This window comes from Rhinopithecus roxellana, chromosome 1 (genome assembly GCF_007565055.1).
Source record: "Rhinopithecus roxellana isolate Shanxi Qingling chromosome 1, ASM756505v1, whole genome shotgun sequence".
NCBI lineage: Eukaryota > Metazoa > Chordata > Mammalia > Primates > Cercopithecidae > Rhinopithecus > Rhinopithecus roxellana.
The window spans coordinates 843,466-915,554 of record NC_044549.1 but is presented as its reverse complement, the minus strand read 5'-3'; the positions used below and the strand labels follow the sequence as shown (position 1 = coordinate 915,554).

General features: G+C 38.6%; 1 non-coding gene and 1 pseudogene across 1 annotated transcript; one reads left to right on the top strand and one right to left on the bottom strand.

Annotated features, from left to right (window-relative positions):
• Positions 1-49,078: 49,078 nt before the first annotated feature.
• On the bottom strand, positions 49,079-52,447 carry LOC104660741 (annotated as a pseudogene).
• A 2,988-nt stretch (positions 52,448-55,435) lies between these two features.
• LOC115900814 lies at positions 55,436-55,542 on the top strand. The gene has a single exon (XR_004060465.1). It is a non-coding gene; the product is annotated as a U6 spliceosomal RNA (small nuclear RNA).
• Positions 55,543-72,089: the final 16,547 nt, after the last annotated feature.

Here is a 72,089-nt window from a genome sequence, read left to right as displayed (position 1 = left end):
AGGGAGGAAGGAAGGGAGGAAGGAAGGGAGGAAGGAAGAAGGGAGGAAGGAAGGAGGAGGACGGAAGGGGGAGGAAGGAAGGGAGGAAGAACGAAGGAAGGAAGGGAGGAAGGAAGGAAGGGAGAAGGAGGAAGGAAGGGAGGGAGGAAGGAAGGAAGGGAGGGAGGACGGATAGGGAGAGGAAGGACGGAAGGTGGGAGGAGGAAGGGAGGAAGGAAGACGGAAGGAAGGAAAGGGAGGAGGAAGTAAGGTGAAGGAGGAAGGACGGAAGGGAGGGATGTGAAGGAAGGGAGAAGGAAGGGAGGAAATGTGAAGGAGGAAGGATGAAGGAAGGGAGGATATGAAGGTAAGGAGGGCAGAAGGAAGGAAGGGCAGGAAGGAAGGAGTAGGAGGGAAAGGAGGAAGGAGGGAGAATGTTAAAGGAAGGAAGAGGAAGGAAGGGAGGTAATGAAGATAGAAGAGGAAGGAAGGGAGGAATGAAGAAGGCAGAAGGAAGGAAGGGAGGAAGGAAGGAAGGAAGAAGGAAGGAAGGGAGGAAGGAAGGAAGGAAGAAGGAAGGAAGGAGGAAGGAAGGAAGGAGGAAGGAAGGAAGGAAGGGAGAGAGCACACAAGAAAGCTGCTCACAGAGCAAATTAGGTTTTCCATTAACAATATATACTCATTGAATTGAAAGTTTGTATTGTATGTCATCACAGAAAAAGAATAAAGGTAGAATTAGAAGAATATATTTTAGTCACAGACCTCATTCTTATGAATAGTATAAAGACAGACATGACAAAATGTTATTTCGCTTGTAATATACTGGATAAAATGAATGGCAGAAACTATAGTCTGTAAGACAAAAGAAATCCGTTTAATTAGAATCATTGGAGAATGGCAACTTTTATTCTCCCGTGGTGGTTTTGTAAGAGTAGAAGAGCGTTTGAATGAAAAGGGACCGCTGGGAATGAAGAAGGAACTGACCAAAGAGAGTCTACACTATGTTTATCTTGATAACAGACACAATGAAGAGAATGTAAAAGGCTGAGAGAGAGAGAGAGAGAGAGAGAGAGACAGAGAGACAGAGAGACAGAGAGAGGGAGAGAGAGAGATCTTCTAAGATACAATCCAGGTATTATAGGAAGTATTTTGTGCCTGTTATTTTAATTTTTCTGGGAATCCTACAATAATGATTAAATTATGCTCTTTGTATAGATGGAGAAACTAAGCCTCAGAGACGTTAAATATCTCATCCAAGCAGAAGCCAAGAAGTGGTGAATCCAGAATTGGAAATGTGGTCTGGCTGCCTTTACCAAAACAGGACTCATCAGAGGCTTTGCTCTGGGACTAGATTTCCCAGAGAGTCAGATGCTAGGCTCAAGAGATGAATAAGGCATACCACAGGCTCCAGAGATGAATAAGGCCCACCATTAAATTGAGATGTAAATGACAGGGGCAGATGTTGCCTTCTCCCTGAGATACAAGGGGAAAGTGCCAGCAGACTTCCAGATGAAGTTTCCTGAAAAGGAGGCATGTTGTCCTGAATTATGAAGAAGGTCTGGCAGAATGAAGGCAAGTGAGGATTGGCTTATGCAGATATTCAAGTGGATGAATAGCATGGAGAAAAGACTTATGTCATTATGAGAGGGAGTGTAAGAACAAGCGTCTTTCTTGGATAAAAAGGACTGCATCAAAGAGTAATAAAAATAACAGTTAAAGAGTAGGCAGGAAATTTTGAATGTAAATCATGTTTTGCTTACTCACTGAATGTTTGTCTTATCTCAGTCACATCAGAATGCTTTTATCCTCTGCGCCTGAGTACTTCCTGTGTCTACCACTTGCTCAGCACACAAATGCTTCCTTAGTCTATCTTTGCCTTTTGATGCCAACTCATCAGATATATTTCTTTAAATATTACTTGTTTTGCATATAATAGGCACTTAACAATAATCAGTTATTTATGGCAAGAAAGTTGCAGCATTTTCAGTTCTGGTTGATCCTATTAAGGCAGAAAAGAAAGCGGTTTGCTTAGTGTTTGTTGATATGACGTATTTCCTAAAAGTTATATAAACTTGAGATGATAACATCTTAAGGAAAAATACTATCTTCATTGTTAGTATTCTCTAATTTTATGTTTCTAAGGCAAGCTGAATACGTTTGACAGCTTCCTCCCCTTGTCCTTTCTTTAAGTAAATTTAATTTCTCATTGAATAAATTAACTTACTTTAGGATTGAACCAATTATTTTTGTTAGTGATGTGCAGACATGCTAAAAATAATCTCTTTAAGAATATACATTATCTAGTTAAGGTTAGAACATGCTGCCTATGTGGACATCATATGTACATAATTTTTTTCAGGATATTCCATGGAAACAGTGAGCTATAATGGTGAATATATCTGTGTGTGTGTCTATATAGAGAGAGCTTGACTATCACCATTATAGCTTGAATGTTGAGTTTGTATAAATATACACACACAGATATATTCATATCTATATATATCTATATATATATCTTACTTCTTATATATAAAGGAGGGATAAAATGAGATAGTCAAGCTCATGATACCCTCATGATACCCCCTTTATGTCAAACAAATAATTCCATTTAGGGTCAGTAAATCAGTTGGTTTGGTACATGGGACAAAAATTGTTTGATAGATTTTTAAAATAAAATGTTAATAAGCTGACTGCGATGGAAGGCATTTTTATTTGAAGAAAAGCCTTAGAATAATGCAGTTACATATGTGGGGGAAAAAGGGTTCCTCCTGACTATAAACTTACTGGGAGTCAATAATGTGAGTTTTCTTTTCTTTTCTTTTCTTTTCTTTTCTTCTCTTTTCTTTTCCTTTCCTTTCCTTTTTTCTTTTTTCTTTTCTTTTCTTTTTGTGAAATCAGATGTAATCAGAGTCCTAGTACTAGTAGTCATATCAGCAGTGATAATGGTGATGATGATGATGATAAATAATAATGACCATGATAATAATTAGCTGCTATTACTGGGGACTTCTGTTGTGTCAGACACTGTGCTGAGCTGCTTACATCCCATTTAATGCCTCAAAACATGGTTTTGTGGAATTTAGAAACAGAATTAAGATCATCTATGATAGCTCCTTTTCACATTGTAGTTGAAGCCTAATCATGTAAATATGTATCCCCTGAGACTTTAAAACTGGGTCTGATGCAACATATTAGTGGAAGACAGATTTGTGTTGCATATACGGAATATTCTTATGACTGCTACTTTATAGAAACAAATTGTCTTGTGTCCAGACGTAGTAATTTAGATCATGCATTGCCGCACAGTGGTGCATCGTGATCAGTTGGCATGGGTGTACTGGGGGGACAATATCAAGCAGATGGGAAATTCAGAGAAACATGTAGGAAAGACATCTATTTTAACTCGGAGAAAAGTAAAAGAGAAGCAAATTAATATATACAGAAAGGGTTATGTAGTTCTTATAAAGAAGTAAAAAGAAACCAAGCCAAACTATGGACTTCATTGCGTTGCTCTAAGGATTTTAAAGTGCAGAATTAGAGTTTTGGAAAACTGCAGAGTCCATTCCCAGGCGCTCTTGCAATGAGAGCATTCCTCATGGTAATAGCATTACAAGTCTGGAGATGACTTGGGGAAGAATTTGTGCCATGAAAATAAAGAGACAATGAAGTTTAAAATTATATATATAAAGTACTGCACTAAAATGTCAGGTCAGTGTAAATAGTAAAGCCGCAGTTGCTTATCCATATTTTATCACCTGTTCCACTAGTTTATGTTTCTTCTTAGAAGCAAATCTCAGGAGCCAAAGATGCACTGGTGCCCCATGTCATTGGGCCTCGAATAGGAGGAAATACTATAGTATCTACTTCCATTGCTCATCCTTCCCTTACCAGCATCCCACTGCTTTTGGCCAAAGACTTGGGAAGAGTATAGTAAGAAGTAAGCGCTCTTACAGCAAAATGGTGACTCATCTTCAAAAAGTTTATAAATTATTTGTGAAAAACCAACCATATTAGTTTTTGAAACCAACTGGTTGATTGGTTACAACAAATTTTCAAACATTGGTTGAAATTTTCCACCCAATACATCCATGCCAATTGATCACAATGCACCACTGTGTGGCAATGCATGATCTAAATCATGTCTGAACAAAAGATAATTCACTTTTATAAAGTCTCAGTCATAAGAATATTCCTTATATTTAACCCAAATCTATCTTCCCCTAATATATTGCATCATTGCAAGAGATTCATAGATTTATTGTTATCCCTATCACAATGTGACCATTGTTTATTGATGTACAAAAATTCACACGCCAGGGAGCAAAACGGAGCAAAAATGTCTGGTATCTTTTTTTTTTAATTTTTTTATTATACATTAAGTTCTAGGGTACATGTGCATAATGTGCAGGTTTGTTACATATGTATACTTGTGCCATGTTGGTGTGCTGCACCCATCAACTCGTCAGCACCCATCAATTCATCATTTATATCATGTATAACTCCCAATGCAATCCGTCCCCCCTCCCCCCTCCCCATGATAGGCCCCGGTGTGTGATGTTCCCCTTCCCGAGTCCAAGTGATGTCATTGCTCAGTTCCCACCTATGAGTGAGAACATGCGGTGTTTGGTTTTCTGTTCTTGTGATAGTTTGCTAAGAATGATGGTTTTCAGCTGCATCCATGTCCCTACAAAGGACGCAAACTCATCCTTTTTTATGGCTGCATAGTATTCCATGGTGTATATGTGCCACATTTTCTTAATCCAGTCTGTCACAGATGGACATTTGGGTTGATTCCAAGTCTTTGCTATTGTGAATAGTGCCGCAATAAACATACGTGTGCATGTGTCTTTATAGCAGCATGATTTATAATCCTTTGGGTATATACCCAGTAGTGGGATGGCTGGGTCATATGGTACATCTAGTTCTAGATCCTTGAGGAATTGCCATACTGTTTTCCATAATGGTTGAACTAGTTTACAATCCCACCAACAGTGTAAAAGTGTTCCTATTTCTCCACATCCTCTCCAACACCTGTTGTTTCCAGACTTTTTAATGATTGCCATTCTAACTGGTGTGAGATGGTATCTCATTGTGGTTTTGATTTGCATTTCTCTGATGGTCAGTGATGATGAGCATTTTTTCATGTGTCTGTTGGCTGTGTGAATGTCTTCTTTTGAGAAATGTCTGTTCATATCCTTTGCCCACTTTTTGATGGGGTTGCTTGTTTTTTTCTTGTATATTTGTTTGAGTTCTTTGTACAAACCACTGCTCAGTGAAATAAAAGAGGACACAAACAAATGGAAGAACATACCATGCTCATGGATAGGAAGAATCAATATCGTGAAAATGGCCATACTGCCCAAGGTTATTTATAGATTCAATGCCATCCCCATCAAGCTACCAATGAGTTTCTTCACAGAATTGGAAAAAACTGCTTTAAAGTTCATATGGAACCAAAAAAGAGCCCACATTGCCAAGACAATCCTAAGTCAAAAGGACAAAGCTGGAGGTGTCACGCTACCTGACTTCAAACTATACTACAAGGCTACAGTAACCAAAACAGCATGGTACTGGTACCAAAACAGAGATATAGACCAATGGAACAGAACAGAGTCCTCAGAAATAATATCACACATCTACAGCCATCTGATCTTTGACAAACCTGAGAGAAACAAGAAATGGGGAAAGGAGTCCCTATTTAATAAATGGTGCTGGGAAAATTGGCTAGCCATAAGTAGAAAGCTGAAACTGGATCCTTTCCTTACTCCTTATATGAAGATTAATTCAAGATGGATTAGAGACTTAAATGTTAGACCTAATACCATAAAAACCCTAGAAGAAAACCTAGGTAATACCATTCAGGACATAGGCATGGGCAAGGACTTCATGTCTAAAACACCAAAAGCAATGGCAGCAAAAGCCAAAATTGACAAATGGGATCTAATTAAACTAAAGAGCTTCTGCACAGCAAAAGAAACTACCATCAGAGTGAACAGGCAACCTACAGAATGGGAGAAAATTTTTGCAATGTACTCATCTGACAAAGGGCTAATATCCAGAATCTACAAAGAACTCAAATGTCTGGTATCTTTATGTGCCTGTGCCTTGTATTAATGGGTGGGAGGAGAGGAAGAGTTTAGAACTGCGTATGTCTATAGAATTGCCCTGTATGTAAATACCATCTGTTTTGTGTGCTGTGTATAGAAATGAGGATTCTGGATGTTACCCTGGATATGTGGTCTTTAAAAATAGAGACCTAGGTTTGTACATTTTATATGTTTTGCTAACAGTCTAGAGTCTGGGATATCAGAGATGCCAAATACCAAAATAAATGTTTCTTGAAGTGAGCCCATCTCTGTTAAATGTTTAAGCAGACTCTTAACATTATTGGCAGAAATGTCTCCAGAGGTTGTTTCTTTCAAACAAACTGATTTATTCTATTAACCAGTGTGCCTATATCTATGTAACACTAATGATTGTTCGATGTTTTAAGTGTTTTAATATGTCTTCAGTCATCTTAGAGTTATTGTTTGTCTACACTAGTGAAACACTTGTTTGCATCAGCCTTAGTACAGTTGGGAAACATGCAACCCATTCAGTACAACATCTAAAAAACCCTGAGGAAAATCAAAGTATAAATTCAAAATTATAAATGTAACTTTGGTTATTTTGTGTAAATGTAAATTTTTCAGAAGACGGAAAAAAGACTCACGTACTTGTGAGAAACAGTTTTAAAGGTAGAGGCTTCATTATCTTAATAGTTCAGCATGCGATTATACCATTACAAAATGTTTTAAAATTGGGATTGCCATAGCTTGAATAGCTTATAACTTCATTAGGACATTTTCTCTCTCACAGCACAGGCCAAATATATTTTTTCTAACTTAAGAAAATTACCTGAATAGTACTTGAATATTTTCATGCCTTTTGGAATAAATTATATTCTTTTACTCTGAAACTATGATGAAATCATTGGAAAGTGTCAGAAGAGAAGACCCTGGGAAAGCTATTAAGTATTTATCATTTCAGTTCACATGAGAATATGAATTCCACTTGCCAAAGAGTTTATCATTGATCAATTGTAGCCTGAAAGGCAACTATCACAGCGGAGTTCATGTTCCTAGCTGGGTTTGTCTTGAATACATTATCTTAAACAACAATACAGGACATGCTGCTTCACCTTTTGGTGTTTCTGGAGTAATTGTGATCAACTCTAACAGAAATTAGCTCAAAATAGTTGAATGACTCCCCATTATCCGCATAACTATTTTGAAACATAGAGGCTCCATTGTCATATTTAACACAAGTAAACAAGTAGTTTTTTTAAAGAGTAATTCTAGCAAATGAAGCTGAAACGTAAGAATGAGGAAGGCACAGGATCTAATAAATTGTAGAACGAAGCCAGGAACTGGGTAAAAAAAGAATTTTCAAGTGACAGAAGGGTGACTGAGTTCTAAGTCTAGAACACTATCAATTCAAATTAGAACAAGAAGTCAGTGTACTCCAAGAAACGAAGCAAAGGAATTCCATGAATTTCATTTAATTGGAACATAACCTGTTTAGAAGCAAAAGTAGTGATAAACTCTTAAAGTAGAAAAAAAAAGGTGCCCTTTAAACATTAACAAATAAAGTCTCTCCCAAGATATCAGTTTCCAGATAACAGCTAAACCAACTGAGGCACAATTTAACTAACTAATGGTATATAGGAAAGATAATTCATTTGATCTTTATGTTAGGTTCCTTTCAGTGGTATGGAGAGTATGGTATTGAGCTCATCCAGAATGAAACAAAACCCTACCATATTAATTTTCTCTGCAAATGTAATATTTAATTGCTTATAACTCCCTGGAGGATTTTTGGTAGATTTCAAGTTTTCGATGCAATCTTTAGGTCAAACACTGAGAGCTTAATTATGTCCACTGTAAACCATAAAATATTATCAACCTTGACAATATAAAAGTAAGAATATAATACAAAAGTAGGAAAGGGGGGAGAAACTGTGAGATATATGGAATGATAGAATGCTAATAGCAACATCTTACAGAGTGAGCAGTTTCAGACACACAGCTAAAATGTAAGAGGGAGCAAATGTAGTGTCACTGGTGTATTATTTAAAGCTACACAATAGTCAGTGAAAAAGCTAAAGGTATTAAGGTAACTATCTAAAACTGGGTGGCAAATAATATGCGTACTTGTAAACAAGCTAAATGTTCAGCTTTAGTCCAAAAAGTAGTCTAAATATGATAAACTAAGTAATAAACGTGTAACTTATTCTTTAGAAGGATGGAGATGACTATGAGAGAATAAACATCGAAAAGGTGAAAAAACGGATTTTCCTGGGAGGTATGGTGGGTTGGTCAGGTCTGGCTGTTGTACAACTTATTTTTTACATGTTATTATTTGCTTTGATAAAAATCTTAAAAATGCATAATAACTTGAATTGGTACACATTCCATTATAATACAGATCTATAATACACACACATATTCTACAAGTGCCAACGTCACTGCCTGAATTAATTTCTTTTAAGAACTAAGGCTTTTGAAAACACGAACACATATTTTTGTCACATGAGATAATAATATCAAGCATAGAAATGAAGAAATTCACAGAAAATCCAATTAGAAATGTTTACTTACATAACTAAACTTCAAATCAAATACCACCCATTCTTTTTACTGACACTTATAATATTCATATGTATCAATTGTCACAATACTGATATATTCACTGAATCTGTAAAACCAAATCATATATATTTTGCCTTTCATCCATTAAAAGTACAGCCTCCACCCATTTATGCAGAGCAACATATTTAGTATTATTTTTACTTTGATTGGGTATTACTGTCTGTGTAAAATACATCACCCCCTTTCCCTTCTGAGGCTTCAGAGCTACTAGGAAACATTTTTCTTCCCTCCACTGTCTTCATGCCTGTGGTAGAACACATATGGAAGATTGGATTTCTTCATTAATACATATATATAGCTTAGAAATCTAGTGCAAATTCTTAATAGAATATACTGATATCTCCTGAGGACTACAATCTATGGAGTTTTTCTTTTTTCTTTCTTTCTTTCTCACTTTCTTCCTTTCTTTTTATGTTTTATTTTTTGGAGATGGAATCTGGCTTTGGTGCACAGGCTGGAGTGCAATGGCATGGTCTTGGCTCACTGCAACCTCCGCCTCTGAGTTCAAGTGATCAAGTCATTCTCCTGCCTCAGCCTGTCAAGTAGCTGAGATTACAGATGCCCACCACCATAGCTGGCTACATTTTTTTGTATTTTTTGTTTTCAGTAGAGAGGAGGTTTCACCATGTTGGCCAGGCTGGTCTCACACTCCTGACCTCAGGTGATCCTCCTGCCTCAGCCTCCCAAAGTGCTGGGATTATAGGTGTGAGACACAATGTCTGGACAGAGTTTTTCTTTTGGGCATTAAATTACCCTTTGTTTGAGAACATCTTAACTAATTACTCATTATTTTTATCAAATTGATATAGTATTTACATTTAGAAAATTGTTAGTATCTTAGGTTTAAAAAAGGCAATGTAAACCTTAGAGAACTCCATATCTCAACTTAAGTCATGGGAAACTGAAAGAGCCATCTTAATACATTTTAATCTTCTCATGTTACCCCTCTACAAAGTACTTGAGGTTTTATCCCAATTGGCATTAAGCATACTTCATATATTGTGTTCTTGTTTCTGACCATTTTCAACTCAAGATGAGAGGGATCTGTTTTCTCTCCTCTCCTCCTCCTCCTCCTTCTCCTCCTCCTCCTCCTCCTCCTTCTCCTCCTCCTCCTCCTCCTTCTCCTTTTCCTCCTCCTCCTTCTCCCCTCCTCCTCCTCCTCTTCCTCCTCCTCCTCCTTCTCCTCCTTCTCCTCCTCCTTCTCCTTTTCCTCCTCCTCCTCCTTCTCCCCTCCTCCTCCTTCTCCTCCTCTTCCTCCTCCTCCTACTCCTTCTGCTGCTTCTTCTTCCTTCTTCTTCTTTCTTCTTCTTCTTCTTCTTCTTCTTCTTCTTCTTCTTCTTCTTCTTCTTCTTCTTCTTCTTCTTCTTCTTCTTCTTCTTCTTCCTCTTCTTTTCTTTTTGACATGCTCCTGGGAACCTCTTCGTATATCTTTTCCATGTTCTTACTTTGGATAATTTATGATCCCTGGACATGTCATTATTAAAAAATGCTCTGGGAAAGTTCCAGGCAATTATTATCCTATCCTGTTTTCCTCTCCTGAAAATTGTTTGCATAGGATAGACTGGGGATTTCTATATCACTTCGACTGAGTTTACTCCATTTCACAGAGAATTAATAGTACTGACCTTCATTTATTTATTTTTCATTTGGGGTAAAGATTTTCTGTAAAACAAACATTTTACACTTTTAAATATAGTTCTTTTTTTTGCTGGTGACAAAATTAGATTTTAACCACATGCTTGTGTTGTGCAAGCATCAACATCAAATTCACAGTTCATCATGCCATAAATACTCATGCCTTGGGAATGTGCCAGACACACGCCTTTTTCAGTAATGTGATTTTCCCCTGATTCTCCCACTATAGGATTGTAACTTGTGAAAGCAGCTAAACCATTCAGAGCAGCCGCTGAGAAACGTGCCTTTTCATAAGAAGATGTCCGTAACATCAGGCCCTGCTCCTTTTAAAATAAAATTCAATCAATTAAATACTCAAAGTCTATCATTATATAAAAGAAGTTTCCCTACATGGTTGTCGATCCTGTTTCAGATGAACACTGGATGATGGAGCTTAAGAAAAGTGGGGCACACAGTACAGTAAAGGGAGATGAGAAAACAGAATCTAAGCAGTTTACACAGGGCTGTTTGCCTTTAGACACACAATTGCAATGTAGGGCAACAAAGTGGGACATGGAGCAGGGAGTGGGAAGACGTTATTAAAGTGTTTAATAGCATATGTTAGAAAATACGTATCTTTTGTTTCTGTCTTTATTTCTGTGATCGCAAAATAACATACATTCATGTTAAACAAAAAAGGGTAAACAACCAAAAAAAAAAGTTCCTACTGCACTTCATGTCCTCATATCTACCCCTGGACAGTTACTGTTATGTGCTCCCCTGACATGTGCTGTGATATGGGTATAGAATTTATTTTTCTTAAGAAAAGACTTTGTAGTAGAATAATTTATAATCCTTTGGGTATAAATTATTCTACTACAAAGACACATGTACACGTATGTTTATTGCGGCACTATTCACAATAGCAGAGACTTGGAATCAACCCAAATGTCCATCTGTGACAGACTGGATTAAGAAAATGTGGCACATATACACCATGGAATACTATGCAGCCATAAAAAAGGATGAGTTTGCGTCCTTTGTAGGGACATGGATGCAGCTGGAAACCATCATTCTTAGCAAACTATCACAAGAACAGAAAACCAAACACCGCATGTTCTCACTCATAGATGGGAACTGAACAATGAGATCACTTGGACTCGGGAAGGGGAACATCACGCACTGGGGCCTATCATGGGGAGGGGGGAGGGGGGAGGAGGGAGGGCTTGCATTGGGGAGTTATACAAGATATAAATGATGAATTGATGGGTGCTGACGAGTTGATGGGTGCAGCACACCAACATGGCATAAGTATACATATGTAACAAACCTGCACGTTATGCACATGTACCCTAGAACTTAAAGTATAATAAAAAAAAAAAAAAAAAAAAAAAAACAAAACAAAAAAAATAAAGTGGTTGTATGAAGGTAGTAAAAAAAAAAAAGAAAAGACTGTTCATGGTCTTTGGCAAGTTCCCTGTTTCTTCGAATATCTCTCCACATTATGTCCATAGATGTAACTCAGTCTTTTAAACAAGTTATAAAATATGTTGTCATATGAATCTACCAAAAATTGTTTAGCTAGCCTCTCTGTGTGGATATCTAGGGTAATTTCATTTTCGTGTGTGTGATTATAAACCATGCTAAAATAAAATGTGAGTGTTCATGTTTTTCTAATTCTTTACAGTAAATTTTCTGGGTCTCCTGGTATGCATATTTCAAGTTTTGCTAAATATACCCAAGTTCTTGCACGAAGAATGAAGGCTTAATTGCCTCTGCTGCTCCACTGCCTGTTTTCCACACCCGTGATAATAATGAGAATTAGCAAGCATTTTCATATATGGTGGGCTGATACAGAATTTCATTGCTTATGAGCAGAAAATAGAACTTTTACTGTGTTCAAAAAGTTCAGAGAGATTTACTATAACACCCCCACCTAATCTATCATTATGAACATGATAAATACCCTCACATTTACATTGAAACAGAAAGCTCTTAAAGAAAGAAATGTACAGACTAATTCTGTACAAATAAATCTGAAGATCACAGATTTGTTTTGATAATTTAAAATGTTTCAGGATCCATACTGATGAGTGATTTTAACATTTTCATTTCACGTAAGTGTAACAAAATTTAAGGTTTCAAGAATCCTGGCTAATATCAGGCCACTGATTAGTGAAAAGTAGAGCCTAATATCTAGTATTTCTTTAGTCAGAAATATCTTGCTCAGATCATAACACTCCACTGAAACTCTAAGTTCACAATGACCTTCTGGTCATTAAAACTACTGATTTGTTTAAAATTGTTATTAAAATCAGGATAGCATGTGACACTGATTTATCGTCTCCTTGACAGTCATCTTCTCTTAGCTTCCCTGATTCCACACTATTAGATATCTCTTCTGCCACACTGTCTGCTCCTTCCTTGTCTTCCTCTGCCCATCCATAAAATGTTGCTCCTTCTCAATGCAGTTTTGACCCTTTTCTCACTCTAATTACAATGCCTGAAAGATTGTTTCCAATCCCAGTCCTTCATATATGTTTACATGTTGATGACCCAACTCTATATTTTAGTCTCAGCTTTCTCTCAAGATCTGGAGTTGACACTATGTCCTTCTTGCTCATTTTCACATCCTCTCTCTCCTGTTGAATTCATCAGCCATCGACCCCACCACTCGCCTACTCATCCATTCACCAAACTTGCTATTCAGGGCATCTGGAATGATCTTTCTCACATCAAGTTTTCTCTTACTAATATCCTTTGATGGCCTCCTATTGCTCTTAAAATAAAGTTCAAAGTTATTTAATGTATTTTACAAGACCTGTCATGATGTGTTTCCAAACTAATCCCTCACGCTCCCGTTACTAAAACTCTTAGTTATGTAACCAACTAAATGGAATCCAGTGGAACTACTTTCAGTGCTTGGAAAGGTCCATGCTCTGTCTCATCCTTCAGGTTAAATTGAGATATCATCTTCTCTGGGGTCCACTCAAATATAGATTATACATTCTACATAGGTTCACAATAGAGTTTGCCACAGTTTCCACACTGCATTATAATTGTTTGTTCAAATGCTTTCCCTCCTCAGTCTGTGAAAGGTTTATTGTTTTTTGAATATCATGACATGAAGCAGAAAGGAGTCGTTTCATAACTAGTTGTGGATTAATTATATGAAAAGAAGGCTGGCATATTAATTATGTGAAAAAAAGTTGTGGATTAATAATATGTAAGGGAGAGAGGCTGGTTACTTCTTCTAAGATGAATACTGCTATGTTAATTACTCCATGTGTATCATAGTGCTAGTTTAAGGGCCAGAATAAATGTTTTACCTAGTGAATTCTAGCTAAGTGTCTTTGAATCTGGATTTCTCTTCATCAGTTATGGTTGTCCCTCAGTGTCTGTGGGGGATTGGTTCCAGGGCCCCTGGCAGATACTAAAATTCTGGGGTGCTTAAGTTGTTGATATAAAATGGTCTAGTATTTGCATATAAATTATGTGTATCCTCCTGTATACTTTAAATCATCTCCAGATTACTTATAATATCTAATACAATGTAAATGCTATGTAAATAGTTGTTATACTGTCTGTTTAAGAAATAATGGCAAGAAAAAGATAGATGCAATTGTCACAGGATCCGTGGGGTTTTGCCATGCCAGCCGGAAACTTCTGTGGCTGGCAGCACCTTCTGCTTGAGTATTGCTTGCACCTGCTGGGCTCATTCCACCCACTCAGCCCTGCAGGCTGCACTTGGCTCACACTACCAGCCCAGATCCAACACTTGCCAACTACCAGCCATTCGTGGAGCAGTGAGGGATGTGTGGGCGAGCAAGCACGGGGTCTGACACTGCGCACAGCCAGGCATACTGGCTGCTGTGGCACAGCGGGCAGCTCCAGGTGCCGGCACAGGTACTGGCTTCATGCAAGAATGCAGTTGGATCAGATGCACCAAGGCAGCTTCCCCTCTGCGCACCCACATCGGGACAAGGGGAACACAGTGGTGCCTGGGAGTTCAGAGAAGCCAGGAACTGCAAAGCCCCAAAGAGAGTGTCACAGCCCTGGTTCAGGGATCCTCTAGGTCTGGACTCCCTGAAGGGCCGCAGCTCCTCATTCTGTCCTTCTGGTTGCCCACAATGTGGTGAGCAGGGTGGGGGGTGTGTTTCAGCCCCGTTTGTGTTACAGCTTTTTCAGTCCTGCCATTAGGTGGGTCCTGAGTTCTTGTCCTGTGTCCAGGATGAATGAGGTACGTGGACAACTGGAGGGTGAGCAAGATGGAAAGGAACTTCATTGAGCAACAGAACAACTCTCAGGAGACCTGAAGTGGGTAGGTCCTTTCCACAGGCAGGTTGTCCTCACGGGTGTTCAGCTCTCAGAGGAGAGTAGACCTGTAGTGGGTAGCTCCCTTCTGTTCCATCAGGCAGGTTGTCCTGACGAGTTGAAGAGACTCAAAATGGGCAGCTCCTTCCTGCAGCTGGTAGTCCCAACTTCTGTGTGAGTCTGGCTGAGTCTGGGGTTTTTATGGGCTCAGAAGGGAGAAAGTACATGCTGATTGGTGCATCCATGGTTGGCCATGGGTGGGACTGGAAAAAGCACCATAAGTTCTCACTCTGGGCTACCAACTCCACCTGGATCTATCTGGCAGCTCAACCCCGAGGCTTCGAGCTGTCCCTGGCTGGAAAGTGGAGTTTCACTAGGAACCCACCCCTTTCCACCCAGGAACCTGTCTGCCTCCTGCCATCAACATGCCATCCACAGCAGCCAGGCTGTTCATGCTGAGGGTTGCCTGTAGGCCTGCACTAAGCTGCCCTCAGCTCCCCCTAGGCTCCCTCCCATGCTCATCAGTGACCAAAATCTGAAGAAGGCTGAGGCAGCAGAGGGCTGGCATGTCAGTGCCATCCCGAGTGTGCACATACCCAGCCAGGTCGTGCCAGTGCCCGAGCTTGGCCACAACTTCACTCCACACCAGCTAGCACTGGGTGCGGGGAGAGGCCAGAGAGTGGGAGCAGGTACTTCTGAGCCTGTGGGGCAGGAACTTCCCAGGCCCCTGAGAGCTCAGGGATGCCTGGGTCTGGAGCTGTGGCTGGGCGGCTACCGCTGTGCCTGGGAGTGAGGGGCTCCCACCCCACCAACTTGGAAGGGGTCAGGGCTCCTGCCCCTTCCTGGACCCTGCTGGTCCTGCAGAGCACACAATCCCAGCCACGCCTTCCCAGCTACAGCTGGTGTCTTTGCAGGGGCCACTTCAGACAAGCAGCTGCTTCCATCACAATCAAAAAATATATTTTCTATGAAATATTGGTTGAATTCATGGATGTGGAACTTATGGATACAGAGGGCTGACTGTACTTTTATTGATCACATGATAACTGGAAATATTTAGAAGGCATTATCACATATTTTTGCTTTTCTTTTTCCCTACAGAGTGGATGAATTCTTAAAATATTAGGTACATTAAACATGTGACACAGGAATACGAGTTAGCAAGAAGTGGTGATTTTACAAGTTAGCTAGAAGTGGTGATGTTACAAGTTAGCTAGAAGTGGTCATTTTACAAGTTAGCTAGAAGTGGTCATTTTATAAAGGAGACAGATGATAAGCATCTGTCAATTACTGTGGTGAAGATACATGGTGAAATATAAAAAATGTAAAACAACAAAAAGCAACAACAAAACAATCCACTGAGGCTACATCAAGAACCTTGTAATGACAGTCAGATGCTTATTACTTACATTTAACATTGAAAAAATTCAGTTAGATTGTCAGCTGCCTGACAAGAGAGAACACTCTAACACTATAAAAAGAGAGAAAGAAGAAAGGGCAAATCATCATTACAATAAGAGGAAGGAGTTTACTTTTACACATAGGAAGCTTGAGACGATGGCAGGATTTGGCCAAGTTCTCAGATATGTGAAAACTTCCATATAAACAGATGACCACAACCTGGACTAACCAGTGAAAGTTTTAAGGTGACAAATCCCAATTAAACCTAAGGAAGAATTTTCTAATAGATGAATCTTTTAAAAAATGAAATCGGCTGCTTCTGGAGAAAGTGAATCCACTATCCCTAAGATGCTTCCCTACATTATTGATGGTCACTTGCCAAGGTTGATGACCAGGAAATAGGATGAACTATTGGAAAGTGTATATTGATGGAATATTCTCAGGTACAGGCATATTTTCTGCTCTACTTGTTACATTGAAATATCAACTTGATTACAATCACTAAGTACTTTAATTTAAAAATTCTATCATCAAACAGAATCTTCTCAGAGGAAAGTTAATGGTTTCCTTCCTGCTGTTACACTGGGCATTGACTCAGGAAAAATCTCAGTAGAGGCAATTGCAACACTTTCCTAATAATTTTATCTAAAGAGGAGGTAACATTTTACACCACAGCCACTGTGATCTGCTCTTTGGGGCCAAATTACAGGAAATCATGGGGATTCTGATAAAAGACTTTGGGGAAAAGAGTTCATATTCATACTGCAAGAACTCAGTATATTTATATGAAATTTGAGTTGGAGAAAATTTGCCTTTCATGACAATTTTTAAAACTTAAAAATTAAAAATGGTGTTTATAGATAATTTAGCATTATGAATGTTCTAATTATCAAATTCCCATAAAAAATATTCTTCTCGCACCCCAACCCCAAATATCGTGAGATATATTTGTGATCAGTATCATAAACATCTTAACACTTTTTCTGGGAATTTTGAAAACTTATTAGTGTGATACTCTATTTCTACAATAATAATTAGATACAACCTTAAATTGTTACCAGTGTCTCCGGGCATTAGGAAATTGAATTGCACAAACTGTGGATTTCACTACTCAATCTTCACTATAATCCATGGTGGAGGTGGAGTTGGGGCAGTGCTTATGAACTTTTTCCACAGTCATACATTTTTCTGGTAATTGAATGCTCTCCGGTTTAAAGACTTTATTCATCTTTCCATTGTCATTAGTGTCCCTCTTTCACCTGACTTCAATTTCTTGCTGTTAGTAGACACAAAAATCTTGGCTATGCTGGAGAAATAACTGTTACTTCTCCCATTTACTCTTCAACTTCCTTGACTTCTCCCCTCAATTAAAAAAAAAAAAATTCCTCCCTCCAGTTTCCAGAAATAAAAGTGGTAAGTGATGGAATTTCTTTCCATATTTATTTCTCAAGACTTCAATATTTATTTCTCAGTCTCTTCTTTCAGAATGCCCACTCTTCACCACTCCTGTTTGTGACCATGTGGGATTCTCATTTGTCATGTCTGTTCGTCAGTGGTGTCCCTCTCTTACCCATTCTCGAAGACAGGGTGCCAGTGGCTTCTGTATTCCAACCCCTGAGCTCTGCCTTGCAATCCTCACATTTTATACTATTTCCGGGGCTGGAATCTATGTGTGTCCAGATTCAGCTGGGAAAAACAAAGCAAAGCAAATATTTATACAGAATTTCATTTTGTTGTCAGCATACGGAAAATGCCAGACCCATAGTAAGCTCTCAGTGACTGTTTGTTGAGTGAATTGAATGCGAATAGGCACTCTCCTTTTAACCACTCTGTCTTTCCTCCTGAGAGACAGAAGAATCAATACCAATTAAAAGAAATATTCTGAACATCCAAACATCGTGATGAATTTACCTTAGCCAATAATAAAGTCGTGAGTTTTATATATGCACCATTCTGTAGCAGTGAAAAGGTGATTGATTTAGGAATATGGCATGCTATTAAAAAGATACTGATCTTTATCATGTGACTTGTTTCACATGACATTAAAACAAATAATCCAATCTCACCAGGACTGTAACAGCAATCATATGATGTCCATCATAGAAGATGTGCAGTTCTTATCCCCATAGCAACATCTGGAGGGCTTATGCTAATCACTTTAAATTAACCTTGATATAAAAAACAGTACCCTAGAGATAATGCTGTTGTTGTGGCAGTCAGATGAGTAACGTGATTTTCTAATAAAACTCCACACCAAAAATTAGGGTGATAACAAGATCCTGTTAGCAAATTTTTAAAATATGCATTGGTGAAACCACAGCCTCAGTGCTAGCATAGAGGTAATTAGAAGTATCACAGATAAGGAGCTACTTTATTGATTATCGCCCTTCTATAACCCAGCATAGTTCAAGTAGAGGAATGTGTTGAATAATCTTCAAACACACAGTATAATAATAATTTTACTTCTATAACTTGAAATTTCAGTATGAGTTTAATGCTTTCTTTTTTCCACAGATATTTTCTATCATCAGCAGAACATAAAAATCAACTTTACCCACCTAGACATAAATCCATTAGTTTAAAAAAGCTGTGTTTTGTAAAACATGTGGTGTTACAGAAATGAAAATACACAGGCTTTAGGGAAAAGTCACATGTTTTTATCATGGGACCAGTGAATTAAGACAGTGCTTTAAAGTGAACAAGGTTTATTTGAAAGCATATACATAAGGAAAAAATAAATACACTGTCAGACTTTGCAAAATGTGAAAGAGGAAGACCATTTAATTTTAGTAAAAGTAAATTATGGAATTTGCTATTAAAATAATCTTTATTTTTAATACAGTTTAGGTGTACTTTAATAAAATATGAAATAAGAAATCAAGTTATACTAGTTGTACTGTATCAAATAAATTAAAAGGGAAAATTTTTGATTTCTGGAAATTAGCCTAACTGCTTTTGTGCTTTGAACTTTGAAGACTCTCTAGAGTAATTAAGTAATTAAGTTTTGCTCCTAAACTGGATGGCTTAAATATGGGGAGGCTAATTTTCAAAATTGTGAATCTAAGCATTGCTTGGCCCAAGGGACAAGCTCTTGAGGTAGAAGCCTACCTTTTCAGTAGTTTGCATTTGGATTAGGTCAATATAGCAAAGACATCAAGACAGCAATGTGAAATTTTGTGTAGAGTAAAAATCAAGTGTTAAACTTCAAAAAAAAAAAAAAAACCTCAAGTGTTAGACTTCGTTGTAGTAGAAACAAAAAATAATTTACTGTGAAACACTAAAGATAGTGGTCATGTAGAGGTGGGTAGCATATTAATTTCCTATGGCTACTGTAATAAATTACCATAAATTGAGGAGCTTAAAACAACACAAACGTGTTATCTTACAATTCTGGAATCTATTTTCAAAGCTAGCAACAACAGATGTAATCTTTGTCACATTGCCATTTCTCTGGCTCCCTTCTTCCTCTTCTTCCCTAAGGATCACTGTGATTACATCAGGATCACGCGGACAACTCAAGCTACTCTCCCTAATTTAAGGTCAGCTGATCAGCAACCTTAGTTCCATTTTTAATCTTAATTTCTCTTTGGCATGCAATCTAATATATTCACAGGTTCTAAGGATTAAGACATAGGCATCTTTGGGCAGCCCTTTTACCTTCTACACAGGTGAAATTGCTAAAAATAATTAGTGAACAGTGAAGAATTTGATTTGCTTTGTGACAGGAAACAATATAAGTATTTTTCTTTAAATGCCATTTGTAGAATTATAGGTAGTTAAATTTGCCTAATGCTAATTAATATCCAATAACTATTTAGATTTCTGATGGAAGAGAGAAATACTTTGGATATATACTGTTTATAGCTTTTCAGATGGACCACTCTTGAAAAATATGCCTACTTGAGAATTTGGAATGATTTTACCATGGAACTTCTATATATACCCAATTAGGCCACAATATTATTATCTTTATAATAAAACTGTGGATGGGAACTTAGCCATTGTCACTTAATTCTTGTGAAAAGTCAGGAATAAAAAGTAACAACAAACATACTCCCCTCTAGTAGAATCATTTTAAGTCACGTTAAATCCCTTTCAGAACCTGGAAAGATACTGCTTTCATAATAAATTGAATATTGCCTTTATCTAAAATATTTAGGCTGGAAAACAACTAATTAAGTATATGCACAGATATTACTATTAATATGTTAGTAGATAGAATTCAGCATTAATTTGAAAGAAAAAAATTTAGAATAAAACCATACTTTTTGACAAAGTATAAGATAAATTAAGAAAATACAAAATATGCTCAAGAAAAAGATCAGCATAACCTTGGATAATTGAAATAATTTTCTATTATGAATTTCAGCTTAGGATGATAGAAAGATATTTTGTAGGAACATATTTCATGAGAATCAAAGTTAAGACTGTAACTGAACATGATTAGAACATAAAAAATTAAGAATGTTAGAATCATTAACAGGAGGGCTATTGAAGACAGAATCCATAATTCTTAAGGCTCAAGGAGAATCATCTCAGTTTCACCAGTAATTGCTTAAAAGCCTTATCTTAAGAAAACTTCCACATATTCAAAGGGAAATATATATCACTTTGACAGAAACATGAAAAACTCTTTTGTCCAAAATTTTAGGTGATGACTTAACCGACAGTAGGTACACAGTGTTAAGAATTTCTATAATTACATCTAATTCAGGACTTGATTGTCCTACACAGATAAAAATAGACCCTTAATTTCACTTTACTTCTCAATGAATCACATGCATTTCGGAATATAAACTGTGCATGTATTGCTTAATGATTTTACGAGGCCTAGTCCTAGAGAAAAATCGAAGTATCCACTTAACTTGGGTCTCTCTGCCATGTACTCTTCTGATGGCAATATTGAATAGAAATAGCAGATGGATAAGTTCAATCAATGTTATTATTTGCCATAATGTGGAGTAAAAAAAAATCCAGTTTGTTTGATTGTATCTTCCGTGTAAGTTTAGCCCCTGGATATCAACATGTACTCAATGTGTGGGATAAGATGGAGGGAATCGCTTGTCCATGGACTTGTGCAATTGTGGATAGGAGTCTGAACTAGAAAAGAAAGAAACTGCTTGAGTCAACAAAAGGGTAGCAGTAAAGGCTTTTAAACTAAGTACCCCATGGTTATTGAGTTACTACTATTTATCAGTCACTCTGAGTTTTACATCCTTTGACTAATTTAATGGGCATCATGACATTGTGCGGTTACTACTGAGGAAACAGAAGCAGAGGAAATTGAATTATTTGTCTGTAGTGACCCCACTGTTAACTGGTCAACCTGAAATTTGAATCTAGGAAGTCTGACTCCACAGTCTGTGTCCTTCTTCACAGCTTACTAAAGTCAACAACTATGTGGACAAAATTAGTCTACAAATATGGGTATTTTAAAACGACATAAAAGCATAATTTGGTCTGTATAAATGTAGGGATATATGCAGAAAAATGGAATACACTTGAATTTTAAAAGCCAAAAAGAGAAATGGCTGGAGGGAATTTTTAAACAACACATTAAACTTAGATGATACTATAAAACTCTAGTCAAAATGTTTATTTTAATATAAATAAATGACCATGTTAATTATTTTTGACTTTCAAAATACATCTATATTTTCATTCTTGAAAGATTAAATATAGGTGGATCAACATGGGGTGAAAGTAATCTTTAAATATCACAGACATGAGGGTCTTACGAACGTCTGTTAGTAAGAACTTATTTAAGAGAATTTTGAAGGATGAATTATAATATTCCAGGGGAAGAAAAGTAGGAAGGATGTTGGTAAACAGCCACTGACTCTTTAGGACATGAAGAAACTGAGCATATTCTCAACAAGATGAGCTCAGTCTTGGCAAAGTGGAATTGTGTCTATAGATGGGTGAAAGGCTATTGTGGGAATGAGATTTTTTAAAATACTGACTAATATGTTAAGAAATGTGGATTTTTCCCTCATAAGCAGTGAGAGGAGTGTTAGAAGAAAATGAAGAGTGTGTATTCAGATTTTTCACCAAGGATTATTCTAGCATATTTTCCCCCTGAAGATCGACTGAGGAGCATAAAATATTTTATAGGAAGAAGCGGCTAGAAAGAAGAGATCTGAGGGGATACCCGAGGTGAGTTGTGAGGGGTGCTTGGGAGTGACAACAGGGATTTAAAAAAAAAGATGGTCTGGATTTAAAGACATTGCAGCTGTAACTGAGAAGATGTGGCAATATTTAATAATGATGCTGGTGATTATAAAAGTTAACATTAGTAAACACATACTCTTTGAGAATAGAAGCATTCTATTCTTCCTAACAACCCTATGAAACAGACCTTTTCATCAAAACCGTGGTCACAGATGAGATATGAAGGTGAAATAATTTGCCACAGTTATAGAGGTAGCAAATGGCAATCCTAAAATTGAAATACAGGCTGTTTGTCGCTGAGCCCGTACTCTTTACCAAACTGCTACATCTTCCTTTCTGTTACATGCAGGAACAAGGAAAAGCGATGATTCTAAGGTTTCTGATTTTTGTTTGTTTGGGATGAATGGTGAGGCTCAATAGCTTCCTGCTGTGTCCTTACATGGACTTTCCTCTGTCTATGTTGTTCCTGGGTGTCTCTTCCTTTCTTATAAGGACACCAGGCTTATTGGATTAGAGTCCCATCCTATGACCTCACTTAACCTTAATTACTCCTTTAACGGGAATATCTTCAAATACAGTCACATTGTGGGTTAACACTTCTACATATAAATTTGGGGAGAATACAGTTCAGTCCATAACAGTCACTGTGAACAATTAGATGAGTGTATCTAGTACAGAGTTAAAAATACAATACTACTAAGAAAATTCAGAACTCAGATTTTGATTTGTGATTTATCAGCTGTGGAAAATATGGATAATACCATTCAATTAGAACATGAAGTAAGAAGTTAATCAGAACAAACATGAAGTCCTGAGAAACACCATGGTTTCAGAGGGAAGGACAAAAAGAGAAGACAGCACAGGAGAATGAGAATGTCATAGGAAAATTGAGATAAACTGATCCTAGGAAAGGAATGGATTTAATGACTTGTTGAAGTGTCAACGGCACTAAATGCTGTAAGGAAGTCAAGTATAGTTAGAACTGAAAATGGCATTTAATTTGGCAATATGAAAGTCTTTAAACATCTTGACAAGTACATTATCAGTAGAGCGGTTGGGGAAGAGGCAGATATTATCGGACAGAGGAGTAAAGAGAAGTTGAGTAAGTGGGTGCAGTAAGTGTGGACCATTCCTTTCAAGATCTTGTGAAGTGAAAGGAAAGGAGAGAGAGAGGAAGCATCTTGAAGAGACATAGAAAGAAGGTGAACAGATCTAGTCCATGAAAGTTGGACCAGGCTTACAATAAGAGAAAATGAAGACATGAACTTAGCCTTAGGTTACTTTTCCTTAGAATTTCTACTCAGTCAGTAAACAGCAGTGCAAAAATATCCATAACTAAGATAGAAAGATACAATGAGTAGATACAGCTTTCCTATGACCAACCTCAATACCTGATGTAAAGTGACCAATCTGCCAGGCAAGGGAAGCCAAGGCCTGGACTTACTATCTTTACAGGTTAAAGCTTAGAGGAATACTGTAGAATGGGGTGGGGTCAGAGAAAGGAAAACCAGCACAGAAAGGTTCACCATATTCCTATATATCACTAGAAATAACTGCTGATCACTGTTATACATTCCTGCATCACTGGACCCTATAAGACATTCCAGAGCTTTGGCCCAGCAGTCAATGACAAATTTACTTCACTTTTTAAAAAAATATAGAAGGCACCTAAACATGTTTGTAGACTTGACATGATTGTAGATCAAAAAGAAAATGAGGGTAGAGGAAAAGAGTCTAAACTACAAGAGAGAAAAAAAGTGATCACTGAAGCCTTTGAGAAGACGAATGGAGATGAAATATGGCACTTAAGTGGACAATTTAGTGGTAGAGAGGAGGGAAGAAGGAAAGAAGCATTTGGTGAAGGTAAATGCTGAGATGAAAGAAATCAAGAAACTTCATGTCTGGTAGTCTTTATTTTCTCAAGAAGGAGGTGGCAAAGTAATCCCCTGAGATGGTGTTAATATATACTATATTAAATTATTGTTTAATAATGTTATATTAAATATATATATTATATTAAATGGCTCAAGAAGCCTGGAGGCTGTTTTGAACAAAGTTGTGAAATGAACAAGGTAGGAACAGTGTGACAGACAAAATGAAAAGCAAAACCTAGGTAACATAAAAAAAGAGGTAGAACCCCTAATTTGCAGTCCAAACTATGTCAGCCTCTTAATACCTTCCCAACTGCTTACACCAGGTCTGAAATCACCTCCTCCAGGGAAGCAACTCCTCTCTTCATGTGCCATGCCATCAGTGGGATCTAACAAGACACTCAATTTACTCTTCTTTCTTTGCATCTGAAGGCTGTGGGCTCTCCTATGCCAATTCTCACTTGTCTTTACATTCCTGGCCCCTATAACAGGACCTGACTGGTATAGACTAGCAGATGGGACACACAGATGAAATAACAATGAAGAAATAAACACCTCTTCAGTGATTAAAAAAAATTAATGCATCTTAGGTATGTGAGAAATTTGATACTGGGAATAAAACTGGTATGGTAATCAAGATTTGAAAATGTTTGTCATTTTAATCTGAGCCGGATAAAGCATAGCTGTGTCATAAATTTCCACACACGTTTGACAAAGATACCAAAGAGAAACCAATGTAAAGAGTATTAGATGTTAACCTCTTTGAAGATAGGCTGTTTTGTTTATTAAGCCTAATAAGAAGTAGTTATTCCATAATTATATGTTAAAGGAATACCAAGCGATCAATTATTACAAGTGCCAGGAGGAGGACTAACATTTAATTGATAATTATTTAAACGAAACCAAAAGTCGAATTGGCTTCGTGTAGTGGCTCATGCCTGTAATCCCAGCATTTTGGGAGGCCGAGGCAGGCAGATCACTTGAGGTCAGGAGGTCGAGACCAGCTGGGCCAATGTGGCGAAATCCCATTTCTACTAAAATACAAAATTTAGTCAGGCGTGGTGGTGCCTGTAATCCCAGATACTCAGGAGGCTGAGGTAGGAAAATCACTTGAACCTGGGAGACAGAGGTTGTGGTGAGCTAAGACCTCACCACTGCACTCCAGCCTGGGTGACAGAGCAAGACTCTTTGTCAAAAAAAATAAATAAATAAAAATAAAAATAATTAAATAAATCAAAAGTCAAATTAAAAATATTAAGAATAATAAACTGTTCTTTTTTTCTATTTCTTATGTCAGAGCCAATGGTCCTTTGTTTGTGAATTTCAAATTCAAAGAGAATAAGGCAAATGACAAGGGAAGAATAGTGTTCACTGCATGGACTGCCTTTGAGCTTCCAACTTCATGTTTACTTGACCAGAAGTTTTATGTATGAAGCATGTATTCTGAAAGTTAACACTTGTTCAGTCTCTGGATAGTAAGTACATGGGGTTTTTAGTTTTGTCAGTTTTGCTTATTTGTATTTCCTAGTATTTCTGCAATGGAAGCAAAATACAGCAGCAAAAAATAGTTGAATATTTTTCAGTGAGCAAAGGGATGTAATAGTGTCTGTCAGTCAGACCACACTACTAGGTTCACAAAAATAACATGATTCTCTTCTACCTATTGCATTAAGTTCAAACTTCTCTATTTAATCCAGCACTGTCCAATCCATCTAATTCCATTTCTCACACATTTACAAAGCACAATTTCACTCCAGTTACCAAACAAAGCTCTCATTATTTATCCCTTGTAGTCACTACGTCTGCAAGCCATTTCCCTTGGCCTTTTCCAATTCATATTCTTCTCCTCCTTTCAGGTCCCTGACATTTCACTGGAGTTTTGTCTCTTCCAACAAACTTTTTTTTTTTTTTTTTTTTTTTGGTTCCTCATGCATACTCAACTCTGTGTTACAGGAATGCCTTTTTAGGCAAGTAAGTACCGTTAAAGGTTATGTTGCATTCTTAGAGTGTCCTTTAAAATGGAAATATCTGTGTTAACAATCTTGGCTAAAATGCAAGGTTAGCTGCTCTCCAGTAGGATCCAAAAACTGGGTGCAGATCTCCTCAGGTATACTCAAGTTTTCATAATGCATTTCATTAGAGTTGGACATTTGCATGAATGTATTAGGCCAAGTGTCCTCTTTTCTCACCTGGAAAAGCAGTATTCTCTTATCATCTTCTGGATCATTGGCCTGACTACGGAAACTCTGTCAGGACATTTTTGTTGGTTAAATTTTAATGCTTTCAGCTTTCTGACATTAGAAAGGAGAAAAGCCTCAGTAAAGAAGAATGGGAATAGGCAAATACTGTTTCTGTCTGACCTACTAGTCTGTCTTTATATTTAGACTTTTTTTTTTTTTTCACAGACTATTTCTAGTAGAATGCCTTTATTTCACATTTTTGAAGATGGAACAAAACAGGGTAATTTTAGGTTTTTCCAGTGGTTTAAATATTTAAGCTTTATACTTTGCTACTTAAACAGGATGGATAATACAACTCAAACATTTTTATCTCAAGGAAAAAATATGTGAAGATGCCATTTGATTTGTTCATTCTTGAATTTTGTGGCCTACTATCCATGAATGAAACACAATGCAGAATCTATATTGGCAGCACGTTAGCATTCTTTGTTTTTTTTTTTTTTTTTTTAATTTTACTTAAAGTTTTGGGATACATGTGCTGAACGTGCTGGTTTGTTACATATGTATACATGTGCCGTGGTGGTTTGCTGCACCCATCAACCCGTCATCTAGGTTTTAAGCCTGGCATGCATTAGGTATTTGTTCTAATGCTCTCTCCCCTTTCCTCCCACCCCCGACAGGCCCCAGTGTGTGATGTTCCCCTCCCTTTGTCCACATGTTCTCATTGTTCAGCTCCCACTTATGAGTGAGAACATGCAGTGTTTGGTTTTCTGTCCTTGTGATATTTTGCCAAGAATGATGGTTTCCAGCTTCATCCATGTCCTTGCAAAGGACATGAACTCATCCTTTTTTATGGCTGTGTAGTATTCCATGGTGTATATGTGCCCCATTTTTTTATCCAGTCTATCATTGTTGAGCATTTGGGTTGGTTCCAAGTCTTTGCTATTGTAAATAGGACAGCACGCTAGCATTCCACTAGATATATTACCAATATTAAAATGTAAAATGATTGGTTTTCCAAATACTGCATGACTTATAACTGGGAATTATATACTGGGTACACATGGACATAAAGAAAGATGGGGAAAAAGACACTCTGGATCACTAGAGAGGGAAGAGAGGGATGGAGGCAAGGTCTGAAAAACTACCTATTGGGTACTATACTCAATAACACGGTGATGGGTTTATTTATACATCACATCTCAGCTTCACACAATTTACCTCTGTAGCAATCCTGCACATGTACCCAATTCTAAAATAAATTTGAAAAAGAAAAAATATATATTGGTTTTCACACCAAGGAGCTGATAGTCCCAGGGGTGAGAGGTTTTATGCACGTACTACTTTAGAAGATAGCAACAGCAGGTAAACGATGGTACGTGTTGTAAACACATGCCTGCTCTCAAGATGTATATGATTAATATCCTAACTCAGTGACACAGGTGGTTAATGTTAATTCAGAAAAGAAAAAGATAAGTCTGGGTCAAAAATTTTAAAGACAACTTCTTTGTAGAAGTTATAATCCTGCTGGACACTGGGAATTGCCTCCATAGAAAACAGAAGGGAGAGGGAAAAATAAATAGAGGGAACTTGTTCTTCTTTGAGTTTGTATGTAGTTAAAACAGAATCTTTATTTTTTCATTTTCTGCATATACATATACTTGCCCACATGTGTATGAATATGGGGGGTGTGTGTGTGTGAGTTTTGTCAGTCCTCTGAGCCAGAGTTCATCCATTATAACCCCTGTGACCTGCACATAGACGTCCAGATGGCCTGCAGGAGCCAAGAAATCTGCAGTATCCAAAACAAAAAAACAAAACAAACAAAAACAAACAAACAAAAAAACAAAAGAAGTGAAACCCCAGTTCCTGCCTTAACTGATTAACCCAAACTTGTCCAAAACTTTTAAGTGATGACTTAACCGACAAAAGAGGACATAGTAAGGGTTCGTGTACCTTTGTCTCTATTAGACTTTTCTCAAATCAGTCAGCGTCTGAAGAAAATGTTCTTTCTCATCAGACCCCACTCAATCTATACTTTATGACATTCCACCACTAGGACTTGTTCCTGCCTATCCTAACTGATCAATGGACCCTGTGACATCCTTCTCCGGGATGATGAGTCTCATGATCTCTCCACCATGTGACCCCCACCTGCGGACAACAGATAACCACCTTTAACTGTAACTTTCCACAGCCTACCCTTCTCTATACAGCTGCCCCCTCCTATCTGCCTTTGCTGACGCTCTGTTCGGACTTGCACCCAAGTGAACAAACAGCCTGTCGCTCACACAAAGCCTGTGTAGGTGTCTTCTATACGGACTCGTGTGACAAGCTTGACTTCCCCTTTTCAATGCTTTGTTTCCATTATGCTTATGTCTGGAGGATATATTCTATTTTTATAATCTTTCAGGTTTAAAATAAAACACTCATATGATATGTGCTTTCACACGAGCACGTTTTCCTCCCGGGTTTAAATAACTGTGCAGTTCCCCAAAAGAAAAGTACTTTTTAAGAACAACAAATAATTAATTTGAGGCCTATTTTAAAACACTCCTATTATTCCAAATGGCGCAGATATGCTGAGCAGGGAAGTCGTCCTCACAGAAATAAAAAAGAAGAAAAACAAAACACCCTTTTGAACTCACAGTGTCTGACAGGCATTGTGTTTAATCCTCACATCCCAACATGCTGGCATTTCTCTAGACCCATGCCTAAATTCTGTGGCATACACATGGGTTAAAGAGATTTATGACTCGAAAAAGTTATTTTATTTAAAGGCATGCATAAATTCTAAAAGCCTGGAAATTCATTATTTAATAGCCTCCCCTCTGATGAAATCCTCTTTTAGGAGATTTTGAATATTTCTTCAAAACATTAGTTAATATAAAACAAGATGAAAGTAACTAGATATCATCCAGATAAATAGGATGGATTATTTTCTTTCTTTCTTGTTAGTATCAAAATTTTCAATAGCTTCTTAGTTTATCAAATGTATGTTGTATTTTAAAAAGTGCTTCAACTTAATCATTATTTTGAGGAACTAATATAAGACATGACCCTACTCTTCTCAAAGTTTATAATGATGTTTATGGGGATAACATGAGAATGGGCTTTCTAGGCTTTCTTTCTCAGAATTATCAACGTAGAAATGTTTTCTTTTCTGCTATGGTTTTATGGGAGCACAGAGGCTTCCTTGCTTAGAACATGCATCTTTTAATGAAAGGGATATATCATTCTTCACATGTCAGTCATGTCACAAAAATTACTGCGAGTTGCTAGAACAATTGCCTAATTTGAGGTGAGGAAAATCACCTGTCACCACTGACAGAGAATATAAAGTGGCAAGGTCAAAACTGTACATTATACTTATAAGGCAAACTGCCTATATCATTCTTGAAAAGTTAACATATTACTGAAAATTTAATGACAAATTCTTATTATTTTGATCACATGAAAGGACAGTTTAAAACATGTACAATCATAACATTTGAAACAAAGGACTTGTTTCCCACTCTCTGATGACAATGGTCAGATTACTAGAGCAACCTCCAAAGGCATGCATGCGAAGTAAGAGGCTGGATGTCTCTAAGGCTGCCAGGGAAACCAGTCATAACTAAACCGGGAAGGCCAGAGTTTCATGCTTTGAGTTTTTCACTAATTCAGAAATCAAATTGTCACTCTGTTCACCAGAAGTGGAGATTATGAATTCAGCAGTCAGCTGTCACATGGAGAAGCTTACTGCAGAGAAGAAAAGGAGAACAGAATGAAAGGTCTAGTTGGGAGGAGGAAGGTTGTGGAATAGGACACTCTTGTAGACAAAGTCGTGTCCTGATTAAGTGAGGCCAGGAGAGGCAGGGCGTAAGAGGAAACGGCGTACCTTCTATTTACTAAGAGCTCAGGTTCTAGTGTTGAAAAGAAACGGGTTTAACTTCTGCCCAAACTCTTATCAGACATATCACTTTGGGCAGAGTACTTATCTGATCTTCATTTTCTCATCTACAAAATGGGTATTATGACAAACCTGTTTTGGGAGTTGGGGAAAAATTAAATATGAAGGTAAAACGTTCTGCATAGTCCTGGTGTGTAAAATACATTCAGTAAATGGTAGGTTTAACGTTTATTCTTAAAACTAAACTTAAGTCATATTCAAAAATTAAGAAAATAGTGTTGCTTTTTCAACAAATAGCACCAGAAGCCTTGATATACTATACAACAACTTCACTGGATTACTGTTGAATCACCAAGAGGAAAGAATAAACATGTCCTTAGGGAACCAAAACAAGGAAACCGTACAAATAAAACAAAAATCAAAAGAGAGGGAGAAGATCAGAAAGGCTATAAGGCAGTTGTTTTACCTTTTTCATGATGTAAGTTTTATGTCATATTTAAAAATAAAATCATATTATAAGTTAGTCAATTAAAAATATATTGGAGAAGACATAATAATTTAAATGTTTATATCCTCTAAAGAATTTGGTTTTGAATGAGATTAGAAGGCGGGGGATATCAAAAGATATCATTGAACCTAAAAGAAGAGAAGTTCAAACCGGAGTAAAGGCTCATCACCAGCTTCTTAGTTAAAGAAAGTGAAGTATGCTGTTATTAGAAGCTCATGCTAAAATATCTGTACCATGGTGTATATGCATTTGGTTCAATGACTTAATGGTGAAAATAATAGTTTTCATTAAAGTGAACTTAATTCATCCACAGTAGATTCTTTCATTACTTTTATAATGTCTCAACTTAGGAAGTTCTTGATATATACCTTCATTCTTTTTCTCTGAGGTCGGACAAAAAAATAAATAAATGTCCCACTTTATTTTCAGTAGAATTTTTATGACTTTGTTTCAAAAACCTCAAAATCTATTGAGAGGCCAAACGTTATGCATCAGTAATTTTTATATCTTAGCATAACTGAAGTTATGGGCTTTTGCAATGAAGGAGTAGAGCATATATGTGGGGGATACAAGCGTGGGAAGTAGAGACTTTTCTGACAGAGGAGGCTGGCAGCACTCACAAAGGGAAATGAAGGCAAAGAGGGAAGTTGAGGGTATTTTACAATAACACCAGAAACCAGCCTTGTTACTGTCTTTACTGATGTTGCAGGATAATCTTTTTTGAAATAGTATCTGCTGTGCATTTTATTCCCCCAAATTATAATTTTCCCAAACTCTCAACCTTCTAAAGTTTGTGCATACATTTAATTGGAGGCAGGGTGGAAGGAGAATAGAAGAAAAGAAGTCAAAGTGAGCTTAATTGATTAAAACAGGGCTTTGCATGTTTCCAATCTGAGGATCATTTTCACTTGCAAGACGTACTGAGACAAGAGGGGGTTCTGGATGTTCAACTTCTATGGAGGTCAACCAAAGAAAAAATTATGATAGACAACTAGGGAAGAAGGTATGGCATGATGTAGGATGTTGTCATCACACAAGAGAGGGAAAATAGTGTTCTACTCTGAGCTGGAGATGCAGCAGCAGTTCGGAGGAACACTGCTGGGATTGAGCTGCTGCCTGTCTCCCTGGTAAGAGAGTCAGTGTCTTCCAACTCCAAGGCCTTCATCAAGGCAGGGAAGTCTGAGTGAGAACTTAAAATGAGACAAATCAGGAGAATCCAAAATCATGTGTAGCTTCTGTTCTTTTTTCCAGCTGGGAGTCCAGGGGAAAATTACTTTGTAAGAAATCCTACATCTTTATAGAATTGCCATCAGCACTGACATGTAGCCCTGTGTGCACACTGGGTAAGTGGTAGCCATGATGACCAAAGTAAGGTAGATATACAGGTGCAGGCCTCTTGAGGCATAAAGAGGGCCCTGGAATGGTGTTTCCAGTTTATCTGTGGCAGAAGGTGGCATTGGGAAACCTAGATGATAGAGTGTCTGCCAAAGTGCTAAAAGGACACAGAACAGAAGGTCCTCGGACCAGGAGAGGAGAGAGGAAGTGAGCAGATCTGACACAGAGAGGCCAAAGCAGGGATCATGGACCAGTTACACCAATAGTGGATACTAGCAATAATCTGAAAATTATGGAAATAAGCCACCTCCACTTATCTTAGCACCATGGTATTAAGTAAGTCTTCCCTATGTTAAGATGCTGCAGGGGAAAATAGAAGAGGGAGAAGGGGAATAAGATTTGAACTGATGGATGTAACTGAAAGACAGACAACATGCTTTAGTCTAGAAACTCATTGATATCTTAAATTATCAAGATCAAGTTTTTTCTTTCCATTAGTAGTATGAATGGGAAGTTGACTAATTGTATAGAAAAGAAAATAATTTTAATTATAAATAAGAATAACAAACATCATCTCATTGAATACACATTTCCACAATAATTCACACATTTTAGAAACAAAAGGCATCTTGTTTTTATTTCACTATATGTCACAGTGCAGACCTTTCTCAGTGGAGTTTAGATCTGTGTACATTATTATTATTATTATTGGCATCATTATTATCATTATCTTTTTTTTAGAAAGAGAAGCTGAGAAGAGGAATACCATCATTGCCTCTCACTTAACCACAGCAGCAGGCAGGGGACCCAAATACTCCAATCCTACCTGGAATACATTCAGGGCAATGATATACTTTCTTTCAAAAGAGCTGTCTACAATTTTACCTTTCTCATTCTCTCTTGAACCCATTTCAGACAGGGTTTTTCCCACCACCACACTACAGAAACTGCTCTTATCAAGGTCACCAATGACCTTCATGCTGTAAATTCACTGTTAATTCTCCCACCTCTTCCTACTTGGCCTATTGGGAATAAGAGACTGTGGACCTTTCTTTGAAATACTTTTTCCATTTAGCTTTCAGGATACTGCACTTTTTGTTGTGCCTCTGCCTCTAACTGCTGCATCTCAGTATCTCCAGTTGTTTCTTCTCATTTCCGTAATCTGTACAAGTAGAAGTACCCTAGGCTTCAGTCCTAGGAACTCTTATGTTTTCTCTCCTCCTTCCCTTGGTGATCACATCTGGTCTCATAGATTTAAATACCATCTATATGCTAATGAGAAATCTACATAGGCAGCCTAATCTGTCTCTTGAACTCCAGAATTATAAGTCCAACTATCTGCTTGATTTTTCCAGTTGGATGTCCAATAGGTGTCTTACATGTAACAAGTCCAGTTCTGAACTCTCTCTTTCCTATCTAATCTCTTCCTGCAGCTTGCTCAACTCAGTTGTCAACTAATTCCTCCCAGTCGTTCAGGCAAACCACTTGGAGACATCCTTGATCCCTGTTTCTTTCCGACACCACATTTAATCATCAGGAGGGTCTATTATATATATTCAAAATATTCATTATCTAACCGCTTCCTACTACCTTCAATTCTACCCACCTTGTCCAAGCCACTGCATCTTTCCTGGGTTATTGTACTTGTTCATAATTGTGGCCTCCTCCACCAGCTCTTGCCTCTCCATACATCTCACACTGAACCTCAGGCACAGGGCCCCCACTAAAGGTAGGAATGTTACATCACTCCTCTGCTCAAAACTCTCTCTTTAATTTTGCAGTAAAAATGAGGCCTTGAGTTTGCTAACCTATTTCCAATGACTTGAACAATCAGGGCCTGCACTCGGTAGACAGTCACTAAATACGTGTTGTATGAGTTAAGAATGAAGAAATAAAATTTCATATTATTATTCAAAGTAAGAGCTAAGGTCCTTACGGTGAGCTATGAGGCTTTCACATTCTGCACCCTACACCCGCATTTCATCTCTACCCTCTTTCCTGCTTCTCCCTTACGGCTAGACAGGGTATTCCCCAAGTCTAACAGGCACACTCTGGCCTTAGCACTAGAAGACTTGCCATTCCTTTTGTCTGACATGACTTTCCACAAGATAGCTCTATGGCTCTTGTGCTGTCTGTCTTTGGTAAAAGCTTTTATGAATCCTTTCCTGACCATCTTATCTAAAACTAACACTCACCTGGTATTCTCTTTTCTGCTTTATTTTCAACGTAACGTAACGTAACGTAACGTAACGTAACGTAACGTAACGTAACATAACATAACATAACATAACATTTATCTTTATGTAATGTGCTATATGTTTTCCTTATTTTTAAATAAAATCTCCTCCCCAAATTCTTGAATATAAATCTTGGTGCGTATTTTTTTTTTTAATCTCGTTTGTTTATTTATTTTCTCTTAATGCCTAGAAAGGTAGTATCTGGCATATAGTAGGCATTCACAAAGCTTGTGTTGATTTAATGAGTTAATCAAGCCAAATAATGTGAAGAAGGCCTGGTTTGGGGCACTGAGGAGCAGCATACGGAAACAAATAAATTAGAAAGTTAGCAATATGAAATGGAATTAAATATGCTCAGATATTACTCCTGACATTGCTGCTAATGGACTGTATCATCTTAAAGCATTTCTTGTACCTGAAAAATTTCAATGGCCTCATCTTCAGATAAAAATTAAGATAATCCATAAGATCTCTTGCATATCTGATTTTTTAAAAATATTAATGATAGATTTTATAGTCTATTCTTTGGTCCCATTTAAGAAAACAGATGTTTGTATAATTATTTAACTCTTACGTATTTTTATCAGTCTGGCTTTTGTGAGGATTACATGCAATATACCATTTTTTCAAGGCTTTTTTTCTCCAAAAATGTAAACAATAACAAAAGAGAAAGTTTATAAATTTTGCTGTTAAACTTTGCAAAGTAATGTGACATGAAATAGAAAACTGAAACTACACACACACACATAGAGCTGAAATTTATCAGAAAAAATATATAAAGCAATTTCCTTTTCCAGGCATTTTTCTCCCAGCTGGTCTAACAACATACGTCATTGTGGCTTCTAAATTTTAATTTACAAGGAACAAATATGGTAGTTTTATAGGCTTCTGGCCATTGGAAAATCACTGATTGCAAGGCCTGTCTCCTCAGAAACGAATCAAAAGGTGACATATTCTGTTAACTTCCCATTATACATTCATAACATCATCTTTCAATTCGGTGTCATAAAGAATTTATGTAGGACATTAATCATGCAAGACTACTAAATTGTTCTCATTTCAGTGATAATTGTTTACTCTTATAAATGGTTTGTGTTGAGTTGCAACAATTCAGCTAAATAAAATATATCTTTACCAGCCTGCATTGGGAAACAAAATTAACGTATAGATAGTGGAACCAAACTGAATATATAATACGATTATTACAAAAAACCAAAATTGTATAGAGCTCTTCTCTTTTCAATGACAAGAGCCAATGACATTAGGATAATGCTGTCACCTTCAATAAAATGAATCTTGAAAAACAAAATGATCCTGAGGGTGGAGCAAGATGGCCGAATAGGAAAAGCTCCAGTCGCCAACTCCCAGCGCGAGCGACACAGAAGACCGGTGATTTCTGCATTTTCAACTGAGGTACTGGGGTCATCTCACTGGGGAGTGCCGGACAATCGGTGCTGGTTAGCTGCTGCAGCCTGACCAGTGAGAGCTGAAGCAGGGCGAGGCATCGCCTCACCTGGGAAGCGCAAGGGGAAAGGGAATCCCTTTTCCTAGCCAGGGGACCTGAGACACACAATACCTGGAAAATCAGGTGACTCCCACCCCAATACTGCACTTTAAGCAAACGGGCACACCAGGAGAATATATCCCACACCTGGCCGGGAGGGTCCCATGCCCATGGAGCCTCCCTCATTGCTAACAAAGCAGTCTGCGATCTAACCGCAAGGCAGCAGTGAGGCTGCGGGAGGGGCGCCTGCCATTGCTGAGGCTTAAGTAGGTAAACAAAGCTGCTGGGAAGCTCGAACTGGGTAGAGCTCACAGCAGCTCAAGGAAACCTGCCTGTCTCTGTAGACTCCACCTCTGGGGACAGGGCACAGTTAACAAAAACAACAACAAAAGCAGCAGGAACCTCTGCAGATGCGAATGACTCTGTCTGACAGCTTTGAAGAGAGCAGTGGATCTCCCAACAAGGAGGTTGAGATCTGAGAAGGGACAGACTGCCTGCTCAAGTGGGTCCCTGACCCCTGAGTACCCTAACTGGGAGACATCCCCTAGGGGCAGTCTGACACCCCACACCTCACAGGGTGGAGTACACCCCTGAGAGGAAGCTTCCAAAGGAAGAATCAGACAGGTACACTTGCTGTTCAGCAATATTCTATCTTCCGCAACCTCTGTTGCTGATACCCAGGCAAACAGGGTCTGGAGTGGACCTCAAGCAATCTCTAACAGACCTACAGCTGAGGGTCCTGACTGTTAGAAGGAAAACTATCAAACAGGAAGGACACCTATACCAAAACCCCATCAGTACGTCACCATCATCAAAGACCAGAGGCAGATAAAACCACAAAAATGGGGAAAAAGCAGGGCAGAAAAGCTGGAAATTCAAAAAATAAGAGCGCATCTCCCCCTGCGAAGGAGTGCAGCCCATCGCCAGCAACGGATCAAAGCTGGTCAGAGAATGACTTTGACAAGATGAGAGAAGAAGGCTTCAGTCCATCAAACTTCTCAGAGCTAAAGGAGGAATTCTGCACCCAGCGCAAAGAAACTAAAAATCTTGAAAAAAGAGTGGAAGAATTGACAGCTAGACTAATGCAGAGAAGGTCATAAATGAAATGACAGAAATGAAAACCATGACATGAGAAATACGTGACAAATGCACAAGCTTCACTAACCGACTCAATCAACTGGAAGAAAGAGTATCAGCGATTGAGGATCAAATGAATGAAATGAAGTGAGAAGAGAAACCTAAAGAAAAAAGAAGAAAAAGAAATGAACAAAGCCTGCAAGAAGTATGGGATTATGTAAAAAGGCCAAATCTACGTCTGATTGGGGTGCCTGAAAGTGAGGGGGAAAATGGAACCAAGTTGGAAAACACTCTTCAGGATATCATCCAGGAGAACTTCCCCAACCTAGTAGGGCAGGCCAACATTCAAATTCAGGAAATACAGAGAACGCCACAAAGATACTCCTTCAGAAGAGCAACTCCAAGACACATAATTGCCAGATTCACCAAAGTTGAAATGAAGGAAAGAATCTTAAGAGCAGCCAGAGAGAAAGGTCGGGTTACCCACAAAGGGAAGCCCATCAGACTAACAGCAGATGTCTCGGCAGAAACTCTACAAGCCAGAAGAGAGTGGGGGCCAACATTCAACATTCTTAAAGAAAAGAATTTTAAACCCAGAATTTCATATCCAGCCAAACTAAGTTTCATAAGTGAAGGAGAAATAAAATCCTTTACAGATAAGCAAATGCTTAGAGATTTTGTCACTACCAGGCCTGCCTTACAAGAGACCCTGAAGGAAGCCCTAAACATGGAAAGGAACAACTGGTACCAGCCATTGCAAAAACATGCCAAAATGTAAAGACCATTGAGGCTAGGAAGAAACTGCATCAACTAACGAGCAAAATAACCAGTTAATATCATAATGGCAGGATCAAGTTCACACATAACAATATTAACCTTAAATGTAAATGGACTAAATGCTCCAATTAAAAGACACAGACTGGCAAACTGGATAAAGAGTCAAGACCCATCAGTCTGCTGTATTCAGGAGACCCATCTCACATGCAGAGACATACATAGGCTCAAAATAAAGGGATGGAGGAAGATCTACCAAGCAAATGGAGAACAAAAAAAAGCAGGGGTTGCAATCCTAGTCTCTGATAAAACAGACTTTAAACCATCAAAGATCAAAAGAGACAAAGAAGGCCATTACATAATGGTAAAGGGATCAATTCAACAGGAAGAGCTAACTCTCCTAAATATATATGCACCCAATACAGGAGCACCCAGATTCGTAAAGCAGGTCCTTAGAGACTTACAAAGAGACTTAGACTCCCATACAATAATAATGGGAGACTTCAACACTCCACTGTCAACATTAGACAGATCAATGAGACAGAAAGTTAACAAGGATATCCAGGAATTGAACTCATCTCTGCACCAAGCGGACCTAATAGACATCTATAGAACTCTCCACCCCAAATCAACAGAATATACATTCTTCTCAGCCCCACATCACACTTATTCCAAAATTGACCACATAATTGGAAGTAAAGCACTCCTCAGCAATCCTAAGCCAAAAGGACAAAGCTGGAGGCGTCACGCTACCTGACTTCAAACTATACTACAAGGCTACAGTAACCAAAACAGCATGGTACTGGTACCAAAACAGAGATATAGACCAATGGAACAGAACAGAGTCCTCAGAAATAATATCACACATCTACAGCCATCTGATCTTTGACAAACCTGAGAGAAACAAGAAATGGGGAAAGGATTCCCTATTTAATAAGTGGTGCTGGGAAAATTGGCTAGCCATAAGTAGAAAGCTGAAACTGGATCCTTTCCTTACTCCTTATATGAAGATTAATTCAAGATGGATTAGAGACTTAAATGTTAGACCTAATACAATAAAACCCTAGAAGAAAGCCTAGGTAATACCATTCAGGACATAGGCATGGGCAAGGACTTCATGTCTAAAACACCGAAAGCAACGGCATCAAAAATTGACAAATGGGATCTAATTAAACTAAAGAGCTTCTGCACAGCAAAAGAAACTACCATCAGAGTGAACAGGCAACCTACAGAATGGGAGAAAATTTTTGCAATCTACTCATCTGACAAAGGGCTAGTATCCAGAATCTACAAAGAACTCAAACAAATATACAAGAAAAAAACAAACAACCCCAATCAAAAAGTGGGCAAAGGATATGAACAGACATTTCTCAAAAGAAGACATGCATACAGCCAACAGACATATGAAAAAATGCTCATCGTCACTCACCATCAGAGAAATGCAAATCAAAACCACAATGAGACACCATCTCACACCAGTTAGAATGGCAATCATTAAAAAGTCAGGAAACAACAGGTGTTGGAGAGGATGTGGAGAAATAGGAACACTTTTACACTGTTGGTGGGATTGTAAACTAGTTCAACCATTATGGAAAACAGTATGGCAATTCCTCAAGGATCTAGAACTAGATGTACCATATGACCCAGCCATCCCACTACTGGGTATATACCCAAAGGATTATAAATCAAGCTGCTATAAAGACACATGCACACGTATGTTTATTGTGGCACTATTCACAATAGCAAAGACTTGGAATCAACCCAAATGTCCATCTGTGACAGACTGGATTAAGAAAATGTGGCACATATACACCATGGAATACTATGCAGCCATAAAAAAGGATGAGTTTGCGTCCTTTGTAGGGACATGGATGCAGCTGGAAACCATCATTCTCAGCAAACTATCACAAGAACAGAAAACCAAACACCGCATGTTCTCACTCATAGGTGGGAACTGAACAATGAGATCACTTGGACTCGGGAAGGGGAACATCACACACTGGGGCCTATCATGGGGAGGTGGGAGGAGGGAGGGATTGCATTGGGAGTTATACCTGATATAAATGATGAATTGATGGGTGCTGATGAGTTGATGGGTGCAGCACACCAACATGGCACAAGCATACATATGTAACAAACCTGCACGTTATGCACGTGTGCCCTAGAACGTAAAGTATAATAAAAAAATAAAATTAAAAAATATGAAAAACTCTAAAAAAAAAAAAAAAGAAAAACAAAATGAAACAAAATAACAACATCATGTAGAATCAACAAATACGTAAAAACAAAGCCTGTCTAATATCTATATGACATTGTTGACCCTGAAATCAGGTAAAATGTCTTGTAAAGGAAACATAATGCACCTTGCTAGTCAATGAAGCTAAACTTAATTAAAGGGGTGTCAATCATTTGCTGGGAACAACAGAAAACAAAACCTACCGTTAAATTTATTCAGTATGGCCTTGTGAAATGTGCATGAGAACTCTAAGTCTTATGATCTGACTGTTAACCCGGCCCCGCTACGCTCTGTAACCTTAAGACTGACACCCAACCTTCTCTTGTCTCAGTTTTCTCATCTGTAAAATGAACGAGTTAGACTCCCTCATCTTGTAGGTTTGTCCTAATGTCAACACCTTATAAGTCTATGTGGGAACTCAGCTAATCAAGACTTGTTTTGTTCTTTAAAGCAGTGATTTGAATGACTTGTCATCTGTTTTTAAATTTCTCCGCTGCCTGCTGAATAAAGTAAGAACAGGATCAGTTTCAGACAGCCCTTTCAGCCCAAGGGTGCCATAACTAACGGCGCTGTCTGTTTCTGCTTTCTAAATGGAATCCTACTATATATATTTTTTTCCTGCGGTAAAGTGTCTACTTTATGAGCATAATAAATAGCAATCGCCCTTTAATGGCAACTTTAGCTGTGACCATTATGGCACAATTTAAGTGCTTAAAAACACTAATGGGAGTGATACAATGTTAATTATACTATGACTATGAAGGCTGCTGTACACAAGAACTCCTGCAAAATTAAGTAAAACCCTGGTTAATTCTAATTACAGTCTGTCTAGAGGAGATAAGAGAAATTAAGCACCTCTTTTTTGAGTGCATTCCTAATATAACAGCACAATTTGGCCACATTGGTTGAGAAAACATTTCAAGTGACTCAGAAAGTAGGATTCTGAAATAAAAGGATTTTTTTCCGTTTAAATAAGAAAGGAAGAAAGATGAATTACTTATACAGAAAATGCATCTTTACCTGAAACAATGCTTACATTCTTGCCTTAAAGCCTAAGGTAACCCACTTTTAAAGAGCTCATTCATTAATCTGTCAGAAACAAAACAATATCATAGCAGTTTTCCTTATTTTAAAATGTTTTATAAACTATTTAGAAGAAATATATTTAAAAAACAAAACCACGAAGATCATCCTTCATCTTATCATCTATGGAAAAATTGAAAACCAATTTTTCAATATTTATTTCAATTATTTTTGATTCTTTCCAAAATGTCTGTCACTTCCTCTCTTTCCTCTTTTTCTTTCTACCATTTATTGAATGCCTTCTATGTACTGGAAGCTCTATGTACTAGAGCTAGATATTTTTTAAAATGGGTAAAACAATTTTGCTGCCCTTAAGGGGTTTAGAGTCTAACAGAGAAAAACAAACCTGTAAAAGCAAAACAACGGTTTTATTTACACCTCAATATCTGTTATTAGATATCCATGTTTCTTTCTTTGTCTTCCAGTGTAATTTTTTCCCTTTGAATTCCCTTGCTTTCCTTATTATAAATTGCTTTGCATAGATCTCTAACTCATGGGATCTTTATGAATCCAAAGTGAGGAGAAGAAATCAATTATTTGATTTATCTGATTTTATTATTATTTCTTTTTTAGAAATAAAAGGGTCATAGGTTTTTAAGAAAACCCCCGCTGGAAAGCCTGGCTCATTTCAAAGTGCTACCATTTGAAAAGTGAGGGAACAACATTTCATAAATAATGAAAACAATTGTCTGGCAGTCTACAACTTCCAATACATACATTATTTTAATGGATCAAAAACCAAACACAGTAGTATAAGGGTAAGAGAAATCAACACATTTTTAATGAATAAAAATGATAACTGATGGAAATCATTGAATTCCACTGAAAAATGTCCCATAATCTCTAAATTATAGGTGTTAGGAGAGTAACCCAAACCATTAGAGTAAGTATCTGGGTGCTTAAAAATTGTCTCCCTCACCTTAAAGCATTTATTATCTATAAGGGACCTTCTAATTTGTCAGTATATCTAGATTTAAGTGGCCTATAGGGCATATATCAAACACCTGCCTTGGAAGGTTATTTCTCATTTTAGCAGTGCCACTTTTACAGCATTAGAGTAGCTTCAATGACATTTAATCTGTGCTCCCTTTGAGCAATAATCATATCATTACTCTTTAGCAAATGTTTCCAAATAGAGGATATTTTGTGCACTCTTATAATATATGGAGATCCTCAGCCTCACCTGCTGCCCAGTCAAATGAAACATAAACAGGATTTGTACGTAAATTCACAAGCTCATTAACATCTGTTATGGCCATTTTCTAAAATTTGTGTTGCTTATGTAATGATTACATCATTGGAATCATTCATCTTATATTTTCAGCCTCTTCCGTACTGACTACAGCATTTACTATTGAGCATTGCCAGCATTTCTCACGGAACTTGTTTATCCCTCTATTAGGCTGTCCTTCAGTAGGAGCCTTGTTCCCATCACCAGAAAAGAGATATAAACAGTATTAGTAAGACTTCAACCTTGGACATAACTTTATTTTCTTCAGATTTTTCTGAGATTTTTCTCTGATATGTGAAGACACTACACACACACACACACACACACACACACACACACACACAGCATATTCACTTACCACTTCCTCCCCATCTTCATTCACTTGAAATCATTGTTTTCCAGATTGTTTCTTCCCATTAATAAACAATTATTTTTGCCATTTGCCTGATTTTTTTCCCATATGAAATTACAACATTGGAATCATTCATCTTATATTTTCAGCCTCTTCCCTAATAACTACAGCATTTACTATTGAGCATTGCCAGCATTTCTCACGGAGCTTGATTATCCCTCTCTTAGGTTGTTATTCAGTAGGAGCCTTGTTCCCATCACCGGAAAAGAGATATAAAAATAAACAACTTAGAGAAAGTATGAAGACTGAAAGAAATGTGCGGAGATAATGGCAGAAAGTGGAAGCAGTACATCTGGTGTGTTGGAGAGTGAAAAACATAGGAATGAACTCCATACAGAAGTGGAACGTGGCATCAGAGAAGCTTGAGATGCCGCTGTGGAGATGGCAGGCGGCTGACACTAACTCTCTGTGTGACCTTGGGCTAGCCACTAAGTTTATCTAGTACTAAGCTTCTTGTTTCATGTCTAAAACAAAGAGTTTAGTACCTTCGAAAGGTATTTCCAGAAGAAGGTTCAAAGGAAAAGGGCAGAAAATTCAAGACATGTCCAAGTAACAGAAGAAAGGCAAAAACGAGGCAAAATTAAAGATAGAATGGGAAAAGTCGATTACAAGCCTGGACTTTATTCTGTAAGTGACTAGGCATCATCAAAAATCTATCCTACAAATAAAAGTATTAATCATTTAGTCTTCTCCTTTAGACAGGCATATCACACACTCACACACAAAAAACGGGACAATTTTGGTAGAATAAGTACATTATTCTCTCCCAAGCTTCTGTAAAGACTAAACAAACTTAAGGCATTTGGAGCTGGCCCTCTTTAAAGGAAAAAGAGATCAAAATTCTCCACTTGCAGTACTAGCTGGAGGTTAGGTCTAGAATATTATATACATATATAAAATATGTTGTATATATATATATAGTCTATGTATGTATAAAGTTATATATATGAAACTTTAAATAATTATATAGTTATTATATTGTTATAATAATAAAGTATATAATATATACAGGTATCTATATCTATCTCTCTTTATATAAATCATTACATATAACATAAGCGAATATGGAAATGAGGGGGATATGACCTCTAGCCTCCATTTGATGGTACTCAGTTTAGTTCATTTCAGGACAAAATTGGAGGCAGAGATTTAGGGCAAGAGAAAAACAATTGATAATCAATTCTTGCAGCTCACTAGTTTTACTTATGCTAATAAGTAGTACAGTGAATGTAGCATAGATAGATGACTCGCTGCAGGAAAATGGAGATAAATCATTCAGTGGAATCTTAGTTCAATATCCCAGGAAGGTAAATTGTTTGTCTAAACTCATAGTTTCCTTTGGATTGTTGGATTCAGGGTGATTTTTAACTTGTTATTTCTGTACTTAAAAACACCATGTAGTTCTCCATGAATTTAGAACTTATTTATAAAGAAGAAAAGAACTTGTCTGTTTGTATTTTCAAACTTGACATTTTACTTTTCAAATTAATTTTTACGCATACTGCCTTGGTTCTCATTTTTGGTCAGCTATATTTTATTGGACTGATGAAGAAAGATGGAGAGTGAGAGACAGACACATGGGCAAACAGTTGGAGTCAGGAAATAAGCAGTGGGGTGAATAATCCCCAAACACAGGGTAATTGCAAGGAAAATTTCATTTGGCTCTTAAATACACACAATGAGTTGTAGAGAATAGATTTACTTCTCTAATTACTCTATGTTGTACTTGGGCCAATGCTGAAATGATTTCACATTCCCTGGGCATATACCAACTGTTGGGGTGAGGAGGGGCCCATAAACATACTGGATACAGAGGGAAAAACATTTTTTTGCATACCACACACAATGCAAAATGCTATTCTTAGAGCGTTGTCTGTATTATTACAACACTAGTTGATTTCTTTAATTTAGATGAAGGATTGCACAAAGTTCTTGAAAAACAAAAACATAAATCAAGTTGATTTATTTATTCCGATTTCATCACCCAAACAGCTAACTTCAAGCCACATATAGACACACATATACTCAGAGTGAAATATATGGTCATGTGGCTTATAAACATTGACCATCTTTCCTAGTTTATATATAAAAAATTGAAATTGAGTTATATTTAATATACAAATACCATATTTATAATAACTCTATAAGAATAATATAAACTTAGAAAGAAGATATACTTCTGAAGGTCAATTGTAAAAAGAACTGCAGACAAAGAAGGCAAGGAACAAAAGAAAATACATATATTAGGCTAGAGTTTTTCCACCCTTTACTTTGCAATGAATATGGTGGTTATCTAGAGACACTTCACCATTATTTAATGCATATTTAACAGAAAGATATAGGCATTGCTATTTTTCCATTGAGAAAGTTGAGGCTTGCAGAGTTTGATGAGCTTATCGTAAACATGATAGAGATTTAGTAAGTAAAATATTTCAAATTTGGACCCAGATAAATCTGTTTTCAAAACTTGCTTCCGCTATTCCTGCCCTTTCCCCCATTCCTGCCCTTTCCCCTATTCCTGTCCTTACCCCTCTTCCTGTCCTTACCCCAGTCCTGCCCTTTCTCCTATTCCTGTCCTTTCTCCCTATTCCTGCCCTTTCCCCTATTCCTGCCCTTTCCCCCATTCCCGCCCTTTCCCCCATTCCTGCCCTCTCCCCTATTCCTGTCCTTACCCCTCTTCCTGTCCTTACCCCTAGTCCTGCCCTTTCTCCTATTCCTGTCCTTTCTCCCATTCCTGCCCTTTCCCCTATTCCTGCCCCACCTCCCCCACCTCTGTTGTTCTCCTGGGCCCTGTCAATGGTTGGTGACAATGACTAACTGGAATGACCTGACGACTGGGACCTCCACTGGAATCATGCCGTGCAGAAAGCAATTGTTGGGTGGGGCGAGGTGGCTCACGCCTGTAATCCCAGCACTTTGGGAGGCTGACGCGGGTGGCTCACTTGAGGCCAGGAGTTTGAGAGCAGCTTGGCCAACATGGCAAATCACCGTCTATACTAAAAATACAAAAATTAGCCAGGCGTGGTGACCCATGCCTGTAGTCCCAGCTACTTGATAGGCTGAGGTGGGTGAATCGATTGAACCTGAAAGGCAGAGGTTGCAGTGAGTTGAGGGCACACAGCTGCACTGCAGCCTGAATGACAGAGGGATCCCCTGTTTAAAAAAAAAAGAAAGAAGCAATTGTCGCTGCAACTGTTTTTTCACATCAAACTTCTGGACAAATAATACGAGAGGCACCTTTAAGAAAAAAATAATAATAAATGAAGAAGAGAATGCAATGTTTTCTATAGTATGCTGGGAACTCACTCTAAGAGACAGTCCAGTCCAGATATGAAAGGTTACATTCTGAAGCCTGATGCTAAAAATCAGAAAGACCCTTCTTAAAATTTAATAGTGCTTTTTAAATGTTTTAAAGTTTGGTTTGTTTTGTTTTGTCAAGATGTGGACTACTACCATCCTATAATGTAGGTTTCTTGAGATTATTTGATTTATGTGAATTTTGCATTTAAAACACAGAGACTGATGAGAATTAGAGGCTCCAAGGTCCCACAGTGGAATAGACCAGGACTAAAATATTGGTCACATTATTGATTTGGACCTGAGTTTCTTACAGAGGAAAATGAGAAGTTGGACTAGATAACTGGTAAGATCCCTTCCAACTGTAAAATCCAGTGACCGTAAGCACTCTGATTCTCAATCCACTAATCTGTGTACTCTTTATAGGATGCTATACGACTTATCATCACAGTTCTAGAAATCTTTTTTTTTTTTTTTTGAGATGGAGTCTAGGTTTGTCACCCAGGCTGGAGTGCAGTAGCATAATCTTGGCTCACTGCAACCTCCACCTCCCGAGTTTAAGTGACTCTCCTGCCTCAGCCTCTCAAGTAGCTGGGATTACAGGTGCCCACCACCACACCCGGCTAATTTTTGTACTTTTAGTAGAGGCGAGGGTTTCACCATGTTGGCCAGGCTGGTCTCAAACTCCTGACCTCAGGTGATCCACCCGCCTCAGCCTCCAAAAACGCTGGGATTACAGGCGCCAGCCACTGCGCCTGGCCTAGAAATCCTTCTCATGTGCTGAGACCCAATGATGCAGCTCTTTGAGGGTTAATCGGAACGTGTAACAGAGAAAGGGAAGAAGGGAAGCAGCCACTCCCAGGTTTGGTGGAATCCCCTGACACGGAGAGGGACTAAAGAGGTATTTATATTGGGATTATAAGACAATAAGGGGTCCCTATTTGAATGAGTCCTTGGATGCTCTGAGTCTGCTCTTAGGCTTTTGGGCTGACCTACTTAATTCGCAAAATATTCGTTTCTTGATTTCCCCCCCGATTCCAGTTGCATTGATCTTGTCAAGGGTATCAATGCATCTGAGCACTGGGAAAAGGGAAAGACTGACTCAGATCAAAGGTACTTAAACCTTAAGCGAGAAACTTCAAGGAAAAAAAAAAGGAGCCTTAAATGGAAATACATACTTTGCAATTCACTTCCTTTCCCCTCTCTATTTCTATTTTTGTCTTATATCTCTTCTAGCAAAAGGATGAGCTTCATGTCTATCATTTTGGCAGTTTCCAATGTCTTAGTATGCAAATTCCCTGATACACACAAGTGAGAAGGGTAAAATCTGGGACATTGTAGTACAGGCCACAATGCTAGCTATTTCCTTAGAGATGTCAAGCTAGTTTATTAAAGTTGTCCCCTGACTGTCGTGTATTTACCCACCTTTAACCCTCTACCTTGCTTTGCTAGGTAATTGCAGACAGAGGGTTTGGGAAGGTTTAACCATATACATTTTAATTCCTGAAATCATCAGTACAGTTTTTATACCTGTGCAAATGTCTTAATTGATATCAAGAGTTGGCAAACACTTTTGTAAATATTTTCAGCTTGCAATTCATACTGCCCCTGTTATAACTACTCGACTCTGCTCATGTAGTAGGAACACACATAAACAAATGGATGGGTGTGCTCCAATAAAACTTTGTTCACAGAAATGTTGAACTTCTGACCATACATTTATGCCACAGTATTAAACTATCATTATACGTTAAATATCACTGGACATGCAATAAGCTTTTGGAAACCTATTCCTTCTGTCTGAGTTCCTCATTCCTTGCCTTGCAGTGAAATCTTACTCAACTTTCTGAGTCCAGATCAAATATCACATCCTCTGGGAAGTTCTTCCAACCTCTTCTTCTTGTGGTCACCCCTGGTTCACCAATGAGTTAATTTTTTTTTTCTTTCTTTTAACTGGGTGAACCAAAGACTTTATTTTTCAAAAGCAGGTAACACCAAAGTACTATGTGGTATCCATATTCATTGCAAAAATGATAATTACTGGAATTTTCCAAACATCAAATGAAGTAAGGGGGATCAACGGTTACCACTATCATTTTCAACCAATACACAGATGTTCGCTCAAGGTCTAGGTTTTATTTCTACATAGTAGTATTCACATGAGTTCCCTAGGCTGAATTATTGTCAAAACGAGGACTCTTGAAGGTCGAGCCCAGCTTTGTCTTGACGTCAAAGATGACACAGCAGCCAACCTAGAATCCTGGCTTGCTGCTTGAGTCCTGGAAATCATGTCTTCTGATGTTTTACAACAAGCCTTGTCTCTGAAAACTAAAAGCAGACTTCAGATTCCTCTGAAACAGCTCTGGTTCCCAAGTGTTCTGCACTATGGTACCCAGACATGCTCAAAATGTGCCTTCCCTTATCTTTCAAAACCCACCACCAGGAACCCAAAAGGGACCCCACTTTGAGAGTTCCATGATGAAGGTGTTTAAGAACCATATTAACCCCAAGTAAAGGCAGTGGATGAAATTATCCATTTCTTTTCCTTTTTTTTTTTTAAGTGAGGCTACCTTGGCAAATGGGAAAATGACACCAATCATATGATTAAATGGTTTTATAAATCCTCCTCTTGAAATTATGTTCAGGCCCCACACGGTAGCTCATGCCTGCAATCCCAGCACTTCGGGAGGCCAAGGCAGAAGGATCACTTGAGCCTAGGAGTTCAAGACCAGCCTGGGCAACACAGTAAGACCCCGTCTCTGTTTTTTTTTTTTTTTTTTTTTTTTTTTTTTTTTTAAAGAAAGAAATTCTGTTCAAAAGTATTTCAGACCAAAAGGAGGTCATAAAAACTGTTCATATAATTACTCTATGAGAAAAAAATCTCTGTATGGAAAGAGGCACTGAAGATCTGGCACAGAGAAACAAAGGGAGACAGGGCAGTGATAAAATCCAGCCCTAGTTTTCCAGCATGCATTTATGACCTCATGGATATGTCTGTACTGGGTGTTAATAGCCCCTCTTTGTACTTAAAAAAAAAAAAAATTAGGAAATTAAAGTGAATCTGTGTGCTAATGAAGTCTGAAGTTACAGAATCTAAAAGCCAAGCCTGTAAAGTCTGTAAGGCAAGATCTTTATCATCAGGGATGGGAAGAGATGGATAAGATAACGGTAGGCACTAAAGGCTGGTTCAGCTGAGCTCCGGGCAGAACAGCCTCAAAAATAAGGCAACTGTGGCTTCTCAGTTTGAGGCTGCCACCAGAAAGGCCCACGGAGGCAGGAAAAAAAAGCCACTGATGGCAGATCACTGGAAGATACTCGGAGAGGGCAATGATCACAGTTAGATGGGAGGACTCAGGGTCACAGGGAGGCAGGAAACCGTTGAACTGATACTCAAGGGGAATGTCTTTGCAAGTCCTATGCACGACTCCAAGCAGCAGTTTCTGGGGTTTGGAGGTTTGTTAGTTTTGCGACATTTCCCCCCAAAAGAAGACATGAAGGTGGGCCCCCTGGAGAGGTGAGATCACCAGGGCAGAACCTCCACCAGGTGTGAAGCTTGATGAGAGGTGGAAAGGGCTTCCTGCGGCACCCAGCTCCCCCCACGTCTGGCTGAGTCCTACAAACGCTTGTAGGTGCCCAGGAGAGCTCTGCAGTTGAGACAGTAACGGTCCACGTCCTGCAGGGCGTCCACGCAAAGGGGATGAAGCAGCAGGCCCGCCACGCACCCCAGCAGGCACAGGCTCCCGCGGGACAGCCAGGTCAGAGCACCGGCGTTACAGGACAGCTGACTCATGATCATCTTGTTGCAGGAAGGACAATGCATTTGGACAGGGCGGTCCAAAAAGGGGATGGGGTGCTGCACATAGACCATCTGCACGGTGATTGGATTGTTACTGGGGATGGGCGCTGGCTGGGCAAAATACGAAGCAGGATTCATGCCCTTCCCTCCAGGCCCTGTCACCAGCCCCATAGTTGGCCCAGGCATGGGAGCTGGAGGCGTGGGGGTAATAACTGGTAAGAGCCACCGTCTCTTCATACCCGGGCATCGGAGCTGGAGGCCTGGGGTAATAACCAGTAAGAGCCACCGTCCCTTCACACCCGGGCGTGGGAGCTGAGGCGTGAGGTAATAACCGGTAACAGCCACCGTCTCTTCATACCTGGGCGTGGGAGCCTAGGCGTGGGGCAATAACCACTAACAGCCACCGTCTCTTCACACTCAGGCGTGGGAGCTGAGGCGTGGGGTAATAACCGTTAACAGCACCGTCTCTTCACATCCAGGCGTGGGAGCTGGAGGCGTGGGGTAATAACCGTTAACAGCCACCGTCTCTTCACACCCAGGCGTGGGAGCCTAGGCGTGGGGTAATAACCAGTAAGAGCCACCGTCTCTTCACACTCAGGCATGGGAGCTGAGGCATGGGGTAATAACCGGTAACAGCCACCGTCTCTTCACACCCAGGCGTGGGAGCTGGAGGCGTGGGGTAATAACCGGTAACAGCCACCGTCTCTTCATACCTGGGCGTGGGAGCCTAGGCGTGGGGCAATAACCACTAACAGCCACCGTCTCTTCACACTCAGGCGTGGGAGCTGAGGCGTGGGGTAATAACCGTTAACAGCACCGTCTCTTCACATCCAGGCGTGGGAGCTGGAGGCGTGGGGTAATAACCGTTAACAGCCACCGTCTCTTCACACCCAGGCGTGGGAGCCTAGGCGTGGGGTAATAACCAGTAAGAGCCACCGTCTCTTCACACTCAGGCATGGGAGCTGAGGCATGGGGTAATAACCGTTAACAGCCACCGTCTCTTCACACCCGGGCGTGGGAGCTGAGGCGTGAGGTAATAACCGGTAACAGCCACCGTCTCTTCACACCCAGGCGTGGGAGCTGAGGCGTGGGGTAATAACTGGTAACAGCCACCGTCTCTTCACACCCGGGCGTGGGAGCTGAGGCGTGGGGTAATAACTGGTAACAGCCACCGTCTCTTCACACCCGGGCGTGGGAGCTGAGGCGAGGGGCAATAACCACTAACAGCCACCGTCTCTTCACACCCGGGCGTGGGAGCTGAGGCGTGGGGTAATAACTGGTAACAGCCACCGTCTCTTCACACCCGGGCGTGGGAGCTGAGGCGTGGGGTAATAACCGGTAACAGCCACCGTCTCTTCACACCCGGGCATGGGAGCTGAGGCGTGGGGTAATAACCGGTAACAGCCACCGTCTCTTCACACCCAGGCGTGGGAGCTGGAGGCGTGGGGTAATAACCGTTAACAGCACCGTCTCTTCACATCCAGGCGTGGGAGCTGGAGGCGTGGGGTAATAACCGGTAACAGCCACCGTCTCTTCACACCCAGGCGTGGGAGCTGGAGGCGTGGGGTAATAACCGTTAACAGCACCGTCTCTTCACATCCAGGCGTGGGAGCTGGAGGCGTGGGGTAATAACCGGTAACAGCCACCGTCTCTTCACACCCGGGCATGGGAGCTGAGGCGTGGGGTAATAACCGGTAACAGCCACCGTCTCTTCACACCCAGGCGTGGGAGCTGGAGGCGTGGGGTAATAACCGTTAACAGCACCGTCTCTTCACATCCAGGCGTGGGAGCTGGAGGCGTGGGGTAATAACCGGTAACAGCCACCGTCTCTTCACACCCAGGCGTGGGAGCTGGAGGCGTGGGGTAATAACTGGTAACAGCCACCGTCTCTTCACACCCAGGCGTGGGAGCTGAGGCGTGGGGTAATAACCAGTAAGAGCCACCGTCCCTTCACACCCGGGCGTGGGAGCTGAGGCGTGAGGTAATAACCGGTAACAGCCACCGTCTCTTCACACCCAGGCGTGGGAGCTGAGGCGTGGGGTAATAACTGGTAACAGCCACCGTCTCTTCACACCCGGGCGTGGGAGCTGAGGCGTGGGGTAATAACTGGTAACAGCCACCGTCTCTTCATACCTGGGCGTGGGAGCCTAGGCGTGGGGTAATAACCACTAACAGCCACCGTCTCTTCACACCCAGGCGTGGGAGCTGAGGCGTGGGGTAATAACTGGTAACAGCCACCGTCTCTTCACACCCGGGCGTGGGAGCTGAGGCGTGGGGTAATAACTGGTAACAGCCACCGTCTCTTCACACCCAGGCGTGGGAGCTGAGGCGTGGGGTAATAACTGGTAACAGCCACCGTCTCTTCACACCCGGGCGTGGGAGCTGAGGCGAGGGGCAATAACCACTAACAGCCACCGTCTCTTCACACTCAGGCGTGGGAGCTGAGGCGTGGGGTAATAACCGTTAACAGCACCGTCTCTTCACATCCAGGCGTGGGAGCTGGAGGCGTGGGGTAATAACCGTTAACAGCCACCGTCTCTTCACACCCAGGCGTGGGAGCTGAGGCGTGAGGTAATAACCGGTAACAGCACCGTCTCTTCACACCCAGGCGTGGGAGCTGAGGCGTGGGGTAATAACTGTTAACAGCCACCGTCTCTTCACACCCAGGCGTGGGAGCTGAGGCGAGGGGTAATAACCGTTAACAGCCACCGTCTCTTCACACCCAGGCGTGGGAGCTGAGGCGTGGGGTAATAACTGGTAACAGCACCGTCTCTTCATAGGATGGAGGTGCAGACGGCGCTGAGGAGGGCCCCGTGGCCGCCAGGCGAGGTCCTGGAGCCGCCATTTTGCCGCCGCCCGTGCCGCCTGTGGAGCCGGGAGGTCAGAGTTAGTTTCATTCCCTCGGGCGTATTACTTCTTAAATAGATTTTCTATTGTGTATTATAATGAGTTTGTACGTCTTTCTCCTTCAAAAAAACTTGTAGGTTTTTGAGAGAAGGATAAACTGTTACTCATCTTTGATCCCTATGGCCAAAGACTGACTGTAGCTTGTAATTAAATATGTAAGAAGTGATTGTTCGACACTATGCATCAGGAAATTTAAGTTCATTGTTTTTCTGCTTTATAAGAGAATCGGATCTTTTTAAATTCAAAGAGAACATGATGACATAAATAAAATGTGCTTCTTTATTTATTTTTAAAATAACACAAATAAAGATGTGAACTACTGCCGTAGCTATCTACATATTTGTTTTTTGTAATACATAGGAAATTGAAAGAGGTAAAACCACCATGTGAGCTGAGATAAAATACTACATTACCCAACTCACCTTGCAGCTAGGTCCTACACTATGATTCCTTCCTGGCCAATAAGAAGTGAGTGAAAAATGGTGTATGGAACTTTCAGAGATGCTTCTTAAAGAGACTTAACCCAACTGGGAGGAGCACACTCTTGCCTTTCCTACCTTCCTCTTTCATCTGGAATGTGGAAATCATGATGTGAGTATTTTACATGACACGCCTGTATCAAAACACCTCAGGTACCCCCACAATATTATACCTACTATGTACCCACAACAATTAAAATTAATAAAAAAATTTCTAAAAAAATCAAGGGTCAACTCCCAGTGGACACCTTGAAGCCAAAATACAGACAGTGCCTGGGTCCTTCAGGTCATATTGGTGCACTTCCATGCCTCTTGTAGACTGCCTTCTTAAAAAATTCTTTTATGTGTCATAATTGTTTCTGTTTTCCACTATGGAAGTCTATCGGACAATATCTCGCTGATATAGTGCTGTATGTTCCAATTCACATGAATAATTACAATGTATTCTAAATCTTATGCCAATATCTCTTTACTGAGTGTAGAGGAACCCCTGATGCATGATAAAGTAGTTTTTTTCTTAATATAAAAAATGAATGCCTCTGGAATGATAAACATCAGAACTTTCCAAAGTGACAATTATTAACCTTGTGTAAAATATAATTTTAAAGATAATTTAAATCTAAAATGACATGCAAAATGTGAATATGTTCTGTTCTCTGTTCTTTCCTCTCCACAAGGAGAGGAAAAGGTAGATACCTACTTTGGACAGCACTGTATATAAGTGACTTGAAGTATGTAGTCCAACCACGCTACTGGTTTATATCCCAGATGTGTCATTTTAACTGCAGCAAGTTACTTAAACTTTCAATGGTTTTCAATTTCGCATATATAAAACAGGAATAGCAGTATCAACCTTAGTGAGTTCTGGGATCATAAAATGGGTTAATTGATATAACATACTTAGTCAGTATAAACATTGTTTTACATTTAGCTATTTTTTGTTTTTTGCCACCAACTGGATTTGGGTAGAAATCCATACTCTACTACTGCCATCTATGTGACACAGGAAAAGTCACTTCACTTCTCTGAGGTCTCAACCTTTTCTGGTCTGGAAGATGAAGAGAAAACTATTGACCTATTAGTGCCACGGTGAAGTTAATCAAGATGCATATAAAGCCACTAGGTCAGTGCCTGGCTCATAGTAAACACCTAACAAATTGTCACTCTAACTTTTTATTTTTCCTTTTAGTTACTATTAGTCTTTTTCCTCCCTTTAAACGGGCAATTTTATTGTCAGAATGAAGTGAAATTCCTCCAAGGGGCAGATGCACTCATTCAACGCTCACATGTATGTACATACATGGGTAAAAGCACTGAAATATATAGTCACATGCATGCATGTCCCCAGGAAACACAGTGCTTGCAATCACACTGTGTGAAAATTTTATACCAGTTATATTAAAAGAAAGTCATATGACATAGATACATAATTTCATGCACTTAAACCTGTTTTTCTTTCAAAACTACCTAGATAAAAGTTAAACACATAATATTACTGAAAAGGGATCCCATATTCCTCATCTCCATTCTTTAACTGTGCACAATAATCTCTGTCTCTTTAGAGCAACATTCTTTTTTAAAATAAGAGAAAATCTGAACATGACATGGGGATTAAGCAATAAAACAGCTGCCTAATTACCTTCAGGGACTTGCAGATCATTCTAGAATGTCATTCTGCCCGAGAAACTCTCCTTCTAGTAACATTTATTCTTCTTATGAACGCTGTTTTTACGTCAGAATGCTTGTCAAATTACAGAAAATTTGGTCTTAGTTCCTTCTCGAAAATTAAAAGATCAGAAAGCAGAATCTCTCAGGTCTCTATTAGTTACAATATTCTATGATTTTATGATTCCTTAGAGATTCGTTTTCCTAGAAATGGTTGGGAGAGAGGATGCAAGAACAGAGAGTACACAAGACAACACTGGTAAACTTTAAAATGAAGCAAGAGCCAAGTTCACAGTCCAATGACACATTGAGAAAAATCTTGTAATACATTGTGTCCCTTTATTGCTACTGCCTCTTTAGTAATAATCGGGAAGCTACAACTCAATATGAGAATGTGTTAGGGGTCACATTTTGAACTTCAAAGAGACTAATGAAACCTTTGCGGAAGCTCTGAAAGCTGTGGGGAAGTCATAAAAAGGATACTGTCTGCACTTTGTAGATTCATTCTTGGTATGAACAGCAGCAGGTGTGGGCATGGAGGTAGGATGGGAGAAAAGAACAATGTGGGGGCTTCTGCTGTAGAGGGTCTTCTCACAGATTTCTGTTGCTCAGAGTCCCAGTTATATTTTCCTACCATGAAACATTTATCAGCCAAAATCAGACTGTAATAAATCCATTTCTCACTTTTTGTAAATTGCACAAATGGAATTTTGACTTTTAGGGATGTTATTCTGTTAAAGTTTTAAACATATTACAGGGAAAGCTCTAAATAAACCAAGGTCGTGCTCGCTTCGGCAGCACATATACTAAAATTGGAACGATACAGAGAAGATTAGCATGGCCCCTGCGCAAGGATGACACGCAAATTTGTGAAGCGTTCCATATTTTGAAAAATAAATAAATAAATAAATAAACCAAGGTCCACTAGATGTCTAAATCTAGCTTTTCGCCTCTGACCTTTTCATAGCAGGTTTATATTTTTGACTTTTCACTTTCTTTAATGCCTTGCAGGTCTCAGTACCACATGTCATTGGCCAATATATAAAACTTGTAAGTGAAGCTGGGAGAAAATGAGACATAAATGAAGAATCACAAAACCATACATGTTCCTTTGAAAACAGTTCAGGTTTTCTACAAGTGACAGTTGGAACAAATTTTGTTCGCTGAGAATGAGAAGGGAATGAATGTCTGACAGAGAGTGGGTTACCCATTCAATGCTTTTCTTTCTAGAGTTCAACAGTATTAAAGACAATAACTGTTCCTCTCCCACTGTACACAGTGCCGGACACAGAATAAATGCTGAATATGTATTTTTATCTGCTGTTAATAAAGGAGCGAAGATATGCTTAGGCTTTATGTGCAAATGTACACAATGGAGAGCAAAAGCGATGTGTACACATTTGAATGGATGAATTTAACATATCTGAGTCATTTTATTAGTACAAAAAATGCCTCGCAGGCATGTAAGACATAATGATCAAGTTCCAATATCCAGTTTTGTTTTGAAAGGAGATGTACTATATTCCAGTTTCTTTTTGTGATCGTTGGAGAAAAAAGGAAATAATATAGTGGGAGAGAAACAGTTATTGTCTTTAATACTGTTGAACTCTAGAAAGAAAACCATTGAATGGGTAACCCACTGTCAAATGTTCATTCCCTTCCCATTCTCAGTGAACAAAATGTGTTCCAACTGTCACTTATAGAATATGTAGAAATATGTTATTTGAGAATAAAATAACAAATATAAAGTTAAAGTAGACCTCAAAATATAGAAACAAGTAACACAAACTTCATTTTTTCCCTTTCACCTGAATCCTTCGTTTAATTTTAAAGATTGCTGAGCAATAGAAAGTCAGGGAGGGAGAAGGCAAGAAGGTATAAAGAAACTAACTTTAAAATTGGGTTAAAAAAGAACAATAGCTGCAAATTAAGGAAACCACTGTTTTAAACATATCAAACTAGAAATAGCTGCCGTTATAGAACACAGATTAGTTAATCAAAGTGTTTATTATTGTAGAACAGAAGGTCAGAGAGAGAGACACAGCACAGGGCAATTCTGAAACAAGTTATAAATGAACAAGCCATGGGAAATGAGGGAAAAGGCTGAATTTAGGTGCTTGTATTCCTATTATTTTCTGTAAAAACACCGTGGAAACACCACCTCTAACTTGTGTGTGTCTCCGACCAACGGCTAATGTGTGCTGTCATTAGTTAGCAGGTTGTTATTGAACAACATTGTGGAAAGAAGAAAAAATGCAGGTGAACACTTCATTCAGGCAGTCGTGTATCTAACCTCTGAGTTTCCAAAGTAATAATCAAAAATAAATTTTAAAATGTTCCCTTCATGAAGGAGAATAGGCTCTGTAAGTCCATATGATAGCTGGAGAAAGTGAGTTGAAGGTGAGATTTCATGGAAAACTGACATTTAGAAGTGGGTTTCCAAAAAAAGAAATAAAAGTTGAAAAAGATTAAATAGAACTCCAAAGACCTCAACAATAATCTAGAATTTTTCAATAACAGAGATTAAAAGGATAATGGCAACATTTGTCCAACAATATATTTATCTGATATCTTCATTATTATTATTTTTATAAATATTGCCAGTTGAATATTGATTTGGATAATGAAGAATATCTTGAAACACTAATGAACCACAGTTACCGGGCTTTTCTGAAGACTCAGTTGCTTTGTGAATTTTACTAGTTTATTGTCATATTTGGGATTGTATCTTAAGCAATTCTTAAAGTCGAGGAGGTACAGAGAGGTTCAGGTGAGTGCCTGGGTGGGCCCTAGGGGAGAGTGACTGACTACATGTAACACGGAGGGGAGAATCTTGAACCAAATCTGCTCAAACATCTGGAAATCACTCTCAGTTTATAAAAAACACAGGAAATAGAAGAACGTGTGAAATGATATCATGGGGATCCAATTATCAAAATGTAGAATGTAGGGGGATAATGGAACAAATGACACACTTTTTTCAACAAGTAAATTGATGTTTAAAATAAAAGAGTGACAGGTAGATTAAAAGAGACTTAGTGACATACCGACAATATGCAATGAAGACACTAATTAAAGTACATCAGTTCTAATCATATATTTATGAGACATCTGGGGAAATTTGAACACCTCATATTTGATAACATTAAGAAATGATTGTCAACATTTTTGATAGTGTTAATGATATTATGGTTATTTTTCAAAAAGTTCTTACATACTAAAAATTTTAAGGGAGAAATGGTAAGACATTTGCTCATTGCTTCACTTTTACCTGAGGTTGCCAGATGTGGGTAGGATTACAAATGAAATAAGTTTGGCATAGTTTGATAGTTGTTTAAGCTGGGTAGTGGATATATAGAGTTTATTACACTCTTCTCTCTATCTTTTGTTTACACATTTGAAAATTTTCAAAGTAAGTCAATGTGAACTATGTAAGACAAAATTAAATAAACAATTCATAACTTTAAAATTATATTCAATATTATATTCAAGATTTATACTTAATTTTGCTAGTTGGCCCATCTTAAATACTCATAATAGCCAGGAGTTGTGGCTCACACCTGCAATCCCAGCACTTTGGGAGGCCAGGCCAGGTGTGGTGGTGCAAGCCTGTAGACCAGCTGCTCAGGAGGCTGAGGCATGAGAATCGCTTGAACCCAGGAAGGAGGTGGAGGTTACAGTGAGCTGACATCACACCACTGCACTACAGCCTGGGTAACAGAGGGAGACTCTGCCTCAGAAAAATAAAAATAAATAAATAAATATCCACAATAACCTGAACACTTGTCCTGGCATTTTGGGGAAGGCAAAGTTGAGGATTAAAAACAAGAGAGTTGTACAGAATTCAAAGAGAAGTTAAAACAATGTGGCCTGCCTCATCACCATGTACCTTCAAGTTTCATTTGAATAAAATTTATAGCTTTTACAATGGCTTACAAGGAATTATGATTTACCCCGTGCTACTGCTCAAATTGTCAAGAGACCTTCCTTGATCATACTTTCTAAGGTAGTAGTACCATTACTCTCACTTCCTTTATCAGAATTCATTTTTTCTTATAGTACTTATTTCTAAATTAAACTGTCTTATGTATTGCTGTGTTTATTGAACTTTTTTCTCCCTGTAGAATGTAATATTTATGATGACAGTGTTTTGTTTTGCTCATGGCTGTTATCCCACCCCTCAGAATAAGGTTAGCACATACAGGTTGAGGATTCCTTATCCAGAATACTTGGGACCAAACAGGTTTGGGATTTCTACATTTTTTTCAGATTTTAAGATATTTCTATATACATCATGAAATATTTGAGGATGGGACCCAAGTCTAAACATGAAATTTATTTATATTTCATATGTATTTATACACATAGCCAGAAGGTAATTTTATAAAATATTTTAAACAGTTTTGTGCCTGAAAGAAAGTGTGTGTACATTGAACAATCAGAAAGGAAAGGCACCACCACCTCTGCCACCCGGGTGGGCAATCTGTGGTTGTTTGACATCACTCTTTTTCCTGACTGAATTTATAGGCTACTGACAAGCAGTAAGCAACCATTTCCTTATACTTATTCACAGCTAAGTGCGGAACAGTAAAAAATACCATTAATAGCGTGAAAAAATTATGTGTTCAGAGTAACTAACAGCACAGTAGCATCTCCAGAATACCTGTATCAGCTGTTAAACACAGCAACAGTTGGGAGTGGCAGGCCTTCAGTCTCTATCTGTGATGCTGAGTTTTGATTAAAGAGTTAAAGTACACTATATATATATATATATATATATATATGAAGAAACATCAAAAGCAATTGAGGGACTGGGAAGGAGATTCTCTAGAGATAACGAGGATTCTTCAGGCAGGCTTTTAAAAATGTTTCCTCCACAGTCATCTGCCTCATGAACAATGTTTTTGTTTTAGAAGTCTCTCTTTGATTTTATAACTGGCATGTTTTGTTCTGCTATGGATGCCTACTACTCTTGTCCTTCAATAAGCCCATCACACATTTCCACCATGTCATCTGTAGGCATTTTTCAGGCTGTGTTAACACGGTCATCACTGTCATACTCAACTTGATTCACACCCATTTTGTCTATTTAACCATCAGGCAATAAATGAACAACTGGATCCTCATTACCAATGTAAAAAACTTCTTTGATATCCACTTCTTCCCACTTACTGAGGGGCTCTGAAGATACCTGTTTTGCATATGAAAGGAAGTCAGACATAATTTTTCTCTCATTTGACATACAAAATCCTTTAAAGTTACTACTTTGTTCATTATCTTCCATGAACATAAAGGCAGGCCAGAGGTTGTATCAGGGATGCACAACTATTTTTAGTAGCTGTGTTCCCAGCATTGGCAACAGCATATATGGCGTCCTTCATGCTAAACTCCTTTTGAAAACCTCCCACACTCATGCCTCTGTTCACTGAGGCTAGTACGCTGCTCAAAAAAGTGTCTTATGTTTACTTGCTTTGATCTAAAGATACCCTGGTTACATACATGGTTGTATTAATAAAGCCACATTTGGGGCAAAATATATGGCATAAATATTATTTTGATGAGAATTTCAGCTGAAGGATGAGCAGAACAGTTGTAAAGGAATGACAAAATGTTGCAGTCATCATCCAGTCTCTGCGCTGAGCACAAGTCACTGGTACAATTTGTTTATGAACCCAATAAGAAAAAATGTCTCCTATGACCTACGCCTTTTATTAGCATCACAATGAACTGGAAAGAAATTCACAATTTGAAAATAGTGAGGATGCAAAATTTTGCATATCACAGCAAGTTTATACTTATGCATGCCTGACGCTGTAGACAGGCCAGCGCAGTTATTTGTCCCGCGCATTCTTAAATTCCTGTACAGGGTGTCTCATCAGCTGCATTCAGTGTCTTTCGGGGGCAGTAACACCAAAACAGTGACAGTTCATCAGCATTAGACACTTGTTCTGGTGCCAGATTTTCATTAGTGATGACCTTGGCAAACTTGTCAATACATTTCTTTGCTGATTCATGATCAGCGGATGTTTTATCACCACAAATCTTTAAAACTTTAATACTGTGTCTTTTCTTAAATTTCTGCAACCAGTCCGTTTATTCCCTTCAATTTTCAGTTTCTTGTGATAGATCTTTGCTTGCTTCATAATCAGCATACCATTAAGTGGCATGTGTTCACTAAGAAACTGAAGAATCCATTCTTTCAGTACACAATCGAGATCTTCATTCATAGTTTTATGCAGTGTTTTTCTATTTTTCATTAACTTCTTCTTCTATTTCATTTATTTTATTTTTCTTTTTCTGAGACAGAGTCTTCCTCTGTTGCCCAGGCTGGAGTGTAGCGGAGGGATCTCGCCCACTGCAATCTCCGCCTGCCAGGTTCAATTAATTCTCCTGCCTCAGCCTACCAAGTAGCTGGGACTACAGGTGCCCGCCACCACATCTGGCTAATTTGTGTATTTTTGGTAAAGACGGGGTTTTGCCATGTTGGCCAGGCTGATCTCGAACTCCTGATCTCAGGTGATCCACCTACTTCGGCTTTGCAAAGTGCTGGGATTACAGACGTGAGTCACTGACCCCAGCCATATTTTTCATTAACTTCCATTCATCACTTTCAGCATAGAACTTCAACAGCTTATCCTTCCGTTTCCTCAGGTTGTATATGGTGCTCACTCTAACGCCATACTCTTCTATAAGACATTTCACACTTACATCACTGTCCAGTTTCTCCAGCAGCTTGATTTTGTGTGTTATCAATGAACATAAATGCTTACCCATTTTCTTATCACTGTCACTCATAGGGGTATCTTCAGGCCTTTTTTTGACATTTTTTGACATTCTTTCAACACAAAGTAGAGAATAAGCAAGAAATCTCAGTGAGTAATGCATGCAGGTCTTGGTCCCATGTAGACCATCATAGGGAATCTTCCCTTGGCATGTCCAGCCTACACATGTGACATTTTATTGCCCTTTGTGGGCGTGCTTGTTTGCGGATCTGGGCATGTGCAGAAAAGATGTATTGCACCTGAATGGACGTGTTGCACCTGAATGGACGAGTTGCACCTGAATGGACGTGTTGCACCTGAATGGATGAGTTGCACCTGAATGGACGAGTTGCACCTGAATGGGTCTGGGAGAGTCTATATTTGCCTTGGGGACATTGAATAAACTGGGTGTGTGAGCCTGTATTTGACTGTGACCCGTCGCATGAGGTCAGGTGTAGAATTTTCTACTTGTGGTATAATTTTGGCACTCAATAACTTTCAGATTTTGGAGCATTTCAGATTTTGAATTTTCAGGCTAAGGGTGCTCAAACTGAATGAGGCATTAGATAAATATTTGCCGAAATGAATTGTGGAATTTGAAGAAAAGTATTCGTGGCAGATGCTTACGTGGGCTTTGCTAGGATAATTCTTGTGACTAGGCACTCACAGCTTCAAGAAGCGTGACTTCCATTGCTGGACAGCAGCAACTGTTGGAAAGTGTTGCCTCAGCACAGGGCTGAATGTCTCTTGTTCCACTTTCCACCCACTGCTCTTAATTCTCTCTCCAGGTACTATGTAAACACACTACCATCTGCTGTTGAATAAGGATAAGCTTCCTTTCTCAGTGAAAATTCCACCAAGGGTGACTTTTGCTTGGAGTTCCAGGACTGCACGTTAGTGTTTATCTGTGACCCTGTGGGCAGTTATCATCCAAGGCTAAGCTGCCACCCAGAAGAGCTGCCAAGACCAAGCCTGGCATTCACTGAATCTCTGCCTCTTTCTCTCTCTGGCTCTACTCCACCAGGGTTGAGTAAAATTTGTCAGCCAAACATTCACACAGAATGGGTGTGACTGAATATCTTCTTTCTCAGAGAGTAGGGCTGTCTGCCACTGAGAGTCAGTTGTTTTAACAGAAGGAGCCCTAAAATGGCACCACCTTGGCCCTACCCCTTCTTTTATTAGAAAAACTACTTTTGTTTCTACAAAGGTAACTTTCTAAGAATAACAAAGGTAGTTTCCTGATAGTAATCTTATTAGAGACAGGAAAAACAAACACAGAAGCTAAACTCCCAAACCCAAATCACTATATAGGCATGTATATAACTTTGATAAGGGCTTTAATAGAAACAGTAGAGTTTCTTCAGATTCACGTATCTACATATGCATCGTATAATATAAAAAAGGATCATTTGGTTCAATGGATAAAGAATCCAGACAGAATCAATATGACCTGGGTTAGAAATCCTCCACTTACTATATTAATGAAATCAAAGCAGTGTAATAAAAAGTAATTCATTGAGAGTTCATATCAACAGTACATTTTGAAAAGAATTACTGAGATGCTTTCTCTTTTAATGAACTGCCAGAATGTTTTGTATTTTTTTTAAATATTTGGAGGAATGATATGGTAAGCATCAAGTTTTTTGAGTGGGAGCAAGATGTATTTGCTTCAGCAACTTATTGTATAAGAAAAATGTATGTCAATCCAAGGATACCACAGGATTACTACATTTGTACTAAAATAAATAGATCAATGATTTTTTTATTTTTACATTATTTATTTACTTTTATTATACTGTAAGTTCTAGGGTACATGGCAAAACGTGCAGTTTTCTCACATATGTATACATGGACCATGTTGGTGTGCTGCACCCATTAACTCATCATTTACATTAGGTATATCTCCTAATGCCATCGTCCCTCCTCCCCCCACCCCACAACAGGCCCCAGTGTGTGATGTTCCCCTTCCTGTGTCCAAGTGTTCTCATTGTTCGATTCCCACCTATGAGTGAGAACATGCGGTGTTTGGTTTTTGTCCTTGCGATAGTTTGCTGAGAATGATGGTTTCCAGCTGCATCCACGTCCCTTCAAAGGACATGAACATAGATATGCATGTTTCCTCCACCTGCTTAATATTTCTTAAAATAACTTTTTAAATAATTTTTCATTAGTGAAGCAGACAAATACTCACTGTCACAAGAATGAAGAAAGGAGAAAATAGATTGAGTAGGTCCAAATTGTTGCAAGGAATGTATTATGTCACAACAGCCTCCAAATAGATACACTGTCTTTATTTTACAAATGAGGAAAATTCATTTAAGGAATGCAGTTCATGTTGCCAATGGTCACAAGAATAATTAATGGTGAATTTAAATTTGAACGTAGTTCTAATTAGTTTCACATAATTTGTTGCCACATTTAGGGGAATACTAAAAGTGACCATTTTAGGGACAGCATGGTAAAGATTTTAAGAAAATCAGAATAACTAAAATTAACAATGACAAGTTTCTGTACATGTATGTATGTATGCTTTATTTCGATGAATGGAAAGTCACATAGTACTTGAAATTGTGTAGGTATCATGGATATCTATGATGCTACATCAAACATGTATGTTATTTCATATGCTCTCTTTTACTTTAGAGAAGTGACATACATATACATACATAAAGAGGAAGACATCCCGAGGAGTGTTCATTATACAACCCTTTGTAAATTATTCCTTCCGGAGTGCTGTGTGCTACTGAATGTGTGAAACATATGTCCTCATGGCTTTGATTTCCTATGAAAGAGAGAGACAGATCAGAGAGCTGTACTCCTAAAACTAGAGGACTCTAGAGAAGAGCGGTAAAGGGAATGGATTCTAGACCCAGACTAGGATCGTGTTTTTGTCACGCGCTTGGTGTATGGTACGTGACCTTCGTGAGTTAATCTACGCTAAGTAAAAAACAGTTTCTCCTTTTGTGAAATAGGGGTAATGACAGTTCTTATCTCTTAGGGTTGTTGTGAGGATTATATCAGTTAATGTATGCAAAACACTTAAAATATCATTGGTATGTATTGTGCTATTGGTACTGGTAAACTCTTTCATAGCTGGTTCTAAAGATTCCATTCTAATAGAATGAAGAGGCATTCTCTGTAAAGGGAACTTCAGTATTCCAATTTCTGCAAGTATTAGATTTAACATTCTCTGTTTCCAAACACCAGACTCTTCTTTGAAAGATAAGTACTATGTTTACTTTATTAATAAATGTTTTTCTTATAAAGAACTCATAAGCTCATATTTAGCAATTACATAAAGAAGCAAGGGTTATAAAGCTAGAATAATCTTTACAATTATAAAATCTCATCAAATTTCATAAATAAACTCATTCATAGTGTTATTTGTATTTAGATTTTTTCAAAAATTTAAAACTTATTATATTCATGCATTTTCAAACAGGATTCTATTTTCATTAAATATTTAAGTACCTTTAATTTACGCCCTGTACAAATTTCTAATTTATGTTGATTGCAACTATTTTTCTAATTTATGAATCAGTAAAAGCCATGTAAACATGTAATTCAAGATTTAGTTCACAGCAAAGAATCAACATTAAATTGTTAAAATTGATATTAATATTTCTGAGAGAAGACTCAAATTTTAAATTCATATATTTTTATGAAAGTTCATAAACCTTAACATCATAACTTTTATTAGATTTCAATTAAGATTATCAAAAATTAAAATAAACCAGCTGACTCTTCATTTTTAGATATATTTTAAAGAAGAAACACATTCAGTTTTATATTGATTCCTCATTCTGTCATACCTTCACTCACTCATTCATGAATCACTGATCATTCCTCCTTGAACAGGTCTCCATGTTCTAAGGAACAGATTACATTTTATGTTTAACTGTTTTCAGGTTGCCAGGGTATGTTAACAGTGACCTGTAAAAGAATATCATAAGCACCATCTTGTCTGATAAAATGAGAACAAGAGACATACATAAATTATAAATCACAATAGCTTATTAAATCTCTAATGAAGGTACAAAGAATAATGGAAATAAGGATAGAAAAAATAATGCAATGAGGAGGACTGGGGAAGGCTTCATGAGGCAAGCGGCATTTGAATTAGTCCTTGAATAACTGGAATGGGGTTTTGGTTACTTGAGAACAAAAGAAAACAGCACAAATTAATATCCAGGGGCAAGAAAATGAAGCATACACTGAAGGATGACATGTAATCTAGTGCAGCTGGAACACTGGTGCCACTTGGGCACAGTACAATACAGACTAGAATATTAGGTAGAGGTCAAAATGCAATCTTGGAAGCAGACAGCAGCCCTCACAGGACACTAATACTGCTGGCAACTTGATCTTGGACTTCCCAGACTCCAGAATCATGAGTAATACATTTCTCTTGTGTATATATTTTTTTAAAAAGCAAGATATTATAGTGAAAAAGATATGTGTGCCCAGCTGAAGAATACGGAGTCCCTCTTTGTAAGTAAAAGGAAGTCACCAAAGGCTGCTGAACTAGACAGAGATGCTGGCAGAGCTATTTTAGAGAGACAATGGTGATGTCAGCGAAGAATGCATGTTGCCCATATTCAGGTGAGTCAGTATCTCTATTCTTTGCAGTTTCTTCATCAGTGCTTTTCAAAATGTAGTTTCTGTTTATGTGACTTACTATCATAGCTCCAAGGTATTACCTACAAATGTATAAGTGTATAAAATATAAATATTCATTTACATTAATTGGACTTAAAAAAAAACTTTTGTAATTCTTTCTTTTACGGATGACATACTGTATTAGTTTCCTAGGGGACAGTAACAAAATGCCATAAAATGGATAGCCTAAGGCAACAGAAATATATTCTCTCTTGTTCTTGGATTCTGAAATCAAGGTGTTGATAGGGTCAAGGCTCTCGGGGAAAAATTTTTCTTGGCTCTTTCTAGTTTCTTGTGGTTGTCTGCAATCCTTGATATCTCTTGCCTTGTAGATGCCTCACACCAATTTCTGTCTCTGTCATTGCCTCTGTCGGTGGGTAGAACACCCATTTCTGTGTCTGTGTTTCTACTTCTCTTCTTACAAGGATACCAGCCATATTGGATTTAGGGCCCACCCTGCCGCAGTATGACCTCATCTTAACTTGAGTACATATGCAGAAACTCTGTTTCCAAATAAGATCACATTCACAGGTGCCAGAAACTGGCACTTGAATATATCCTCTTGGAGGTCACAGTGGAGCCCACAACACGTACTAATAGCATTTTTTTTTTTTTTTTTTTTAATGCTGAACTATCTCTAGCTGTTAGTTGTTAGTGTGACCAAGGAAGCCAGAGCTCCTCATTGAGGAAATAACCGATGATTTTTGCCTGGTTATTCGAGAAAATCTAACCAATCTGTGATGCATTTTACCAAAAGATCAAATCATCAGTCGTACTCCTTTTATTAATTGATCTAAACGTGATTTTGTTTAGGTAGGTAGTCATAATCTAGGAAAGGACCCTTAATTACATTTTTCTTTCTTTTTTTTTTCTTGAACATTAGCAGTCATTTATTTCATAACCAAATTAAACTTTTTTTTGAAATTTTGAGACTTTTTTCTTTTTTTTTTTAATTATTATACTTTAAGTTCTAGGGTACATGTGCATAACGTGCAGGTTTGTTACATATGTATACTTATGCCATGTTGGTGTGCTGCACCCATCAACTCGTCAGCACCCATCAATTCATCATTTATATCATGTATAACTCCCCAGTGCAATCCCTCCCTCCTCCCCCCTCCCCATGATAGGCCCCAGTGTGTGATGTTCCCCTTCCCGAGTCCAAGTGATCTCATTGTTCAGTTCCCACCTATGAGTGAGAACATGCGGTGTTTGGTTTTCTCCTTAATTACATTTTTCAAAAATAATTCTCAACTTTTATATTGATACTGTTTTTTTCAAATCTAATTTGTCTTCAGTTTCTTCTTTCTCTCCTTTCCAATAATTATTTATCCCATTTCCCCACACTGCTCATTTACCACATACAAAGATGAAGCTTAGTGTCAATGGCAAACATAACGAATGTGTGTGGTTTTCCATCTTCTAAGCCAATGATGAAACAATATCAACTCTTGGCACCCCAAAATAAAGACTATCATCAATAACCTAATGCTAGAGGCTAGGCCTGCAAACTGTTTTCACAGTTTAAAGAATATTTTCGGCCAGGCGCGGTGGCTCACGCCTGTAATCCCAGCACTTTGGGAGGCCGAGGCGGGCGGATCACGAGGTCAGGAGATCGAGACCATCCTGGCTAACACGGTGAAACCCCATCTCTACTAAAAGTACAAAAACTAGCCGGGCGTGGTGGCGGCGCCTGTGGTCCCAGCTCCTCGGGAGGCTGAGGCAGGAGAATGGCGGGAACCCGGGGGGCGGAGCTTGCAGGGAGCCAAGATGGCGCCGCTCACTCCAGCCTGGGTGACAGGGAGAAAAAAGAATATTTTCTAAGCTTTCTGATGAACATTTAGTGAAGGAATAACCAGAAATTTTGATAAATTACGTCTACCAAATTTCAAGTTACTAGAACTGTCCCTCTTAAGAAAGAATTAGTCTGATGGGCCGCATAGTTCTTCACAGCCATTAGGTGCTGGCCATTGCTTTCCACATCATTTTCTGCCTCTCGCTTTCTAAACGAATGTATGGCTTTTATCAAGTCACAGCGAGTGTTTGTCCTGAAGAGCTAGTGCACTCGTGAACGTGTGCAACTGCATAGTGAACGTTACCAACGTCGCACAAAACCGCTGTTTTACATATATTTTTTAAAGTGTTCTCAGTGGCCAAACATTGTAAAACAAAGTTTTTGTTATGCGTGTTTTTCATTACATACTGTGCTATCCATAATTTAAATCATTGTCATTTGCTAGGTTAGTGGATGAAGAGAGAAAATGATATAAAAAAAGGACTATTCTGTTTACAAATCATGGCAAATCATAATCATTTATTTTACACAAGAGCAAATTTGAGCTTAACTCGAGTTATCTACATAATGATTTTCATGACGCATTTGAATGCGGAAAGAAAAGAGTAGCAAAAACCAGACATGTTCCGTGAATTATTTGAAAGCCAAACTTTTAAAAACAGATCTCTTGGCTGTGCTTCTCCTGCCTAACTGAAATTTTGTGTACTTTTACCAACATCTCCCCTACAACCTCACCTCCCACTATCCACTAATCACCATTTTACTCTCTGTTTTCATGACCTTCAACTTTTTAATATTCTACATGTAAGTGAGATTGAGCGGTATTTTTCTTTCTGTGCCTGGCTTATTTCACTTAATATGTTCCAGGTTCATCTGTGTTGTCACGAAATTTTATTTTTGTAATAAGGTTGACTAGTACTCCATTGGGAATATATACCACATTTTCTATACCCATTCATCTGTTGATGGACACTTAGATTAATTTCATATCTTAGGTTAATAATGCTGCAATGAACATGAGAGTTCAAACGTCTTTTCAATATACTGAGACCTTTTCCTTTGAATATATACCCAGTAGTGAGATGATATGGACTTGTGATAGTTAATACTGAGTGCCAACTTGATTGTATTGAGGGATCCAAAGTATTAATCCTGAGTGTGTCTGTGAGGGTGTTGCCAAAAGAGATTAATATTCAAGTCAGTGGGCTGGGGAAGGCAGATTCACCCTTAATCTGGTGGGCACTAACTAATCAGCTTCCAGCAAATATAAAGCAGGTAGCAAAACATGAAAAGGAAAGGTGGGCCTAGCCTCCCAGCCTACATCTTTCTCCCATGCCAGATGCTTCCTGCTCTCAAACATCAAACTCCAAGTTCTTCAGTTTTGGGACTTGGACTGGGTCTCCTTGCTCCTCAGCCTGCAGACAGCCTGTTGTGGGACTTTGTGATCATGTAAGTTAATACTTAATAACTCCCCTTTACACACACACACACACACACATATATATATATATGTGTGTGTGTATATATATATATATATGCTATTAGTTCTGTCCCTCTAAGAGAACCCTGACTAATACATGGTTGTTCCATGAAAGCTAAACTTTTTAATGGGATTTTAGATAATATATTTCAAAAAATCATCTACCTTTTTCTTGGCAAGTTTGCTGTTTGTCAGGGGTTGATTTAATTCCTTTTTTTTTCTTGTTTAAAAGACCTGTAGACATATTAAATAAAGGATTTGATATTCTTTATACTTAACTATGCCACCTTGTTCAAATCATCACAAGATTTCACATTTAACTCAAAGGATAAATGCTTGAGGGGATGGACACCCCACTCTCCATGATGTGCTTATTTCACATTGCAGGCCTGTATCCACACATCTCATGAACCCCATAGATATGTATACTTGCTATGTATCCACAAACAGTAAAAATTAAAATTCAGAAATGTAAAAAGGATGTATGAAGCAAATTGCTAGTTTAATTTCTGGATAAAATGTCAATCCTAAACTTTAAATTTTATTGATGCCGGTGGAGCCCTTGCTATATTATTCTTGGTAAACAACCAGCTGAAACTACTCCTATTTCAGTAGTGCACAGTGTGTTTATACTTTAGAGCAAAGAAACAGAGCATTCAGCACATATTGCCACAAATTTGTTCAGGTGGAACAGCATTGGGTGACAGAACAGTCAAGTGGCAGGCATGGTGTGACAGCTTCTAGACAGGCAATGAAATGAAACTTTGAAGGGAGGAGCAGCTGTATTCTACTGTATCCTGCAATTAAAACTGTTAAGGCAGAAGAAAATCGTCTTTACTTCCACCTTCATGATTCTGGGCTGTCTCTGCATTGTCCTAGCAAAGTCTGATGTATTATATCTTTCACAAAACATAATTGATGTCATAAACACTTAAAAATGATCACTGTATCCTGTATGCTTCTGAAAACTATATGTATTATTATAAATATTTGAACATTAAAGATTATGGGAGTCTATTTTAAAAGTATCCTCTGTGGCAAAACGAGTAGTTTTGAAACGTTCAAATTAATTCCACAATAGTTGAAGTTTCAATCAATCTCTTCCAGAAACTATAAAAATAACAGTGTCCTTTAAAGACACAATAAGTCAGACAGCATACATGTAAAAAGGCTGGAGGTAAGGCTTACTGTTAGACATGAACCACTCTCACCCTACTGAGTATACTTATTTTCTGTACCCTGTTAATATAAAATATTATACAAATGATATCCCTATATTTAATTCATAGATTTGAGCCTTTCTAATTAAGTCTGTTTCATTAAGTAAGAGAAAATATAGTTTAGGATAAAGAAGCAAAGTAAAATACAGGCTCTGAATTCTGGTCAGAACTGAGTTCAAATTCTGGCTCTGCTACCTATTAGCTGGGAGATTCTACTTAACATGAAAAGATTTTTGCAGTATTAGATTTAGGCCATTTTGTCCACTACTCCTCCACATACCTGGCACAACTGAACACTTAATAATACCTGTTGAGTGGAAGAATGAGTTAACAGTTAGCCCTTGAAATACATTTAGCATGGTATTTGAAAACGTATTTGTATTACCATCATTTCTGACTCTGATTCTTCACATCTCCTTCACTTTCCACAGTAGCAGATAGGGACAATATAATGGGCTGAAATTGATCATTACTGGAATGTTTGGGTCCAATTATTATACATAGCAGAGACTTTGATCCCTCCCTTGAGAAGACAAACCAGCAGTAGACATTTCTCTGAAGTATAATGCAAACTAAACAATTTATTTCAAACTGTGAAAGAACTTTAAGAGAAATAATTTATGTCCCTTTCCAAAATAAAATTAACCTTCAAATTGATAAAATCTAGCTTAAAATAAAATCCAATTCTGATACATAATAATACAGTGAACAGTGTATAAATAGATGCAATAATAGCCTTTTGGCATTCATTTCCAGCTTTTCTGATATTTGGCAGGATAAGTTATGAGATTTATGACAAATATGCTTCCCAGCCCTCCCTACAGTGTCAAGCCAGGCCTTCTAGAATTATGACACAGCCTGGAAGCTGCTGTACACAGGACATGTCAAGTGATAATTCACAGCCCCTGAAAAATAGCATTTCTTTTGAGGAATGCTATACTGGATACCTATCATTTTATTAAAAAATTATACTGTTTTTATTCTTTCCTTGTTCAAAATTGAGGAGAAGGATCTCAGAAAACTTTGAACCATCCAATCACCATGCAAAGATATCCAACTTCCAACTTTATCTTCTAGAATTGACTTTAATAAAATAAAAATTACTTTTTATCTCATAGATTTTTGAGTAATGTGGAGAGCTTTCCAGAGCTGTCACTCTGTCGTGAAAAACTGATGTGACTGCTTTTGTGAAGAAGGTAACAAATGTGGTATCCCCTCTCCTTCGTCTGCGGAGGAATTTGTTCTTTAGGGAAAGTAGGAGCTTCTGTATTGACTTTGTTTTACAGGGTCACTTCCTCTGGTCCTAGGGGAGTTAGGCACTTCAGGAATCACCTCACAGCTGCCCTTGTATGGTTATATATTATATTCCATATTCTCCTCTAAAATTAACTATTTTGCCAGGTGCGGTGGCTCACACCTGTAATCCCATCACATTGGGAGGCCCAGGTGGGTAGACTGCTTCACCCCGGAGTTGGAGACCAGCCTGGGCAACATGATGAAACCCTGTTTCTACAAAACGTA